The 72,089-nt window shown below is 31.2% G+C and overlaps 4 protein-coding genes and 2 pseudogenes across 8 annotated transcripts in view; 5 read left to right on the top strand and 1 right to left on the bottom strand.

Annotated features, from left to right (window-relative positions):
- The window catches only part of LOC129311898 (carbonic anhydrase 2-like), an 11,109-nt gene extending 3,609 nt beyond the window's left edge, over positions 1–7,500 (top strand). The window contains exons 3-10 of the mRNA XM_054954383.1: positions 831–892; positions 1,170–1,310; positions 1,877–1,925; positions 2,473–2,589; positions 4,731–4,784; positions 6,303–6,388; positions 6,679–6,784; positions 7,087–7,500. Of these exons, the coding sequence (XP_054810358.1) occupies positions 831–892; positions 1,170–1,310; positions 1,877–1,925; positions 2,473–2,589; positions 4,731–4,784; positions 6,303–6,388; positions 6,679–6,784; positions 7,087–7,248 (777 nt within the window). The 3' untranslated portion in view covers positions 7,249–7,500. The remainder of the gene's footprint in view (positions 1–830; positions 893–1,169; positions 1,311–1,876; positions 1,926–2,472; positions 2,590–4,730; positions 4,785–6,302; positions 6,389–6,678; positions 6,785–7,086) is intronic.
- A 7,573-nt stretch (positions 7,501–15,073) lies between these two features.
- Positions 15,074–17,811, top strand: LOC129310478 (uncharacterized; annotated as a pseudogene).
- Positions 17,812–24,668: 6,857 nt separating this feature from the next.
- LOC129311942 (transcription factor WER-like) lies at positions 24,669–27,703 on the bottom strand. The gene is made up of 3 exons (XM_054954452.1): positions 27,500–27,703; positions 27,265–27,394; positions 24,669–25,152 (listed from the first exon to the last, which is right to left on the bottom strand). Exons 1-3 carry the CDS (start codon positions 27,630–27,632, stop codon positions 24,726–24,728), a joined length of 690 nt encoding a protein of 229 aa, XP_054810427.1. The 5' UTR covers positions 27,633–27,703; the 3' UTR covers positions 24,669–24,725.
- A 14,301-nt stretch (positions 27,704–42,004) lies between these two features.
- LOC129310865 (polygalacturonase 1 beta-like protein 3) lies at positions 42,005–46,493 on the top strand (annotated as a pseudogene).
- A 13,906-nt stretch (positions 46,494–60,399) lies between these two features.
- Positions 60,400–64,200, top strand: LOC129310528 (uncharacterized). Of its 3 annotated transcripts, XR_008593132.1 has the most exons (4): positions 60,400–60,755; positions 61,078–61,199; positions 62,229–62,328; positions 63,458–64,200. XR_008593132.1 is itself a non-coding variant. In XM_054952389.1 (3 exons), exons 1-3 carry the CDS (start codon positions 60,574–60,576, stop codon positions 62,237–62,239), a joined length of 315 nt encoding a protein of 104 aa, XP_054808364.1. In that variant the 5' UTR covers positions 60,401–60,573; the 3' UTR covers positions 62,240–62,594. The 3 variants fall into 3 exon arrangements, 2 of the variants coding, with proteins under 2 accessions (XP_054808364.1, XP_054808363.1); XM_054952389.1 differs by lacking the exon at positions 63,458–64,200 and having other exon boundaries at positions 60,401–60,755; positions 62,229–62,594; XM_054952388.1 differs by lacking the exon at positions 62,229–62,328 and having other exon boundaries at positions 60,403–60,755.
- Positions 64,201–65,526: 1,326 nt separating this feature from the next.
- LOC129311544 (uncharacterized) lies at positions 65,527–71,631 on the top strand. 3 transcript variants are annotated; one of them, XM_054953879.1, is made up of 20 exons: positions 65,527–65,748; positions 66,460–66,497; positions 66,593–66,615; positions 67,106–67,212; positions 67,291–67,342; positions 67,429–67,513; positions 68,294–68,344; positions 68,467–68,557; positions 69,096–69,134; positions 69,290–69,348; positions 69,419–69,481; positions 69,702–69,757; positions 69,850–69,923; positions 70,009–70,101; positions 70,177–70,278; positions 70,429–70,509; positions 70,629–70,720; positions 70,828–70,843; positions 70,981–71,094; positions 71,195–71,631. In XM_054953879.1, exons 1-20 carry the CDS (start codon positions 65,650–65,652, stop codon positions 71,294–71,296), a joined length of 1,437 nt encoding a protein of 478 aa, XP_054809854.1. In that variant the 5' UTR covers positions 65,527–65,649; the 3' UTR covers positions 71,297–71,631. The 3 variants fall into 3 exon arrangements, with proteins under 3 accessions (XP_054809854.1, XP_054809855.1, XP_054809856.1); XM_054953880.1 differs by lacking the exon at positions 68,294–68,344 and having other exon boundaries at positions 65,529–65,748; XM_054953881.1 differs by lacking the exons at positions 65,527–65,748; positions 66,460–66,497; positions 66,593–66,615 and adding an exon at positions 66,648–66,851.
- Positions 71,632–72,089: the final 458 nt, after the last annotated feature.

Genomic DNA, 72,089 nt, shown 5'->3' with positions numbered 1-72,089 from the left:
ACCGAAGACAACAAATAGAAATAAAATTAAAATTAAATTGAGAGAAAATTATATCCCACAAGTCAACGTCCTATTCTACTCTGCTTTACCTTTCGTAATTTCAATAATGGAGGCAGTCCCACTACCCGACCCAGTCCATTTCTTGGCACGCCAAGTCGCGCCATCCTTGTCACCTTTCATTTCCGCTACTTTTTAATTCACTTTTAATTTAATTTAACCAATTAATCAATACACCTATTAGTGTTCTCCCCCATATACCAACCCTCCATAACAATCCATTTTAAGATTAGATAATTGAAAAAATATTAATTTTTTGAGTCTGAATAAAGAAATTCTCTCATGTTTGAAGCTAATGCAGTGTTGTGTGTCTAATATAAATGCACACCCGCTTTCAGTGGCACACATTGCGTGACGACCTTATTTCCTCTTCTGCTGTCTCCTAAAACGGCACCGTTTCTCCCATTCACCCTCGCTCCTCTCTCCCTCCCTCCCTCCCTCCTCCTTTTTGCAGAATAACAGAACAGGACAGGATCTTCTTGCCCGCTCTACATTCAGACCAATTATTCGCCACCACTTCCGCTTTTTGCTTTGAATATTCTGAATGATTCAATTTCTTCTTATTCATGAATCTCGCTGCTATTCAATTCTGCTGTTATTGTCTATATGAGATCATGATCGTTGTCGTCTGAGACGAGATTGACTTTAATTTGCGATCGTGGAGATTTAATCTCATAGCTCCCTCTGGCTTATCTGATATATGCGAACCAATCTAGTTTAGATTCCGTGAAGATTTTCTCTCGTATTAATTGATTTCTGTTTGGAGTAAACAGAAGGAAGACATGGCAGGACAGTCTTACGAAGAAGCCATTGCAGAGCTGAAGAAGCTTCTCAGGTACAGTATATAATAATTATTTGATCATCTTTCGTTCTTCAATTCTCATACCTGTCTTAACTCAACACAAATCAGCTCTTGTTCTTCGGGTCGTTTCACCTTCATCCACTACCACAACAAACGTGCTAATTTTGCGTTCGTGGTGGTGCTAATTTTGCGTTCAGCAAGTGGGCCCCGTTGCCCCAAACTTGCAGTGCTGGTGGGGCCGACGCTTGCCTCACGCGTTTTTCCGGTTGTGTGTAATGGCTTTTTTGAACCTTGAACTTTTCTCCTGCAGTGAGAAAGCTGACCTCGGGGGCGTCGCCGCCGCAAAGATCAAGCAGCTGACAACCGAGTTGAGCGCCGCCGGTTCAAAGCAGTTTAACCCGGACGAGAGGATGCGAGCCGGCTTCACTCAATTTAAGAAAGAGAAATTCGAGTAAGTACGTCGTTTCGCGTCGTTTAATTTGATTTTTGTCTGTAGAGTAAAATATTGAAGCCGGACTAGAACCTTCCTGTGGTCCTGTCCTGGCTGGAACCTGGAACATGCGATGCTATTTTGGTGTGAAATACCGTAACTGTCCTTGTTCGGATTTTTGACGGTGTTGGATTATCATTGGATTATGTTTATATGTCTGCGTGCTTATTTATCAGCCGAAATGGCTATCATATTTACTGAGTGGGACCCGATAGAAAGTGACACGTCATAGTGGCACCAATCAGAGGATCGAAGCAAAAGCCAAATTGGCGACAGCATGAGAAAAAATTTTGAGTGTTTAACCACGAACTTATGGGCATGATCGTGATTTTTTGATCATTTAGATAAAGTAGGGACCTCACGTTGCGTTTCGATCCACCGTACACGCGTTTTGAAGTTTTTTTTTTTTAATTTAACTGGATAACTGATGGAGAAATGTATTTTCACTTTCGAATTGATTTACTTTCCAAAGTTCGTCACATGTAATATATGTTGCACATTACAGTGTTTGTTTTGTCTTCTCTCAGGAAGAATCCAGATTTGTTTCGGGAACTTGCCAAAGGCCAGAGCCCAAAGGTTAGCGCCTCAGCGACGTTACGGTCAATCACCAGTAAATTTGTTTTTAAAATTAATGCAAATAAATGAATTAAAAGGCATTTCAAATCCGTTGGTATTGTGGTTTAAATATGCAATTTATCGAGACAATCACTGTCCAGATGTTCAAGATGATCATATATTTTAATTTTTTTTATGCTACTGGTACATGACTTATGACACTCAGCAGCAGCAGCAGATAATAATAATAATAATAATAATAATAATAATAATAATAATATTTTACTTCATGTTTAAGCAACGTAGTTGTGGACTTGTTGTGGCCAGAAGATGAGCATTATTGCTGCTGTTGCTGCTTCTTCTTGTTGAAATTTTATATTACATGACTCATTATATAGTCCACTAAACTTTGACCAAGTCAAAGTTATTCTCCATAAAGAATTAAAGCAACATCTGGGCCCATAAATTATGCCAGATTGTTAATATTAACCTTTTCTGTTTGGAATTTGTAGTTACTAATTAACAAAACTTCCTCTGAACTGATGAAAATAATATTATTTTGGTGCAGTTTTTGGTATTTGCATGCTCAGATTCCAGAGTTTGTCCGTCGCATGTACTGAATTTCCAACCGGGTGAGGCTTTTGTGGTGCGAAACATCGCCAACATGATCCCACCTTACGATAAGGTTTGATTTCTAATTAAAACGTTTGGATATGCGTGTGAGAGAGAGAGAGGGACACACACGCACACACACAACACAAGCTCTCCGCAATTATGCGTGTTTAATTAATATTTGAGTAAATATTACAAATAATAAGAAAGAAGATATAAGCTACTCTATTTTAAGATTTTAAAGATTTTTTAAAATTAAATTACATGGATCCCTCTTCTATTCTTTAAACGAACAAATTTCTCTTAAAATTATATATAAGATGCGTTTGTAAAGATTTTGGAATAAAAAAAATGTTTTTTCCCCCTTAAAACTCAACAAAATTCATGTAATTTGTTATGATATTGGGGTTGCCTATGATATCTCAGGAAAAATGAATTCCTTAAGGTTGTGTTTGAATGGATAGATTTGAGTTGAAAATTTAAACTTGAAATCTCACAGTTAAAATTCATAAATTTTAAATTATTTGTTTGAATGATATAAAAAATTTTAAATTATAATATTAAAATCTTTTGTTTGGATCTCAAATACAATTTTAAAATTTAAATCTTATATTTGAATTTAAATACAACTTAAAAGACATCTAGGTCCACTCCTAACCAAAGTCAGTGGTCCAGTCCAAATCAAGAGTAACGGCCCAGTCTTGATTAACTTTGGTTGTCCAAACCCAGATGTCTTCAGTGGTCTAGTCTCAATCGATAGCAGTTTCTCGAACTTAGTCAACATCAGGATCTTGATCCTAAATAATGTTTACAAATTAGTACAAGATGATTACAATAATACAAGGGCTACAAATTGGACATGACTGATGACAAAGATCATTTCTTGTTAATGATGGTGATCATAAATCGATCCCAAACTACGATGATGGTTAGGTCTTAGCTAGCGTTGTTGGTTTGATCCTATCCCAGTAGGTGCTGGCTATGCCATCTTGGTCGGCTCCAGCCGTGTAGTCTCGATCATCATTGATGATTTAGTTTTAGTCAAAGCTGGTCGTTTGGTCTCAATCATTACCAATGGTTTAGTCTAGGTTGGTGTCGGTGATCCAATCCCAATCACAGCTAGTGATCCGTTTAGTCTATGCTAAAGCTAGTATTTGGTCCCTGTCAAAATCAATCATCAAGTCCTGGACATCACTAGTGATCTACTCTTAGTCAATGTTAGCAATTCGATTCTGATTGGCTCCAACCCTCCAATCTCAATTAGTGCAAATTTAGCCTCAGTCACAATTGTCGGTCCAATGCTTATCACAGCCAACTGTCGGGTCCTAGTCATAGTTGTCAATCTAGTGTCAATCATAGTTGGGCCATCTAGTCCTGGTCGACTCTAACCCTTTGGTCTTGGTCATTCAGTCCTAGTTGGTGCTGATGATCAGGTCCTTGTTAATATCAGTAGTTCGATCTTGGTCAAAGACAGTAGTCCGATCCCACTTTGTGCCATCCGCATGATCCTAGTTAAAGTCAGTTGTGCAATCCTAATTGGTGCTAGCGGTTTATTCCTTGTCAGCGTCGGCAATTAGGTCCTAGTTGGTACTAGTTTTCTGGTCCCAATTGACGCTGGTAGTCTAATGCCTATGAATGTTAATAGGAGGTGGCGATGTCAAAGTCGAGAAGATACTGAAATTGATGAACGAACATAAAAGAAGAGAGAAGCTTTAATTGAAATTTGAAATAATAAAGGTTTAGAAAGAATTTAAAATTATAAAAGTATTGAGGTAGGATTTGGATTTGGATTTGAATCAAATCTAAATGTACACATTTTTAACTACCCAAAGTCTCAAACAATATATTTGGCTGAAATTTAAATTTACATGTATCTAAACATAATATAAATTTACTTCAGTTATCTATTTAACATGTTAAGCTTAATTTTTATTGACAAGGTATAATTTTAAAAAAATTTATAGGATCAAATCAATAAAAATTAAATTTAAAATATTAAATTAATAATTGAGTTAAACTTGAGGATTAAAAGTTTTACTATCTCAAAATTATACATAAGATACGTTTATATAGGTCTTGAAATAAAAATAAAGTTTTTCTTTAAAATTAACTCAACAAATTTCAAGCAAATTGTTATTACTCTAATTCTATGAGTATCTTCCCATTGGACTTTATTATGGCATTTTAAGAAACTCATGTTTGTTATTATTGCAGACTAAATATTCAGGAACAGGAGCAGCCATTGAATATGCAGTGTTGCATTTAAAGGTAAAAATTATTCGTTTTTATTAATTCTGATATATTCTCCTCCTCCTTCTCTCTTTTAATGGTGCGGTAGGTCATGTCAAATAAAGTACGAACGAGTTTCGTGAGATTGACAATTTGTGGTGCAGCCTCTATTATTTGCTGGAGTCCTCACGCGTTTCATGAAATATTCTTTATGTTTTAATAAAAAATATATATTTATAAGTTTTTATAATTTCACTCAATTTTAAATTAAATTTTTATAAATTTTATTTTAATTAAACTCTTATAATTTAATTGATTAATTTTTTTAATTATTAAAAATTAAAATTCTTAAATTTTTTCATTAAAAAATTGAGAACTTCTATATTTTTATTAAATAATTATATGACATTAAAATCAATTATATAATTTTTATAATTTAAAATTTATGTAATAAGGTTGTCTTCTAAAGATTTTTATATATTTAGAATTTTCATTAAAAAATTATAATAAAAATATAAACAGTGGATTAAATCAAATTTTCTTTTTTAATTTAGGCTAAAAGTATTAAATTAAGTTTTCTGCAAACTCTAAAAGTATTTTTTTTTGTAAATTTAATAATTTATTATTAATTTTAACCTTCAGAGATTAATACATATAATAGATAAAATTATGAGGGTTTTATTAAAATAAAATAAATTGTAAGATCTAATTTAAAATTGAGTGAAATTGGAGAGACCTGTAAATATATTTTCTCTTTAATAAATCCTTATATATTTTGTAAAATGCATGTGAATGATTTATCATAAGATCATTTGGAAAAAAAAAAAAAAAGCAGCCACGTCACATTTTTTATATGGTGAACTTTAAGTTAGGTTGAGGGAATTCACGATTCATCACCGACCAAAGCCACCCACCTCCACCTTCCCTTCAGAATCGATCTCCAACAAAAAAGAAAAAGTGAAAAGATGTGGGGTGCTAGCGCGCACACACACAGGCACACACACATTTGGATATATAAATTTTAAAAAAAATTATTTGTTTCCTTAAATAGTATACCTTCAAAAAATAATTTTTTATTTAAAATATAAGAGACTTTGTAGTCATTAAACTATTTCATTTTAATTTTTTTTCTTAATTAATATAAAAATATTTAATATAATTATATCATTATTTAAAATTAAAGATAAAAAGGAGAGTACACATCATTTTTTTATAATATCAAGATAAAAACTAATTTTTTTTAATATGAGTGAAATAGTTTAAAGTATCTTACAATAAAGACTGGAAGAAGTATGTGGTTATGAGCTTGTTGTTGGCTAACTAGTTACAACATTTTTTTAGTTCCAAAATAATTTAGTTATATTATTAAAAAATACCATATTTTGTTAAGAATCAGATAACAATTCAAATGAATCCTAAATTATAAAAGGAAAAAAAACTAAATTAATTTGCTATTATTTTTTCTCAATTGTTGGTATTATTTCCTGCAGTTCTTGGCGCTGTGTGGGTGTGTGTGTGTGTTTTGAATTGTAATAGAAGAAAAATGTGAATGTATAGGTGGAGAATATAGTGGTGATTGGACATAGCTGTTGCGGAGGTATAAAGGGGTTAATGTCGATCCCAGATGATGGGACCACTTCAAGGTAAGTGATCCCAATTATCATTGGCCTCTTTCTTCTTATCTTTTTAAGAATCTTGTAATCACAAACTATAAATTAATACCGTGCCTTTTATCACTTCCAAGTAAATGGCTGCTTCCTTTATTTTCAGAGACTTGAACATTAAGCAGGGCACATATATCTTTCCTTCACGTGTTTGAGATATAAGAACTCAATAAAGCGGATATCAAGTTATCAAACTCTGAACCTCCCCCCCCCCCTTTTTTTTCTTTTGAATTCGGTGGCGGTGATCATGCTGTGTGAAAATTTTGCAGTGAATTTATCGAGCACTGGGTTCAAATCTGCAATCCGGCAAAGTCCAAGATTAAAGCAGACACAAAAAGCTTGAGTTTCTCGGAGCAGTGTACTAACTGCGAGAAGGTAATTTAATTAATTAACTGAATTATAGACCGTAACTCGATTAGTAATTATAATTAGTAATTAGATTAATCTGTAAAGGTATGAATTTCTAATAATCCCTCAAAATTTTTTTTTTTCAAAATTTTATTCTTAACCTAACTTTTGTCACATGAAAGGGAAACACACGCACCCACACATGCATACAAGTGTATCAATATTAGGTTCAAATTCAGGACTTCTTTTAAAGGAGGGAGATGATGTTATTATTAAGATAACTGATCGTTGGCACTAATAATCCCTCAATTACTCGTATATGAATGCAGGAAGCAGTGAATGTGTCGCTTGGAAATCTGCTGAGTTATCCGTTTGTGAGAGATGGGGTCGTGAAGAAAACACTTTCACTAAAAGGTGCTCATTACGATTTTGTTAATGGCAACTTTGAGCTCTGGGATCTCGACCTCAATATTTCACCTCTTTCTCTTTAGACTTTGTAGTTTTCAAACCCAGTTAATTATTACTGATGTATATTATATAGTACTCTTTCTAATTTCAAAGCTATTTCACGAATTGCTTGCATGGCTCCCGAAGATCCCATGTGAGTTGAAAAATAATAATTATCTAGGAGCTTGTGAACTGTAAAGCCACAAGATTCCGCAAGTTTTTTTTTTGTGTCCTTGTATCCACAAGAACCATTCTGATTTCTTGTTATATATTATTGTTGCTTCTTCTGCCATAAATCTGAGCAATTTGATTGATTGATTGATTGACCTGAATGTCTGACATCCTTTTCAAACAAAACCACTATGATGAGAAATTAGCTACATCGATATTTTTTAAAAAAGAATTAATAAGTGCTACATCGATCTTGTGACTCATTGATAGTGCTATTTGCCAAAGTATCTATAGATATTTGCTTGTAAGGAGGTGTTTTATCTCCCACCTTTTGGCATAGAGAAAACAAAACGGTAAATGTATATTTATGATCCTCAAACTTTATATAGAATTTTGATTTAACTCCGTAATTTAATAAAATACTTTTTTAATTTTTTTAATCATTTAATTTTTTAACAAAAAATGTTAGCGCTGCAATTTTAAATGATAATAAATAATTCTCAAATGATGATATTTTAATCAAATTTTTTATTTTTAAAATTAAATTTAATATATCAGTATTTAAAATATATTTTACTATTTAAAATTTTAATGTCAACTTTTTTTGTCAATCTAAACCGGCATTGCTAGAGTTGAGAGATTAAAAAAATATTTTATAAAATTAATGAGTTGAACTAAAACATTGAATAAAGTTAAAAAATTAAATATATTGTTTAACCAAAACAAAGCCAATCAAGTCAATTAAGCATTTTTGTTATTGACAATCAAGTAAGTATTTTTTATTTTACCTCTTTCCAATTCAAGAAAGTTCTAGCAGGTACAATATACACAAGAAACAATAAATTAAGCTATTTTTCTAAATGCAAACGTATTTTGAGTAGGCTTTTTCTACTTTCCTTGAGGCAACTTTTGTTTTCTTTCGTTAAATCCTCAAAGACCATTTTCATCTCTTCTTGCATATGTTGTTTCTTCCTCCGCATTTTTCGACTTATGTGTCATTGAGATTCAAGCGAATTGATGGACTCTAAAATTCCTAATATCCACGAATGGCATTAAGAGAACAAAATCAATCAAAAGGCTCTATTTTCGCCTAAACAACCTAAACCAAACAAATATTCAATTAGGTAACGTTTAAATTGGTATATTTGGATTTGGATTCTAAATTTTAAATCTTGCAATTCTAAGTTTCATATTTACACTATACTATGCATACTTGTTGATTACATTATACTATATATACTTACTTATATAATCCTTTTTTTTATATTTATATATATTATTAGTATAAAACCAAAACTTCGTTATATTTAGAGTGTATATATATATATATTTTTTTTTCTATGAATTTTTTAGAGGACACCTTAAGGCCCAATAACTATTTTTAATCCCCCGAGAAACTCAACCGGAATTTCATGAGCATTAGTCCTGTAAAAAAAGGCAGGTGGATTGAGCTGCGAATTTTGCCATCTATAGTATTTTCCTCGTGTTTCATGTGTAGACCGGGCAGTTTAATCATGAGCCTGGGAATTTGAGCATTTAGCCAAACCGAAAAAAAAAAAAAATCTTAAACAAGTATAAGGGTTAGACCACCCTTAATCTTGACTACGCTAACTTCTACCTCCTGGCCTTGGGAGGAATTCATTTGGTGAAAAAGCTCTATCAGAGGCCCTACTATTATATGAACTTCCATTGCCAAAACAAGAAGAATCACTCACAAAGAGAAGGCTCCTAACAATATGCAAGACAAATTAGATTGAAAAAAAAAAGGTAGGTTGACTGAATTTTCAAAATTCTACTTCATAGTGATTTTATAGTTGCATTAAAATAATAAATATGTTTCTATTAAAAACAACTAGCTCATAATTAAATTTCTTTTAAAGTGATTGTTGCCATCAATAACTCCGCTTATATTTAAAACTGGTCCTAAGCTTCGGTAAAGGAGCAGTATTGTGTTAGACCCTCAACAATATAAAACTTTGTTGAATCTCATATAAATATGGATAATAGACACTTTTGTGTTAATGTCAAGTCATTGCCCATAAGTAATGCATTACATGACTCAAGTAGAGTGACAAGTAAGTTTGAGCCGTTACATCAACACTCATATGTATTATTAAATAAGTAAGGGCTATCATGTTATTCTGGACGAGTGTGGCTAAAGAAGTTAAACCATATGATCAAGATCAGATTTGGTACATGAAATGTTGAGATCTTGAATTATAAATATATGGAGATGGTAGGAGTTTATGATCCATAAAAAATTAATATCTTGTGCTTGTCGGAAATTAAATGGCCCCATGAACAAGTTAAGGATATTCAAGATTTCAAACTTTAATATGCAAGGAAAGTAAGCATAAGTGATAGGCTAGGTATCATTGTCGATAAAGAGTGAAAGAAAACATTATAAGAGTTAACGGAATTGGGGATAGAATTGTTTTCTTAAAAAATATTATTAGATGTGAGATTATTAATAATATTAGCGCTTACACACCTTGAATTAAGACAAAAGCCAGTCTTAAGGAATTGTATTGGGAAGACTTAGATGGGTTGATTCAATGCATGCTAGAAAGTGAAAAAAATTCTTTATTAGAAGAGACTTTAATAGTCATGTCTGGAGGGAGGCAAGTCATTGTGTGGGAGTACATGGTGGTTTTGGTTTGGGGATCTAAGCTATAAAGGACAATCTATTCTTAATTTTTCTTTGACGTATGATTTCAAAATTACCAATACTTATTTCAAGAAGAGAGATGAACATTCTATCACCGACAAAAGTGGAGCCTTGAGGTCGCAGATTGATTTCCTTTTGGTAAGAAACACATATAAAAGACTGTGTAAAAATTATAAGGTGATTTTTTAAGGATGTCATAATAACACAACATAAAGTCTTTATCCTTGATATACGTATTACAAAGTTTTTGAGAGCCTAAGGATTAAGTAGTGACAATTAAAAAGTGAGAAGCGGAATCTTTTGGCCGAAGAAATTTGAAAGTCCCAAGAAAGTGCAAATATCCTATAGGAATATATGACTAAGAAGATAAGGAAGGGGTTTAAAGAAGTTTTGACAGAATCAAAAGGTTTTGATCCAAAAAATAAAAGGCCTCTTTGGTTTTTATTCTCATTTTTTGTTTTTTTTAAAATGATTTGTAATACAATTTTTAAAATTGTTTTAAAACAAAATGAAATAAAAATTGTTTGGTTATGTCAATTAAAAAACCATTTTAGAATTTAAAAAAAAAGACTGAAAGTGATGCTTATATATAGTTAATGGTAGTGATTAATAATAGAAATTGATTAAAATAACTATAATTTTTAATTAATCAAATTTAATGTATTTTCAAAACAAAACAACTTAAAGTTGTTTTTTTAAATGAAAACAATTTGAAAAACAATTAAATAAAAAACACTAATCCTAGAAACTTTTAAAATTTTTCTGTTTTTAAAAACATAAAACAAATAGGCCCAAAGAGTTTTTGTGGTGGAATGCTAGTGTGCAAGAAAAAGTCAAATACAGGAGTGTTTTAAAACTATCTATCTGTACAATAATGATGAAAATTGAAAAAGGTGTCGTATGGCTAAAAAAAATTAAGAAAGGTGTGAGTGAAACTCATTCTAAAGCATTTAAAAAGTTTTACAATGGTCTTGAGATAAATAATAGAAAACAAAAAATTTATAAGAGTATGGGAAAAAAAAGAAATTTAGAACATGAAAGGTATATAAGGATGAAGAGTGAAGAGTTTTTGGTCACAGATGATGATATTAAAGACAAATAGGAGACATACTTTTCTAAACTTTTAATTGATGGAAGAGGTTCGTCTAATAATTTGAAGGTTTTAGTAACTCATGAAGGATAACAAAATTTGTCATTTTATTAAAGGATATGTGATAGTTAGGTAAATGAAGCTTTTAAGAAAATTGCAAATGGTAAAGTCAAAAAAACTTATTATATCCCTATTAATGTGTACAAATGCTTAGGTGAAGGAGGATTGTGGTGGTTAATTAAATTATTTAACAAGATCTTACTGTTGGTGAAGCACCTTAGTTTTATTTTGGACCAACAACACCTTAATTCTTATTGTAATATCCTCCTCCTTCTAATCCATGATTAACTCCAAATCTCAATTAATAAGAAGATTGGATTAAGATAATTAATATAAACCAAGTTGCCATTGGTGAAAAAATTGGGACCCTAAGTTTACAAAACCAAAATCATTTTTAATCTTGAAAATAGACAAATTAAAGTTTACAAATATACGAAAGTATGAGATCATTACATATATGAGTATGTTTGCTTAAGAATTAAAAAACAAGAAAATTTTAAAAAATTTTAGGGCATGGGTTGCAACTCGTCAAACTTATGCCATGGCGTGTTCACCTTTATGCTATATGCTGCGACTCGTGGCACCATGCGCCGTAGCATAATTGCACAATTTTTGACAGTAACTTCTGCTAATAATTTGATAGCTTTTGAGGCAACTTCTAACGCACCCCAATCCTTCATCTAATGTTTGATTGATATGAACTAGGTATCTACGAAAAGCTCTTTCCGAGCTCTAACTAATGGATTTGGTCTCATAATCAAATTATTACTTAATAAAAATTTGGACATTCTTTTTAAAACTTACACTTTTTCAATAATTTTTGCAAAACTAAGTGCCTAACCCATTTATCAAACACCAATAGCCATTGATACTAATTTGACCACATGTAAATATTAAAACTAACTCATACAATGCACCATATCATAGTAAACATTTATAAATCATAATTTCACTACTCAACCCCTTAATTTCAAAAATATACAAGGGAGAGTTTAAGCACAGTTTCATCAAATAATCCATAATCAACACATAATATGCTCTACTCTTACTTGTATTAGTATTTTGGCCCTATTACATAATAGCTCATATCATCAACTCACTTTTTAGGGCCCAAAATACACTTACAACTCATAAACACATAATGTAAGTAAGAAAAAAATGGATGAAACCTAGTTGACAATTTAAATTGTCAAATACACGTAAATTGTCAAATAGACATAATGATTCAAATAAGGAGGCATAAAATAAGGAGGCATACTAAATAAAATCGCAGTCTTAAGTCTTCAGGAGCTTTCATCTATCTGATCTTCTTGAGCTATTCCCTGTAATATTAAATATAATAGGGTGAGTACAACCACTCAATAACTAAGGTCCGACTAACTCATACTAATGCATGTCAATTAGTTTAAATACAAGTGACATATATATACAATTCAATAAACCATGTAAAACATTTAAGAATATACATCCACATTTCCAAGCATAATAGTACATACTTAGAAAATAAAGCTTTTTTACCAATTTTCATATCAAAGAAGGTTGTCACACGATTAAATGTCATATAATCGGAAGTGATTAAGACTCAATTCATGAGTATTTTCATTAGGTTTACCATGTGGACAACTAGGTGTCCTTACTTACTATATACTTGATCACATCTCCCTTACATCCTCCTTATTCCTCTGACATAAAACTGTGGGCTATAACATAATGAGATAATTTATAATCTATGACTTCCTTAACTTAAACACTCGTGAGGGGATTACTCAGCTAAGGCACATGTAACTCACTTATAGAACATGATTTTTCTTATTTTTCACACTATGAGGTGTCATACATCCTAAACTAGCTTGCCAGCCCCAGTCGCTCGTTGAACAAGTAGATAGCTAGCATGTTCAAGTCCTTCATTGGACTAGTAGGACAGTCTCTCGTTGAACAAGTGAGATAATATAAAATCAATCTTAGTAAGCCATCACTCAAATAGGAGTCCTACTACATGAATTTAATTCTCTACTCTTTTTTCTGGGTGAACTCTCACCTCTCAAGATTATGCAATGCATATTAATGCAAAATTCACATTTAATTTAATTCACAGCACTCTACATAACCAATTTCATTAAACTTTATCATTTTACAAATTATTTTGAACTTCTCAAACACATTTTTACTGAACTTTAAATTACACAAGTCATTAAACTCCATACATTTCAAAATCATTGTACTTCAATCACTCAAATCATTGAACTCCTATTTTCATAATTATGGTATCCCACACGTTGATAATCATGGAACTTCACAATTTTAAAATCATTGAACTATATTAAATCTCTACTTCATAGTGGACTTTTTCAAGCAAAGCAAGCCACATTTACATTTCAATTAATTTCACAGAATTCAATCATCATTTATTAATCAATAACTAATAAACATATAACAGTTTAAGTTAGAATTTTTCTGATTATCTCAAACCTTTGAGAGGTCAAAGATTTCATCCCTCAAACCTTCCAAAAAGCTTGAATGGTGCCAAAGGTAGTTACTTTACAAGCATTTACAATGCAAGTCATCAATATCCATATTTGGGCCAACTTTCACTAATATTTCAACACTTCTTAATATTTAAAATTCATTATTGACTCATGTAAAAGTACCTATAGTGTTTCTTAGCTTCTTTTAACCCTTATTAATATCATTGAGCTCTTTAATGGTTATTAATAAAATCACATTGTTCCCAACAATCATATTTATGAGAATTTTCAGACATTAAATGTCTTTCAATCACCAACCAACATATAATCATAAATACTAAGTTTACTTAGTTCAATCTACTCTTATTAACTCTATTTAGATTAATGGGTTTAAATCCACAACCTCTATGAATCGAAAATTATTATTATCAATCAAAACCTAACTTCTACCATCAAGAAATGGAAGAAGCGAAAAATATTTAAGTTAGGAAGCTTACCTTTAATATTTAGGAGCTCCAAAATACTCTAAATATTCAAATTTCTCTAAGCCCTGGCACTGCTCTTTCGCCTCTCTCTCGATTACCTTTGTTTTTCCTTTATTTTCTACTTCATTTCACGACTTATGACAATATAAATGTGACCATGCGCCACGGCACATAGTGCAGAGAGCCTTTCCCTAAGCGTGTTGCCATGTAATTTCTTCTTCTTTCATTTTCGGGTGATCCGATTCTCTTTTAAACCCACGTTTAGGACTAAAATTGAAACCAAACATGCCCAATAGGCCTCTCTGGCAACATATCTCACTAATATACTTAATTAATCTAATTGAACTTATTTAATTTGATTTAAAATCGAGGATGTTATACTTATTTATAAAAATAAAGGGAATATATAGAATTGTACTAATTACAGAGGGATTAAATTTATGAGTCATACAATAAAATTGTGAGAAAGAGTTATTAAGTATAGGTTTAAATTGGATATTAATATTTCTAAAAATTAGTTTGGCTTCATGTGAGGTAGAACAACTACAAAAGTGATTTACTTAGAAAATTATTGAAAAAGTATTGATGTAAATATAAAGATTTATATGTGATTTTTATTGATTTAAAAAAAATTTATAACCATATATAAAAGAAGTACTTCAAAAAATTAAAAAAAAAATGTTTTGATCGCTTATATTAATGGCATATAAGATATGTATAAGAGAATAATTAGTGTAAAAACTTTTGGTAGTGAAACAAACAACTTTTCTATAAAAATTAAACTACATCATCTTTGAATCTTTGTGTGTTTAAATGAATCTTATATATTTTAACGGAGCATGTTCGGTAGAAAATTCTCAAATGCAACTGTTAAACCCGATCCCTCGACCTGATTCAGCAATTCGTGTCGTTTGCCCAGTAAACGACGGTGGTAACAGAATATTGTAGAAGAAAACAAGGGCTCCCAGGAGGCAAAGGACAGAAGACCAAAGTGATAAAATCATCGGTGATGGAAGATTTCGATGAGAAGGTTTCGACCAAAGATTCGATGGAAGTCGAAGAAATGGTGTCCGAATCAACTAGCATCATTCCTTTACTTCGCAAGTTTCTCGAAATTCAGCAACGCAGAGCGGAAGCATATTCCGAACTGAAAAGGTATATTAAATAGTCGGACAGCTCCAGGAATGCGAAGAACAATTTGTTAGCACTGTTAGGGGAAATGTTGTTTTATTCAATTGAAAATGTAGAATCTATGTACAAAAATGTGCAGTCTTAGCCGTGATGTTGATGCTAAATTCCCAGAATTTAACCGTCGGGTGGCACTATCTGAGAAGAATGTTTTCAAGTTTAGATTTAGATAAAGATAGGCATGCAATTCATGTAACATTATGCGTCAGCGTTGTTATTAAGAATTTAGTGCTCAAGTATTTTCTTCTCCAAGTGAAATTGGAATATCATTGACACCTTATCCAATATCTAATATTGCAGGGGTTTTTCTGAGTACGTCACTTCTGGACGAGAACAAACTTACCGACAACTTTGCAGTGAAATCATAGTAGAGTTCAACGATTGTTCAAAAAAAAGTGACAAATGATCCCAATTTTGCTTTATTTTTCAAACCATTTGTCTTTTTTTGTAAGCATTTTTTCCTGCTTTAGTATAGGTCCTTGAGTTGGAGTCAGAATTCCGGAGTTCTGACTATTGTCGACTTGATCTAGCACAGCTGCTTAGAGCTGTTCAAGATCAAGAAAAGCAAAAACTACATCTGGTATGTCTCTATTATTCTCAGATGATTGCTTGCAACCTAGAAGTGCCAGATTTCCAACATCGGTGCATGGAATTAAGGCTCTGATGCTAGACATGCTCTCTGTGTCATGTTGATGATCAAACTAACGTGTGCTCCCTGCGTTAGATAAGCGAGATATAAAGATAATTGTAGGTGACAGATACTAGATTGTACCTAAGTTTTGATGACCATACCTCACTGTCAGTTCTGTGTACTATATCTGAACAATTTTCTGTCTATGTGACACCCATATGTTTATTCTAGTATCATGACGTTATACTGTTTCAACATGTTTTTCACAGAGACGAAAAGGCTCTATACTCCTCTTTAAATGATTGGTTACTTCTTCTGCTGACCCTCTTAGTATCCAACAGGTTATTCGTGTTTCATGGTCTTATGTGTCTGGCCGCATTGAATATAGTGATTCAATATTAGGGTCATTATCTTAAAGGTTCTTCTTAACCTGTTATCCACACAAATTCAGGCTTCAAAACGGGCCTGTTGAGAATAGTTATGTTATGCCCCTGGTAACAGTCTTGGGTTTTGCCTTTTTCTTTGGCTTCAATTTGTCCTAGTTCAATTCAAAAAACAAAACATTCATTTTACGTCGGTGTGGCAACCAGTAACATGCTTTGACACCTATGCTTGCCCAGAAAAAAAAAAAAAAGCCATGACTAGACTAGACATCTTTTGTTTTTCTGATATAAAGGAATAACATTTCTCAAAATGCTCATACTCCATCCAGTTCTATCTAGTAAGCATATCTATGCAGGATAGAACATGCATCAACCTTTTATTGTCATGCCTTTTTGCATTTGGTAAAAATTGATCCCTTCATCATTGTATTTCTTTGTTTTGAATTCTGGATAATTTTTGGCTTTTCTTGAGTGATTTTGAGATATGCATTCTAATTGAACTGTGTTGTCCCAAAGGTCTATTTGCGTTTTTTTTTCCTTCTCTTGTTTAAATTATTTCTTTTTGTTATGCTCGGAGTATTTTGGTTACACCTGGAATTTTTCTCTTCTTTTTTTTTCTCAGGTTATACTCACAACTCAAATGTACATGTGGTGCCTATCTGACTCGCCCTTAGAGTTGGAAATATGGGCAGGCCCAACTTTTAAAAGCCTGAGTCCTAAAGCCCGATTTTTCATTTTTAACCTCGTTTTTCAAGTCCGGTCTTTATGTAAAGGGTTCAGGGTCAGACCTGTAAGTCCTTTTTAAATTAAATTAAATATTATAAACTAATTAAAATATTTTAAAATTAAAAAAAATAAAATGCTCATAATTTTTTAGAAATTAAACAACACATATTTAAAAATCTAGTAATAAAATTCAAATCTTGGTTAAAAAATAATTTATTTTTTGTAAATAAACAAACATAATAATTATAAAAAAAATAAAAAATATCAAAAATTTTATACCATTTACTGATATTTATTAAATTATATTAAATTAATTTTAAAATAAATTAAAATTAATAATAATATAATACAGCTCAATTACTTAAAAAAAATCATTTTAAAAGTCCGAACCCTTATTTAAATAGGGTCATAAAGCTCAACTCTTATTCCCAACTTTACTCGCCTTTGCTGACTAGTGCTTTCCTTTAAAGACAGCTACTATTCAGTTGCTGAAGAAAGCTGGTCGCTCATCTGAACTTTTGGCTAGTCACGAGAATTGCAAATTCACAAAGCCCCAAGAGCATGAATGTGTTCGTGTTCATGAGATCACAGAAACTGCCGGGACCGAGGAGGCTGAGGCAGATGCTGAGTATGATAATGCTCTCAAGAAAGCAATCAGAGGCGTCCAGGATGCTATCACCGCCACTAATGAACATCTAGAAGAAGTCAGATATGAAATTGCCGCCCTTGAAGCTAAGTGATCCCTCGTTTTGAATTTTGTTTACGGAGGTTGGTTTCTTGCCAATACACACTTTGAAGCATATAATTATTTGCAGAGCGTGAGATAGTCTGAATTAGAGTCGAGGGTAAGAGTCAGGTCTGGAAGGATAAGTTTGAAGGCTCTGTTTAAATAAGAGTTTGGGCTTTAAAAATAATTTTTTAAAATAATCAGACTTAACGGCCTGGCTCTGATAAACCCTGTAAAAAAAAAGCTCGAGTTCGAGTGGCCTTTCAAGTCCTATTATATTATTATTAATTTTTTCTTTAGTAGAACACATGTTTAAAGCTAAAGACCTGCTCGCCTGAAACCTGATCCTACACATATTATATTATTATTAATTTTAATTTATTCTAAAATTAATTTAATAAATATTAATGTACAGTATAAATTTTTTTATTTTTCTATAATTATTATGTTTGTATATTTATAAACAATGAATTATTTTTAACTAAAATTTGAATTTTATTACTAGACTCCTAAATGTATATTTGTTAATTTTTAAAAGATTATGAGGATTTTAATTTTTTTTAATTTTAAAATATTTTAATTAGCTTGTAGTGCTTAATTTTATTTTAATTTTTTAAAACAGGGCTTGCGGCTCTAACTCTAAACCTTTTAAATAAAAACCGAACCTTAAAAAAAAGTTGAAAAATGAAAAACTTGACTTAAAAACTCGAGTCCCTATAGGCTAGGTCAAAAGGGCGAAGGGCCAAATTTATCAGTTTCCCAGCTATAGTCTGAACGGGTTGATATAGAGAATTGGGCAGTTTTGCGCCCAATAGCTTTACGTTTGTGCAGCAGTGTAGCCATGAAAATGTAAATAGAGTGACAGGCACTATAATTGGATTAATAGCTCATAGATGTTGTTTAAACACCATTAGTTTATCTGTTGGTTAAAAAAAACAAAACACCATTAGTTTATATTAAAATAGCAATATATCCATGCAATGCTTGGAATCTATGCTTCTTGCTCCATTAACTGAAGGCTTGTGAATAGTTTCTATACAAAGCAGTGTAGATACATGACACAGAATGAAGCTCTTGTGCTTAGCAAGGACACGTTTGGTAACGTAACATTTGGCACCCGAAAGCTCAAAATGAATACTTTCTAATGTTTGGACATAGCTTTTTGCCCAAAAGGACTTTTTTAGAATCACACTGAAATGGGCCTGAATCGGATTTTGTCAACAAATATTTTTAACTTTTGGGATGTACATTTGGGCGATGCAAGGCAAAGACTTTTGACTACCCTATTATTTTTATCACATATATTTTTTAAACATTATTAATATATTATATTTATATAATAAAAATTATAAATAATAAAAATTGATGTTCTTTTTGATAACTTTAAATTCAAAAATACTTTTCATTATATATAATCAAAATAATTTTTAATTTATCAAATTAATTTTTGAAAAATATTTAAACAGAAATTTTATTATAGTAACTAATTTTTATCTAATGAACTTTTAACAAATTAATTTTCCTCCAAATGTGTAATACATCCCCTACAGCCTCCACATGTAACTGTGCAAAATGATGATAGTTTTAATATATATTTTTCTTGGGTGGAAAATTGATTAGGTTTTGTGTATTTTTCACGTTTTGAGGTTTTTATATTCCATATTATATTATATTCATTTGTTCATACTGAATTCATCAGAAAAATAATTCTTATAAAATTGTTTAAAAAATAATTTTACTTCCGATTATACTTTTCCTTGTTCTTTGGTTAAAAGTTTGCTTTTCTTTGCCCCCACTCTCCCGTCCTCCAATAAAAGTTTGCTTTTCTCTGGGGTGGGTTTTTTGGCCCAAAAATTTGGCTTTTCAATTCTTTCGGATTGTCATAATTTGGGCTGTGAAATTTTCACCGCTTCGACAATCTCCCTGGGCCACTCAACCACCATTTTCATAAGACTTCTTTCAAATAACTTAATATTTTGTTTGTTTTATCTCACATTTATTCAAATGAAAAATATTTCACATTTAAAACTATGGTTCTTTTTTATTAGAATAAGACCAACTAAACTAATGAGATTAAGTCTAGCAAATGAAATTAGTTTTTTATAATGTGATGAATTAAGATTTGAAGTCTCATAAAAAGAGGAGCACATATTTAGTATTTGACTATATCTCAAATAGAATTACTTTTAATTCAAAAAAAAACAGTGAGATTACAAAAAGGTACTTTAACTATCATTGTCACATTAATTTCTGTGAAGTGTGTTACTTTTAGACCAACATTAGCTAAAAAATTATATTTTAGTGATGAGGGATTAACTCTTTACTACTCTTTATGCCCCATTTGGTAAAGGATTTTTTTTGTGTGAAAGTACAAGTAAAAATGGAAATAGAAGTGAGTTTGAAAGTGTGTTTGGTATATCCGTGGAAGTGTTGAATTTTTTTTATTCAATAATTATATTTGTGATGTGAAATTATAAATATGTCCTCACCTCCTAAAACCACAACCCTAACTTGTTGCTTACCACCAATGATTGTTGTTGCTGGAGGTCACACCCACTTTTGCTGGAAAATGCAAACATTGCTTGAAAATACAGTGAAAGTTAGAGCTTGGAGCCATTATTATCACACACAGTAAAACAAATATGAACACCAAAATTGAAGGACCAAAAATTGGACACTTGAAATTGAATCCAAAATTGAATCTTGCTTGAATGCTGTCACTCAAATGAAGAAGCAAAGGTCCCAAACTCTCACAATACATCAGAGCTTGAATCGTGCCTAAATTGTTAGGGATTTTGTTGAAGCCTAAATCAAGAATTTGTTGCAAAATCAAATTTGACCCCCACGTTAGGGATATTGTCGAATACTGCTTTCTTGATATGGGCAACTTAAACCTACTCGCTATTTGCCCCAAGAAGATTAATTATAAAGGTCTATTTAGTTCGAAGGAAGGAAAAAAAAAGAAAAGGGAGGTGAGGGGAAAGGAAGAAAGGGAGGGGGAGGGGAGGGAAGCTCCCCCCCCAATTTGGAGGGGAGGCTTAGGAGGGGAGGGCTCTGCCCTCCCCCCAATCAAACAAAGCCTAAATCGAACTTTGTGTAAGAAAAAGAAATTAAAGATTATAATCGAAGATAGAAGTTGGAGTGGGAATCGAATCAAAAATCAAACAAAATGGCCCATTTGCCATCCTTGTCTGTCAATCAAGAGTCTCTGCCATTTGTTGTTGTCCTCGCCAAAGTCACTGCCATCGCTACCAATCGTCCTTTGTGAGGGGCAAAATTATCAAGCTCGAGGGTATGATGAAAGTGGAACTGGGTTCTATGGAATTGGGTAAAGAAATGTGTTCCATTGTTTTTTATGGAAGTAACTTCAACATGAAAACTACATGCTAGATTTGGATTTCACTTTACTCTCACTTTTGTTGCTTCATTTCACTGATACCAAACAGCGCATTAAATCTTTATAAGTTTATAAATCAATATTTTCTTAATAAATCCAGAAATCATGAAAAGGCAGACCGAAATTAGGTCAACAAAACGTCAAACGTGGGTATGGTATTTAAGAAGGTTGTCGGGCGAGGCAGTGCGAAGATGGAAATCACGTGAAAGCGGCAAACACACACACACACCCCAAAGCTATGCACGGACTCGTCAAACAAGCGGCTCCAAGCCATGCCTTTCCCTGCTGTATGTGCCTTTCTCACTTCAATTATGCAGCATTTCAAACTTGTAACTTAACCACAACCCACCACATGTTTTTATCTTTTGTCTCTCTCTTTACTTTGTTTCTATACCAAGATCAATATTTATTTATATTTATTTAAAATGCCACGATAGTATATTAATTAAAACATGCATATTAGTATAATCAATAATAATTTATTTGGTAAGGATTAGTCTTGTAACCTGCGAAAATATAAATTTAAATTGCATCAGAACTCTTCCCTTCATCTTTTTATAAGATATTTTTAATAGTGGTTTGATATTTTGTACTATAAGTTTTGAAAAAAAGTTGATTCATTAATGAAATCTCTTTAAAAGTTTCCTTTCATTATTTCATTCATCAAAATGATAAAGGATTTTTTTGAAAAATTCATATTTCTTTTTTTTAAAAAAAACTTAAATTGCAATCTACATTAAATTTATTTTAGTTATATTTTCAATTTTTCTTAAAAAGGTGTCTTGTAAAATGGAGCAAAAGGAACATACTAATGTTTTTGCTCTGAATTATAAAACATTTTAAAAAAATTTAGCATCTTAAAATATAATATGCTTTAAAAAAAATTAAAGATTTCATTAAATAAGTTTGTTTTAATATTATTCTTTATCTCTCTATTTAATTTTCATCTTTATCTCTTTTTGATATATTAAATGAAAGATATCTTTAAAAGCTTATATTTTTATTTTGTAAAAAAAAAAGACTGTTAAGTGTAGTTAATAAAATTTATTGATATATAAAATTTTATCTAAAAATATCTTATAATTTAATAATAAGGGGTGAGTTTCTCTTTTTTTTTCCCCATTAAATACCAAATAAATAAATGGAAGCAAACAAAATAAAAAATTCTGCCACCTCCTATCCTAAAACTCCAACTAAACACTATCTAAAATTTTTTAAGCATTTTTCAATCATGAAATTTAGTCTAACTCTGATGAAGCTATTGAATACGTCCAACTTATGTACGTTCGCATAAACATACAAAGAAATAATGTACTTGTGTTTATCATGATCAAATTTATGTGTTCGTTGGCCAAAAATATATATATATATATATATCAAATTCATGTGTTGACTGTTGAGTACTGAGTATTCACGTGATTTCATGTTCGTGAATTTGTTTCTTTGTCTGCCTTTAATTAGCGGTAAAACTGATTTCACGTGATAGAATTTTTTAGAAAAAGTGATAGAATTTTTTGTTTTTGAAATATACAAATGAGGATGAGTTTTCGTATGATGTCATAGTTATCCTTGAGTTCCTAACAATCTTTTTAACGTTAATTATTTTTGGGCAAAATGACTAAAATATCACAAGTTTAAAATAAAAAACTAACAGCTTTGGTCCTAAAAAGAGTAATTATTAATGGCTATTTTAGTTTGAATAATAGTTACTTTTTTTATAATAACTATAATGAAACAAGTAATTACAATTTTTTTTAAAGTTAAATGATTAATAAGTTTTTTTATTAGCTGTCTTTTGTTTTTCTTTTGTAAAAAGATATTTCAATCTTTTCAACAAACAACTTTATTTCAATTTAGTCCAAAAAATCTATAACAAATTTTTATATTTTTTAGGACCACTAATAAATATTTTTATTTTGTGATCTTCAATCGAAATTCTCCCTAACAAAAAGCTGGAAAAACAAGGGAGAATTATATTATAGGATTTCAACCAAAATATAATTGATAGACCATTTTGAAATGATTACATTAAGTTCGTCTGCATTTTGTCTTCGTTTTTCTTTTCTCCCTTTTCAAACCTGCGGTGAATTTTGAATTCTGGTAGTTGGTCCTTTTTAATAATTAAAATTTTTAAAGTCCTCTAGAATAAATATTATTCATACCTGGTTCTTCTTGTAATTTTCCCAAGTACCAATTGGCTACAATATTTGGACAAAGACCGGAGTATGGATTAAACATTTTAGGAGACCATGTTCCTTTGGAGGATCTCTGTTTAAATATGAAAAGGGAAAATTACCCTTTTCATAAAACATAAAAAGATCGTGAAATCAAGATTGTGCTAAACTTTAGAAATAATTTTTTAATTATGAGATATTGATTCGAATATTTGTCTCAAGTGACGTGATGTTTTAGAGTAGGACATCAAATTTTCAGAGACATTTTATTGCAATATTTGATATTTGCTAAATTATTCTTTTAAGAGCTAAAATATTCGAATATTTAAAGAAAGCAAGTGAAGAAATTTGAAGATCTGTTTCAGTCTTGTAGACTGGGAGAAATAGTTCTACGATATATTTTCAATGGTCTTCAATTATTTTTCAGAAATCTGCAGCGTATTTTTAATTTATTCACTTATTTTTCTCAACTCTTCAAATATTTTACCTATTATTTAAATAATTTATTAAATATTCAAACATTTTCTAAATTATTATCTTTTGGATGAAAAATTTCTAAATTATTTGAATGCGAGGTAAAATATTCCTTTAAAACGTAATGCCTATTCTGAAAAATTATATAATCTGAGAAAAATATCTTAACAAATATCTCGCATTTATTTATAATTTTCCCCCAGAACCTAGACACAACTTCGAGCTCACTTTCTTTTCATATCTGGATGATTCAATATTCTCACATTTAAATATAATTCTAAGAACTATGGTCCCCCAAAATGTTTAATTCATGCACGGTTCCTTTTAATACCCAGATAATAGTCATGTGGCCCTTATCAGTTATCGACAATTTTCTTAAATTATATTCCAGTGAATGCGCTGTCTTGGTCCCAACTTGCTAGCTATTTGCCTATATCTGTGGCCTCTCCACAGTCCATCTGCGTCGTTTCTTTTGGAACTACACATATAATTATCCCATGTCTCCTTGATCAATCTAATCATTACAATGTGTGTGTGCGCGTGCGTGCGTGCGTGTGTGTGTGAGAGTGTGAGAGAGGGAGAGAGAGGGATTTGAGAAATATAACAACAACAAATCCTTTTTTTTTTCCAACGGAACAGCACCAAATCTTAAATTGATCTCTTTGAACTTTCCTCCAAAATTATATATTTTTATGTGAAATTTATTGAATTAAAGTCATTGAAAGTTTGATCTAACGATGGTAAAGAAAAAAAAAAGAGAAAAATGAAGGGTAAGGAAAAAGGATATGCCCCCAGTCCATGTGTATAATACCTAGAATTTTTGGGGAAAGAAAACAAAATTGATATGTTTTATTAATTATTTATCAAATCCAGCCATCCAACTTAAATCATATCAAATCCATCAAAGAATTCCATTAACCTGGGAGGACTGTGTAGAACAAAGGTATGATCATCATTAAACATAAAAGCTTGGTCAAAGTGATCTTTTTCCGTAGATGGCCAACAATGTTGTGCTTCTTCAACATTTGTCATAGAATTATTGTTGCTCATGCGGCTTCCTTGACCTTGTATCTCAGCTTCTTTGCCTTTATGGTTGAGAGCAAGAGGAATCACAGGCATAGAATCTAGAGATGTGTGAACATTTCGAGCCTCTTCTAATTGTGAAGCACTAGATTTTAAAGATTCTTTATGTTTCATGGGTCTTTTGGTTTGCTTAGTAATTCCAAGTTTCTTGCACAAATGAGTGTTCCAATGATTCTTTACTTGATTGTCTGTTCTTCCAGGCACCCTTCCAGCTATTAGAGACCACCTGTATGGTTAACAAAAATGATAATGATTATATATAACATTTGCATTCTCCCTTTCTAATAATCATATTTTTAAATCACCTGCATTCCTTCTTCTTTTTTTCGCCTTGAAACTGCATATGATATATTGTCATCCTTTATCTTGCTATTTTTGTTTTTACAGCTAAATTATATAATTGCAATTACAACATATCTACATTCACCTGCCTATCTAATCTTGGTTGCTTTCCTTTAGGAAAATCAATGCGTAGTACTCATTTGAATGGATTGAAACTTAAGCATGATGTTTTTAAAAAAAGAAATCAATGATTTGATACATGAAATTTACTTGAAGTCTCAAACCTTCCAAGTATACTTTAACTTTTGAAGTGTATACTTAGTTGAAGTTGTGGCAGAGAAGTCCAATTATTGGTAGCTTTTTGTCTGCTTAGATACATCAGAATAGTAAAACTACTACGACAAGCGCTTTTTGACATACGTTTAAATAATTTTCCTGTTGGAGAAATATTGTATAAACACACACACACACACACACACACACACACACAAAGCAAGAAAGTCAAGTTTGAGAGCTTCATTCAGTCAGAACATAATCTAACTTTTTATATTTCTGAGGCTCTTGGTAGTACGGAGAATACAAGATCCAAGATGCTTCAAACGTATCCTTGCTGCAGATTTATTTTTTGTTCGCCTTAGTAGTTAGGGGAAAAAACAGAGAGAAAGGAAAAAAAATGTAGAGGATGGAATTGAACCTCTTTTTTCTCTTAAAAAAAGAATGATTAAAAAGGCATAGACGCGAGGTGTTTGTGGTTCATCATTCAAGTGAGTCTCATCCACTTAAATATACCGTCATCTAAGTAAATATCATATATTTTATGTTTATATTTTTCTTTTTTAAAAAATTGATGGGTTAAAGGGAAATTTGACCTATAAACAAGCCACTAATATTAAAAAATAAATTGTTAAAGGGCTTTGGCTTATAAATTATCAATCCTAGAATATCTAAGATGTTAAACTCATTTTTCGTGTGATGCTAATATTTAACTTTTGAAAATGATACAATATAATTTATGTTAATAAAAATTACATTTGATCATTACTTGACCAAAAAATAATATGAAAAATAAAAAAATTATAGAAAAAAACACAAATTATGGAGAATAACTCAAAAATTATGAACAATAATTTAAAAAAATCACAGAAAAATATAAAGAAAATAATTTTTGAGATCTTTTTCTGTCATTTGGTCAACTATTGGTCATGGACTTATAGCTTAGTTGTCAAATGGCTATTTAATCCAAAAATAAAAGAAATTACTAGTAATTCCTAGAAAGATAAGGACGGAAAGTTCAGTATTTATAAAATTGACATCAAATTAAACACTTTAATTTGAAATTTAATATCTGCATCCCAAAGCATTATAAGTATAACTGTTTATATAAAAAAACGGTAGTTAAAACCTTAAAAATATTAATGATAATTAATTAAAAATATTGATGATAATTAATTCATAAACAAAACAACGCTGCTCTTTACTAAAATTAAAGTACATTCAATATCAGTTTTACGCTAAATTTTAAGTGAGGAGTCGTTTTACGTTCATTTCCCCAGCTGCGGTCCATTTACACTAATTTGCCCATTTGCTTCTTGTTTTGATCTGAACAGAAAACCTTTTCAGAACATCTTGGACCATTTTAGGCTGTCTTTTATTGACGCACCGTTAATTTCACTGCCTCTGAAAAAATATGCTTTTAAATCCAAAACATGTGTTCAAGCTTCGAACGTATCTGTTCTTTATCAGATTAATGAATATATTAAAGAGAGCTAGCGCTAAAGCCTAAAAGTCAACTTGCTTTCTCACAAGCAACTTAATATGTGAAAAGGAAATATATATATATATATATATATTCCATGCGTTAATTTAATTTGATGTAATTAAACAACCATTAATCTTCTATCATACTGACATGATGCAAAAAAATCAAGTATTCAAGTGTCATGTTACCTTGAAAACACACACAACGGAGATTTTGTTATATATTATATAAAAGTAACTGAAAAATATATAACGTAATGAAGTCTAAAAGAAGAAGTAGTGGCGAAGTGACGTGAACCTGTTTCCAAGAAGATTATGGAGTCGAATGATGAGGTCGTCTTCTTCCTCTGTAAAACTGCCATGTTTGACGTTTGGACTGAGATAGTTGAGCCATCTTAACCTGCAGCTCTTCCCACTCCTCATCAAGCCTATCATCATCATCATCATTATTTAACTCACGTCCTCAATTCACACACATTTATAATTGTGATGCTCAAATATGTATTTCCAGAATCAAATAATATATATAATACCAGTGACTTTGGAAATGCGGTTCCAGTGCTTTCTTCCATGAACTCCGATGTATTCCATCAAAACCCTGTCTTCTTCCTCCGTCCACAGTCCTTTCTTGTACTCGTTCCCTTCTCCTCCTTTCATCGTTTTCATTTCTGAAACTCAGAGATATAGAGAGAGTTAGAGAGTTCCGAATCTGAAACTGAGCTTCTTCCACTGTTTGAGAGAGGGTTTCAGTGTTTGGGTAATTTTGGGATGCTATTGGGTTATATATATCCTGAAGCGGGGTTAATTTGTGTAGTAAAATATCTTTTTTTTTCCGTCGTAAATTTTTGAAAAAATTTAACGCGCTGATTACTATAATTACTGCTCTATCTCCCTTTTTCACTGCTGGAACATGACATGCAAGAGCCCCGCTGGCTTTTCAGCCTAATAAATATAAAAACGTGTACTTTTCAGCCTTATATATTCATTGATGTTTACACATCATGCGCACCAAAATATTTTTATTTGCATTTATTATTAATAACCTAATTTCTCAAAGGAAGATCTCTTTAGTCACAAGGAAGAAACTTATCAATATATTTCATCTGTCTTTATTATAAGGCATGTTGATAGAAGAAATGAGTCATTCTTATTTATAAGCTTGATGATGTATTAGTTAAATTTTTTTAATATCACTTCTATTTAAAAATATTAATTATAGGGAAGAATAGAATGCAAATTTAAAATTTTTTTATTTAACTACAAGTAAAATCTTAAATTTATTTCATTTTTAAATAAAATTAATGATTTAATTATATTTTCTCAGTTTTAATGAGGTGGTCAGAAGTGACTTGCAATAAGAATGGGAGGGGATAAAATAAAATTATATTATGTATTAATGTCATATAAATTTATTTATATATTATTCTTTCTAGAATAATTTGAATACTCACTAAATTCTTGAATAAGGGGCGGATAGCCTTAAAACTTAACAAAGAGAAAATTACATATAGATTTCATATATATAAGAAAGCTAATTATTTAAAATTTTTGTTTACTTATAAATACTAAAGTTTAACATGTAAATATAGAAACTTGCCTTATAAACAGACTAAATAAGTAATTAATTTTTTTATTTAGGATCTGACCGCAAGTCTCCCTTCAATAAATACAAAAGGCCAAATCTAGCCAATATCTCTCATATATAGAATAAAACGCAAGACAAATGAACATGGCTTAAAAGTACCACATCATTCATATTCTATTCAATAAAATTATACCAATTCAATTAAATAAAATTTCATGTGTTAATATTTTTAATGAATCTTTTTAAATAAAGTGTTTCCTAAAGGTTTTGCCTTCTCTCTTTTTACATTAATAATCAGTGATATGATCAATTTATATTTATAATCTTCCAGCATGTCATGTTTTACTTGAATAGTACAAAAATGATGTAGTATATTGAGTCTATGTAAAAATTTCTTATAACTTATGTTTCAAATTTAGATAAAGTATGGTAAGAAATGTGTATAGTAAATATTTGTGAGTCGAGAATGGGGAAAGTTGGCCCGAAATTGGAGAATCTGAAAGCGGGGTGGGGAAAAAGTAAAAGAGGGAGGGGTATAAAAGGAAAGAAGCCAGAATTGAGGGGGGCATAAATGCGGGAGATGTGCCCTTCCTAACATCCAGGACAGCCTCACACCACCGTTGCTTTCTAATTAAATTTTTGCAGCCTGTCATGCCGGCCCCACGTTTTTATTGGCTTCTTGGTCCCATTATTATTTCAATTTTCAAATTAATTTTTTATACACTGGATTTTTTTTTTTTTTTTTGTTATGACTTTTCCACACTATTTGAAATAAACCGTTCTCACTCCTTTCTAGTTGAGGAAGATGGGACAACCAACAAAAGAGCTGCTGCCTAGTTGTCGACAATGATTAGTTGTTTTCGTTTATTTACGAAGTTATATTATGGATTGTACAATTTAAGGAGTGATTGATATTTTTACGTCCCAAATAAATGTGTGAAATGACCCTCATGAATGTATGGAATGGAATGAATGGAATGACTTGCCCTCATCGTAGTATAAAACATTTATGTGCTGTTTGATTATTAAAAAAATAAAATAAAATAGATTAAAAATATAAAGATAAAGATGAGATGATCGGAAAGAATAATAAACTATATTCATAAATAAGAGAAATAATTTAATTTATGAGATTATGAATTATAATTTATAAAATTTTTAAAAGGTGTGATGATTTTTACATTTATAATATATATTAATAAGTTTTATCATATTTATTATGAGAAGAAATGATAATTTAATTTATTTTTGTGTTTTTTTAATATATTTAATTTCATTTCTTTTAGTAACCAAATGGAACCTAGGTTTGAAAAATACTCTGTTGGTTTCACAATATAAGATGAAATTTAGATGCTTTTCCTGGTCTTAAATATAAAACAATGTGTGATATTTTATAACTTTTCCCCTAAGTATAACCTTTCTTCATCTATTATTACTTTGTGTGATCAGGGAATGATGTTTTAAAGGAATCAGCTAGGTACTTCGAAAGCATTAAAGAAGACCACAAAGGCACAAATTCATTTTAGAACATGATTTATATAAAGAATAATAACTAAATAATTTTATGTGACACTTTCATATAATGAGTCATTAATATATTTTTTATAAAATGTCTCTAATTAATAAATAAAAAGACTTAACCCACATTGAAAAATGATGAATATTAATTTGTAATTTATGCGTGTACATAAATTAATAATTTTATTACACATAGAAGAATGCAAATAGCAGTTAAACTTTAACGTAGACATTAGATAAAAAAATTAAATTCAAATTATGAGAAAGAGATGAATGAAACGTCTTCGCAGGAATCACGTCCGATAAAACCGATAATGATAATATTAAAATCTAACATAATCAGACATAAAAAAGGGCGGCAAACTCTGTTTCGATCCTGAGCCAGATCTTATTTTTGTGGCAAGAGAAAACGTGGTTAAGAAATAAGTTCTTCATAACCAATACCCAACATGGTTATAACAATTTTTTTTTTTGAAAGAGGTTTTGACGAAATATTTAAATGTATGCATTGTACAGAGAGTGAAAAATGAGTCATGGTCACTGGCACAACCTGATGACCGGAATATATTTTATAATTTTTAAATAGAAACTGTATGCTTCAAAGTTCAAACTTCATTAATCAAAAACAAAAACCAGAAGACAAAAACAAAAACAAAAACAGAAACAGAAACAGAAACAGAAACAAAGGAAGAGCAAAGATACATGAGATCATTCCTAGGGGCATAATAGCCTTCATCATCCACCAATTTCTGATAAGAATGTGATATGGACCAAAGAAACAAAAATCAACATTAAGACCGAGTAAACCGATATTAATTAATATCAACAATATTGATTATAACTTCATCAACTTGTGCCTTCTAGTTGGGGAAATGAGTGGTTTCGAAAGCTAACAGTGATACATGAACCTTGAGTGCACACGTGGAGTAATATATCACGCAAAAAAATCGTTTAATATTGGCTCAATTAATTAGAAACACAATGCTTTGATTCTTAATATGTCATGAAAATAATACTTCATAACTTGAAGATTGAGAATTTTATGAGTGAAGTGCTCCATCTGATCCTTAGTATAAAATACTTTTAATTACTCTATAATGATTAAGAAAAATAATAAAAAATAATTTGTATCATTGAAAATAAATGATACTCTCTCTGTTTATCTTTTTAGAGAAAATTTGTTCATATTTCAAGTATTTTCAATATTTTAAAGCAATATTTAACACCTTTCGTTACCGATGGAGTAATTTATTATTCCCCCTTTTAATATTGTAAAAAAGTTTAAATTTTAATTGAATTAGAGTCTTTATTTAATTAATTAATTATCTTTAAAATTATATTTTTATATTTATTTTTATTTAATAGATTGTGTCAAATAAAAAGTCTCACCGAGATATCTCTTAGTCAAGAGTGTTTTTGAAACAATTATTAATTATTAATTACACATTATTAATAAAATAAAAATAATTTCAAATAAGCCCGTATTTACTATTCTAGTTCTTTATATAAAACAAAGTTTGAAAGCGTTTTTAGTCCTAAACACTTGTTTTTAAATTTCACTCCTTATATATTTCTTGTTATTTAAATTCCTAAATAATAATTTATTACAATTATTAATTACAAAAAAGGATAAAATTAACAAGTTACATTTTTTTACAATTTAATATTATAACTAGAATTTTTTAATAAACCTGGAGTTTATTAACCATGTGTCATATCGGGGACAAGGGAGTATTTTTCTTTCAGTCGGATATTTAATCATTTACTTCTCCAATGTATATTAGTCATTTTTTAAAAATATAATCTGATCTATTTTATGGGTCACTGGTTGATAGAATTGTTTTATTTTAAATTGAAATTCTCAAATTATCTTTAAAAAGTAAGAGAAAAAAGATTAAAAAATTATATTATTTTTTTTCTTTTTACTTGCAAATTATATAAAATTTCACTTACTTTTATTTTTTATATTTTATTATATTAATATGGATGAGATTAATAAAAATAACTTATACTTCATAAGACTGGACGGAGTATGTTTTAGTGGTGCACTTAATGATTACAAAATAATTATTATGGCCACATGTTCTATTAATTGTAGAAAACAGGACATGAACGTGGGAGCACCATCTGAATAAACCCAGACTTGTCCTGCAACGTGGAGGAAGTATTCAAAAATTTGTTGAGGAAGGCACATGCTTTGATTTCAGTTTGAATTTTTAATTGCCGATTCTGAGTTTATCATCATTAATTGTTACTACTTTAAATTTAAAGATTCATAAATCTTTCCCTTTGATTGTTCAAGTACTAACTAACTTATATCAACAAAAGTTAATTTAATTAATAAGAAATTAGTTTATAACCTTTAAGATTGTGCGATTAAATTTTATTATTGATGTGAAATAATATTTGTGAACAATATCTAAGTACTTCTGCAAGTACTCTTTGAGCATTGAGATATGCTATAACTTTAATGTTTATATTTAATATTCAATCATATTTTAAATAGAATTATCTTTAATAAAACAATAACTGCAACAAAAAAAATTATTAAACATATGGGCCTTGGTCGCATAGGGGTAACATAAACGTTAATCTAATATTTACCAAATGTTCAATTAAAATAAGATGCAATGCTTACTTACGGCCAAACAAGGGGGAAAAAGGAAAAATGCACACATTCTAGCATTCCTTTTTTTTTTTTTTATTGAACTCCTGATGATATTTGTATGTGTTTCCTTATTCAATATTATTTAATTTAATATTTATGATACAGTATTTTTGTATCGGACTCCATCAGCCCCAAATTATAAAGTATTTTTGAAAAAATTTGAGCATTCCTAAATGATACTTTCACAAAAGTGAAATTTAAAGAATGATTTTTTTTAATGTTATTCTTGTCATGTATTCTGTCTCTTTGACATTCTTTTATAAATAAAATATTGACTATTTTTTTTTAAATTTATATTTTCATCTTTCAAAAAAAATATTTTATTTAATAAATTTTATTAATATGTACTTCTTTCATTTAAAAATATAAAGTATTTTTTGAGAAGTTTAAAGTTAAAAAATGTAATACATTTTTAGTCTTTCAAAATATAATTATTGTCTTTTTTTAAATACCTCTATTAATAAATAATTTTATATTTATTGTATGATATTTAATAAAGATAAATATAAAAAGATAATGTTAATTTAAAAATAAATAAGTATTTTATTAAAAATAAAATTTAATTAAAAATATTTTATATTTTTAAATAAATAGAGTATAATTTTATTTTAAAGTTTTCTATAAGTTATAAGTTAAAATATGGGAAGTACTATTTATTGCAAGGAATATCCTTTTGAGAAAGGAAGACGGTGATTATTAGGTGGGAAACAATTAAATGCCCAACAACCAAACCTACCTCCTTCCATTCCCTTGCTTTCCGGTTTCACGTCCGTTACGGTTCTCTGGTCTCTTAGGCAGTTATATTGATGTATTTAATTATTTAATTTCCAAGTTTGACAGAATAATAACAATGATTGGATATCAATTTTCAATGCAATGCAGATAGAAGTTGAAATGATCCTAAAATTTCTCAAAAGTTTGTTAAAATATGTGCAAAAATATCTAAGAAGAAACGGAATCCAATGAATATGCCAAAAAAAAAAAGAATTATTAATTATTAATTCCGTGCCGTGGCCATCAAATTCTCAGTTTCGGCCTGAATTGTCAAGTGTCACGCGCACGCACTGGCACAAATAAACAAAAGAGCCCACTCGAATGGTTGCATTCAAGTGCTAACTTCTTGACATGTTTGGTTCGATTTATTGGAAAAGGTTCATGGGATATTTAGCAGGAGGGCAGTTCACAACGTGCAATGCATAACTCTTGTTTCAGAATTCACGGGGTTAAAAGAAAAAGGAACGAAAATGGCTGTTCTTGAATACATGATTTGAATGAGCGTACCTACATTTACCAGCATCACTGAGATGAATAATCCATCACAATTACTGTAACCACAGTGAATTCTTGACCCAGTTGCCAGCTCATTCGTCTCCATTCCTTCAAAGTTAGTGTACGCGCATTTATTTCTCATTCACATGCACTCTAATTTTAGCTCCTCAGTTATCATCGGACGGCGGATACCTTACAAATTCACTTATTAATTTAATTAGTCAGTGTGAGTGACAGATATTTTTACCTTTGAATAAAGATGTATTTTTACTACTGAAATATTTTTTAAAAACCCTCAACACTTTGAACTATCATTTAGAGCAATTTTTTTAAAGTAATTAAAATAAAATATTTTTGTTCTTGCTATCAAATTTTAAACATAGATCGTTAGAAATATTAACTGAAATTTTAGTATTGGCCATTAAAAAATTTAATATAAAAGGACAGAAATATTTCATTTTAATTATTTTAAAAATAAAACTATTTCAATTAACAATTTAAGGTACTGGGTGTTTCAAGAGCTTTTATCTTTTGAACAAGTAGTTCAGAATTTGGTTCCAATTTTTTGTGCATTAGAATAAGCCTAATTAGAATGAGTATGCCTTTAAAAAACAAAAACAAAAGAAAAGAGCATTTAGTATTTTGGGTTTGCCTTTGTTTCGTATTGAGTTGAGAGGATTTTGACAGAAATTAGACTAATCCAAATCAGACTTTGAAGTGATGGGACCCTTTTGGAAGAAAGCTTGGTCTGCTGTCAACGCTTTTGCATTGTAAAACTCAGAACCTAATACCTCTAGCTAAGCTATTACAATTCCTGCCAATTGAACAAAGCTTGAATGAAGTTGTCTTTTATCTTCTATCATACCATAATCTAGGTGATAAAGTCATTATGCTTGTCTAAAAAAAATTAATTTCATTTATATTTAAATAATTTTTTTAAAATTTACTTTATATTCTCTCTCATAGTTCATAAGTTTAAATAGTTGTGATATTAAAAAAATATAATTAATATCCTATCTAATGTTTTATATTAAAAATCATCAATTTTTTTTTAATAAAGTTTCTTAAAATGTGCCTTGTGACAAGAATCGGAGGGCGCATCTTAAAATAAATCAGTCCCTACTATTAAGTCAACGTTTAGTACGTAAAACACCATTTTCTAAAATGACCTAAAAATGAAATGAGACAAGTGCATGTCTCTTTTTTTTTTTTTTTTTTAATATATACTATAGAACACGTTTGGTCGGAAGTTAAAACAATCAGCGAAGGCTTGATGAATTAGAGGACAGTGAATAAAGCCAAACAGGGTTCAATAATTGTACGAATATGTCTGCACTCTGAACAGAAAAGCAGGCATTTATCTTTAGTGTACGGCTGCGATTGGTTCCTTTCTTACCCTGTCACAGCATTCACTGCTCTTCATTTTTTATCAGATCATTTTTGATTTTTTAAAAAACATTCCTTTAGATCTTACTCCCCCATTTACAAATATAAAATATTTTTTTAAAAATTAAATATTTAAAAATATAAGATATCTTTAATATTTTAAAATATAATTATTACTTTTTTTAAGTACCCCTATTGATAATAATTTTATATTTATGATAAGGTATTTAATAGAGGTAAGTATGGAAAGATAAAGTTAGTTAAAAAGTAGATAAATATTTTATTGAGAGTAAAATTTAATTAAAAATACTATATATTTCTAAACGGAAGGAATACATTTTATTCATATTTTTAAATTTTTTATATTTTAAATTTATATTTTTAAATATTTTAAATTCTTAAATAAATAAAATATAAATTTTTTAAAAGAATCTAAAATATTAAAAAATAAAAATTTAAAAATTTAAAACATTAAAAAATATAAAATTTATAACACAATACAAGGAAAGTGTAGTATAATGAAGAGGTTAAAAGTTTTTTTTTTTATAATTTTTTTTAATTTACACTTCTTTTTTTCAGCCGATTGACTCTCGCATTGGCGTGATTAAAATGGCGGCACATGGCAAGGACGATCAGCCTCTGGGATTCCTCTCTTTTTCGATGGCGACAATTTTTAGATCAAGATATCTTATAATACGTGGCAGGAAAATTTTCATTCCAATTTTTTCTTTTTGGTGACAGAAAAAGGAATTTTGATACAAATTGAGAGAACCAACTAATTTTATATTAACAGATTTGGATCTCTCTACATTTACTCTCAATATATCTCTCTTTATCCAATATCATTCATCCGTTTAATTATTTATCTGGTTTAACAATGTAAGATTACTAATAATGTCATTAAATCAAATATATTAATCATTTAATTACTACCATAAAATAGTATCAGGATATTATTTTTAAAAATATTTTAGTGATGATAATAAATATATGACTATTAAATCAAAAGGAAAAATAAATGGACTGGTAGGATTAAATATAGAGTTATGTATTGAGAGTGAATATAGAGATGATCCAAATCAATAACATACACACACTACTAATTTCAAAAGTGGGCAGCATAAATTTTGTAGGCAAAGAGGAAGCACGTTAATTTAAACAAGTTTTTAGAAAAAAATCTAATTGTCAATATCGATGCAACAGATTCAATTTATCCAAAGTTTTTGGTGTCATCACTTGAAAACATGTTTGACGATTAAAAATGGAAGAGAACAAAATATTTTCCCTTAAGTTCAAAACTACAAGTTGTGTTGGGCCCATTCAACTTGAATGGCCCATTGACCAAAGTCCATTGTATTGGACTATATGTAATGGTGCTACCCAGCCTTTTGACCCATCATAGTCAAAGATTGTGAATTTGATAGGAACTTTAGATTTTGAAATAATCAATAAATATGACTTCACATACAAGATATCACCATTGTTGTAGTAACCATATAGTGTCGCCTATGCGTTTTCCATAGACTTTAATTTTTCTGGCCCGGCAACTCGGATCCCTTGTTCAGGCCACAATAAAAGTACATTCAGTTTCTAATATTCTGAATTATTATATCAAGTTTCAATATTATCGAGTCTAAGTGTAGGTGTAGTTCTCTGTTAATATAATTTAACCACGGTTGGTCTACTCGTGAAAAGTTTTATAATCTTGCTTTAGTTTGTCACAGCTTTTCAACATTTGAATGGCCATGGCCAGATTAACTCGTATTACTACTTACATTTTTATCATTCACAATTTTCAGGGGCATTTAATTTTAAACTTCCTAGTTTTACTTGCAGTAATTTATCCTCTTATGATGTTTAATTTTTACCCTCTTTTCTGTTTATCTTAAATATTGTCCTTCTAGTAGTTCACATTACATTGATCTCAATCTCATGATCTGACTTCATGCTATCCTTCTCTTTAGTTTGAATCAGGATGGGGGTTCCTGAATCAATAGGAAAATTGGCTGAAAGTTTCTCGTCTGTTGGGAATATACAAATCAGATTGCTAACGTAAAAAAATGTTGAGAAGAGTGTGTGTGTAAATTATTAGTTAATATAATGACTTTAGAATTATTCAACAGTTCATGTATCATATGATATTACATTGGCGTTAGTGTCCATTTGATCGATTGCCTGAAGATGTGCGTAAAACTGAAAAGTTCTCTGGAACCTCCAGGTGATTCAAAAATAATATATAAAATATTCACATACACGAGCGAAATTAATCACCCACAGCCTGACATGTAAATATACTCCTCCGATTAAAAATATAAAAAATTTTAATTAAATTTTAGTATTAATAAAGTATTTATCTATTTCAAATTATTTTTATCCTTTTATATTTATTCACATTAAATACGTTACAATAAATACAAAGTCATTTATTAATATTGGCACTTTTAAAAAAAAATAATAATTATACTTTAAAAAACTAAAAATACGTAACATTTTTTAACATTCAACTCTTCAAAAATATTTTATATTTTTAAACGGAAAGAGTATAAATTAATTCTTTTTTGTGCCTTGGCCCCTTGTGTTACAAGTTTTATATTTTGAATTCTAGAGGTAGAAATAGATTGGTGGCCTATCAGGTACTTACAATATAATCTACTTCAAGTATCAAAACAATTCAAACTTTTGATTGAACCTATTTAAGTAAATAGGTCTGGTCTGCAAGCCTTATAGATTGACTAGAGATAGGGAACGGAGGGGTTCGACCTTTATGGACCTAAACCTTTAAGGCCAATTTTTCATTTTTTATCCATTTTCTAAAACTCAACCCTTATTTAAAAGGCTTAGGAATGAAAAAAATTAAAATAAAATTAAATATTATAAATTAATTAAAATATTTTAAAATTTTAAAAAATTAAAATTCTCATAATTTTTTTAAAATTAAACAACATGCATTTAAAAGTTTAGTGATAAAATTTAAATCTTGGTTAAAAATAATTCATTTTTTATAAATACACAAACATAATAATTATAAAAAATATTAAAAATTTTATACTATACACTGATATGTATTAAATTATATTAAATTAATTTTAGAATAAATTAAAATTAATAATAATATAATGTGTGTAGAATCAAGACTTTAAGCCAACAAGTCCTTGACTTCAAATGCGTGTTGTGCCAAATAAAAAAATTAATAATAATATAATAAGGCTTGAAAAATCACTCAAGCTTGAGCTATTTTTTATAAAGCTTATCAAGGCTAAGCTCTCAAACTCGATTACTTTAAAAAAATTATTTTTAAAATTTAAATTTTTATTTAAATAGGGCCTCTAAGCTCGATCCTTCAAACCCGACCTTTATTTTTGGCTTTAAGACTAGCATGTATGTATTTAATATTTCAAGCCTTTATGTCCATCCCTTTCTTCAACCCCCTCTTTTCTCACTCTTCTTCTAAATCAAAACTCAAAAGCATTATATATGTTATTTCTAGCCCATATATTCGTTTTATTTGCCTTTGCATGATGAATTAATGATATACTGGTTTCATCATTTGATCTTTTTTTTTAGATTTTCTTTTGTTTATGGTTTCTTGGTTATGTTTTTAATCAAATTAAACCTTATATGTATTGATTTTAATATTGGTATTGTACTATATTGTTTTATAATGGATAAGTCATCTAGCTTATGATGTATTATGGTTGGTAAATCACAATGTACATATGTGGATTTTAACAGTTCTAAAGCCTATGTGAGATCTTCAAAACCTATTATATAAGCTTATTTAAAAGCATACTGTTCATCACAAATGATTCACGGTGTTTGAACAATATAATTACTAGGTATGCTATATGCTTGAAGTTTCAAATGTAAACAAAGGGTTCCTCAGCTTCTTACCTCAATTCACTCAAATTCAAAGATGCGATGATAATTGAAAAAAATTAATTTGATTACTGTCCTAAGTTGCAAGTATTGCAACAATTACAATGGAATTGAAAAATAAACTAAATTATAAGTACAAAGTGGTATGAAAAATAACTTGAGTAACAAAATGTTTGAGTGAGTTATTGATTGTTTATTTTGCCTTTTTTTTTCTTTGAAGCTCTGTTTATAATGTTGATATGAGTTTGTTGGTCTTGTAATGTCTAGAGTCCATGTGTTGAAACATTTGCTATATGTGGCATGGTCTTGCAAGGTTTGAGGCATGTCCAAGCAATGGTCTTTTTGGCTCAATTGCTTTGAGTCTCAAGGGTCACATTTCCTTCACGACTCAATGCTTACCTAATCCAAATAGTGGCCTCAACATTTGGGACACACACCGAGATAATGGCCTCGTAGCTAAATAATGGTCTTTCATGCTTAGTTGTTCTGAGTCTTAAATGTTACTTTAGCTAACTCAGCACATGCTTAGCTTAAAAGTTTGCCTGAAAATGTATCGAGTCTTGTTTTAATGAATGGTTTATCAGGCTTGATGTTTCCTCTTTTGTTTCTTTGGACTTCTTTTAATTGACATTTTATGTTAGGCTTAAATACCCACTTTTCAAAGCAACCAACAAAAAAAAAAGGCCAACTTTCTTGCCATGCTATATTTTAGGTAGGCTTAGACCTTACCCTTAGAGGAAAAAAAGCTTTACATAAATTTTAGGTCAAGTTCAAGTCTTTGGCCTATCATACAGGTTTATACTTATTTGACTAAATCCTAAGTTAGCCTTATTCATTTCAACTCAATTGAACTATGGTTGAATGAATTTATAGATACTATCATTATTTTTTCCTGCATTCATTTAAAATTATGAATGAATTATTAGGTGACTTGATATACTCCTATTTGTTATGACCCAAAAATCTCTTGCAACCCATTTGTTAGTAATTAATTAGTAATTTTCCCTGTTTTAAATAATGGCTTGCTTTCTTTTGGGTTATCAATCTTTATTCTACTATTTCCTTACAATTTTTAATATAAGGCAAACTTTAAATATTTTTATCCTTCACACAAGATAAAGTCAAAGTAATTAATATTTTTTAATTTATCTATTATTTATTCATTATTGTTTGAATTTCTATACATTAATTTATTATAATTATTAATTATAAAAAATGTAAAATTGAATAGTTACATAATTTATTATAATCATCATTTTTTAATGGACTTGAAAGAGATTAAGTTTATCCCACATTAGGAAGATGCAAGAATATGTATGGAAGGAAGGACTTTTCGTTTGTTCAGTTCAAAGTCATATGCATCCAATATAATAACTACGTTGTGTGGTGTGTACTGTATGTTAACCACAATTCGCGATCGCTCAATCAGATCTTCCTCCTCTCTGTTGTTACACAAAAAGACTGCAATAAATTATTGAAAGGAGAGAATCCAAATACCTATTCATTAATATACATGTGTGTAACTGTGCATAGAATATTTTATCATAACTGAATTTGTCTAGAAAAATTTATTATTACTATTATTGCAAGACAATAATTATTAATTTTATAAATTTACAAAGTTGTTAATTATTATGAGTTGGATGAATATTATACTATATTGGATATCATTAATTTTTTGTGTCAATAAACAAAAATATCCAGAAACTTTTTTAAGTCAATAATAATATAGATACGTGGAGAAATGTAATTTCACTCTTATCAGCCAAAAATTTGATTTGATTTTTTAAATTTTACCCATAATCTAACTTTTTTCCATAGGGAAGAGGACACACGTGCTCACCCATATACGTACACTAATTAGATTCCAACCCAATGCCATTTCTATGAAAAGAAGGTAACATTGCCATGAAGACAACTAATTTGACATAAACCAAAATTTGATCACAGATTGAGATTTTTGGCTAAATAGTCTGTGAAAGTCAATTTTTTTTTTTAATGATAGACTAAAGTTTTTAAAAAATTTGACTGCAGGTTTCTAGCTAAATAATAAACTATCATTCAGCCTCGGTTGATTAGGATGACTCACTAATTAATGATTAAGAATGATTAAAACGTGTTTAATTATTGTATTAAAAAAAGTTTTGGCGAATCACCCAGTGACACGTTGTGCCAACGCATATTCTGGATCTGCCGTGTGTGTGGAGTTTTATATTATACATCTTGAATGCCTCCGTCTCATTCTTCTTTCCTACTTCTTTTCGGTTCATAGCAATCAGGTTTGAATAAAGATTTAGGAAAAAGCTTATACAATTAACATACTTAAATCCAATTAAATAAAAATATGTGGATTTTTTATGAATTATTTTTTTATAATAAATTTTTATTATTAATTGAATTAATACATTAAAATTCACATATGATGATTGGATTTTGATATAAGTATATTAAGCATATAAAGATTAAGTACATAAGTCCTATCCATAGATTTGTGAGAAAATAGAGTTAGAGGATTTCCTGTTAATTTTTAAAGCTATCATATAATTCTTTATAGTTAAAATATATATGCTTTGAAAATTTATTATATAGAATTAACTCGGATGAAAATACGCAAACAAGACTGCAAGTTAATTATAACACGCAAAAAGGTATTATAATTAGCATCAGAATAGAAGTCCTTTAACCTATTTTTAAGGTTTTATGATGTAATTTTTGCTCAATTATGATCTTGGATGCATGCAATTTACTCTTGGTTTTACAGCACCAGAAATTTCGCAGGAAAAAAAATCAAAAGCATCAGAAATTCAATTTTACTTAGATTTCATAACAAGGAATATCTTCTCTTACTTTTTTTTTTTTAGTAGTATGAATCATATCTCACGTAGGATATATATATATATATATATATAAAAGACGTTATTTATAAAAGCTGCACTATTTATAAGTTATAAATATTACAATTCAGAACTTACCCAACCAAAATTCATGCAAAGCACTTCCCCACAATCTAGTGATTATTCATAATGAATAGCCTTTCCTTTCCTTTTCGTTTTTGTTTTTTGACCAAAGAGGGAAGAAAATCCCATTAATCACCCTTTCTTTTACTGCATCAAATTTTAGGACTTCTCTTTCTTTTACTGTACAGACTTTGTCAATTAAACTATTAATTAATATTTAAAACCAAAAGGAACAAGTAAAATAATATATTAATAAATATATATAATAAAAATTAAAGTAAATCATATTTTTTAAACCATAAATGATGTGTAATTAAATTGAAAAACAATGGTCATTTGAATGTCAACCACCAGATTTTTGAAGTATTTCTTTGAAACTCAACTTCAGAATATGCTTCCAGAAATAATTCCATTATTTACATTTGGGAATGGAAGACGATTGTTTTGACACACACACACACACACACACACACTTCTTTACACGGGGATGGGATCACGTATATCTGCACAAGGGTCGAATGCACTAAGTAAAAGCTTCAAAAGTTTTTTGAGGCGCTTAATTGACATATTTATTTTCTTTATTTCTTAAACTTTTGTGCATAATATTTATTTGTATGACTAAACTATACAAAGTGTGCAGAATTAATAAAGCCATTGGCCAAAAAAAAAAGTGAAGCCATTAATTATGCACACACTCTACAATATTACAAAAAGATAAAGAGATAAACAAACGTACAATTCTACCAAAATGAACTTGTAATTCACCGCAGATAATTTAATTAATGAACCTACTTTTATCAAATTCTCTGCTGAAAAGAATCTGAGAAAACTTTCGCGGGCAAATTAAATTCTTTACTAACTAGAAAAAAAGAAGATTATTTAGTGTTCGCATTCGGTGCCCCTCACTGGCCTTCATTTCAGCTCAAATTAATCTCTATCATCCATTTAAATTAATTTTTTAAATATTTTTAGCATTATATTTATTAAAATAAAGAATATAAAAATTTGTACTGAAATGGAGGCCTGACACTTGCAAATCGAGATTATTTAGATCATAGTTGCCGTGGCAGTGACGCATCCTCTTAGGGGTGAGCAAAACCGAACCGAAATCGAAAATCGAACCGAATCGAATCGAATTTTGTCTTTTGTCTATTTGATTTTTCGGTTCGATTCGATTTTTTTATTTTAAATATTTGGTTGATCGGTTCGATTCGGTTAGTAAAATTTAAAATCGAATAGACCGAACCGACCGAATTATATATAATTTATTAATTTATAAATTATATTTAATTTATAAATTATTTTATTTTTATTTTTTTTTTTATTTTAATAAAGAAAAAAAAATAATAACATCACTTGAAACCCCATTTCAATCAGTCACTCTCGTCAGTAGGTATTGTGACTGGATTATGAAGCTATTATTTGATCATCGGTATTTATTTATGGTTGTTTATTTGATTATCCATACCTTTATAATATTTGGGCTTTATGTCATATGGGTATAATTAGAATGGGCTCATATTAAAAAAATGAATAGAAAAAAGGCCCAATTTTATAGTGTTGTTTGTTTTAATATTTAAAAAATAGGCCCAAACCGAAAAACCGAATTAACCGACCGAATCGAATTATCAAATTTTGGTTCGGTCCTTGTTCGGTTCGATTGGCTTGTTCGGTTGGATTCGGTTTTCATTTTCAGTGTTATTCGATCGATCAGTTCTGTATATTTTGAGACCGAACCGAAACAAACCGACCGATGCTCACCCCAACATCCTCCCACTATCCAGCGTGTCAATTGTTATATTTCTGGGGACACTTTTTAGAATAAAATACTAAGTTGGAGCACAGCAAAACGAATCCCAATATAACCTTTTTCTTATTTGTATATATTGCTATTGCATATAGTGCATTATTTGCTGCACTTGATTACTCCATAGTCAACAATGGGAGGCTTTCATGGCCTATAAATTCGATTTCTCTCCGCATCTTCTTCTTTATGCAATCAGCTCAGCGCCTCCAAAAAGGTGTTTCTGGCTTCACAGTTCACTCTTTCTCTTCTTTTCATTCTTATGTTTTCCTTTCATCACCTCTATGTTCCAATATAATTCATGCATTAAGTCTAAAACTATTTAAGTGTTTTTTTAACGTAATATGCCAATTCATGCAGGATTGAATTTGAAGACCCATCTTTCTAAGTCAAGACTCAAGTCGGAGACAGTGATTAGATTACATGCAATCTGGTTCTACACCGATATCAATTTACACTTAGAATTCAAAACGAGAACTACCTTCCTCCTCTTACTCCTCTATTCATCTTTCACTGTAAGCTCTGTTTCTCAATTCCCTCTCATTGTCTTGTTCGTGTGGCCTGAGCTTGACATTCTGAGCAATGTCTGACATTTATAAATGCAGGTTGGTTTCGCCGCCGTTGGGGGCTCGGGTGATGCGGTGGCAGAAGAGAAAAATCCGTTCACTCCAAAGGCTTTTCTGATTCGTTATTGGGATAAAAAGATCACCAATAATACACCAAAACCATCGCTTTTGCTATCAAAGGCTTCTCCGTTGAGTGCTGTTGAAACGGCAACTTTTGCAACGCTTGCAGCCACCAATGCGCTCTCCACGCGCCTCCATGAGTTCTGCTCCTCCGCCCACCTCCTCTGTTCGCTAGAGCTGGCACGCAGCTCGGGAAAGCACGATAAAGCCGGCAACTTCGCTGTGTATCACGATACCAGGAACTTCACAAATTATGGATCGGGTAAGCTCGGCGGAGTTGACTCATTCAAGAACTACTCCATCGATCAGTTCCTCCCGCCAAGTCAGAACGATTTCCGGCGTTACAGCCGTGGCTCCACTAGACGGAAAGACAACTTCAGCAGCTACGCGTCGAAAAGCGGCCAGGTAGAACAGGACTTCCACACCTACGGAACCGGAAGCATCGCCGGTGCCGGCGAGTTTAATCAGTACACTGATTCAGTCAATGATCCACATCTCCGATTTACCTCCTACTCCGACGACGCCAATGGGAGGACGCAATCATTCTCAAGTTACACCGACGGGTCGAACACAGGGGACCAGTCCTTCACTAGCTATGGCAAGAATGGGAACGGCGCTCTCAATGACTTCATAAGCTACGGCACGGATTCCAACGGCATTGAGAGTAACTTCACAAATTACGGCGAGACTGGGAATGGTGCGACTGATTGGTTCAAGAGTTACGGAAACAATATGAACATCCCTGTAAATAATTTCAAAAACTATGGCGATGGCGGCAACGGAGCCACTGATAGCTTCAATGATTACAGAAACGGTTCCAATGTCGGCGCAGATGGCTTCGTATCCTATGCGAAGAACTCTAACGCGGGAAAAGTTGATTTCACAGGTTATGGGAAAGACAACAACTTTGGAGCAGACACGTTCATTCGGTACGGTAAAGGAGCAAAAGATCCTAAGGTTGGATTCAAAGACTATAATAGTAATAGAGATACAAACAACTTCAAGGAATACACGAAAAAGGGTATTTCATTCGCAGAATATAACAATGAGAGCTCCACGAACAGTGCTTTCATGACGTCCAAAGCTGCTAATAGCAGGATGGTAAATAAGTGGGTCGAGCCGGGCAAATTCTTTCGGTAGTCGATGCTTAGGGAAGGGAATATAATGCCGATGCCGGATATAAGAGATAAAATGCCGAAAGGTCATTTTTGCCCCGATCGATTCTGTCGAAATTACCGTTTTCATCTTCGAAGGTCTCTGAACTGAAGCAAATATTCTGGGTAGCTGATGGCTCTTCCATGGAGAAGACTCTAGTGAGTTCACTGAGAGAGTATGAGAGGGCACCAAGCCAGGGTGAGACCAAGCGGTGCGTGGGCGCGATCGAGGACGTGATCGACTTCGCCACTTCAGTCCTGGGCCGCGATATAACGGTTCAGTCCACTGCGAATGCGAACGGTTCAAAAATGAACGTAATGGTGGGTTCAATCAAACGGATCGACGGTGGGAGAGTCACCCAATCGGTGTCGTGTCACCGGAGCTTGTTTCCTGATTTGCTCTATTACTGCCACTCTGTACCGAATGTTCGGGTGTACGAAGCGGATCTCCTAGATGCGACTACTAAGGCCAAGATAAACCACGGTGTTGCCATTTGCCACTTGGACACGTCAGCATGGAGCCCCACTCATGGCGCCTTCTTGGCTCTGGGACCGGGTCCGGGTCGGATTGAAGTTTGCCACTGGATTTTCCAGAATGACATGACCTGGACTATTGCTGATTAAAAGGATTCGGCGTCTGAGTTCGTGTAACGGCCTAAGAAAGCTTCCAATAAAAGATTTCTTAAAATTAAGAATAAAAACTTAAGGCCAATGAATAACTCGAGTAATTGAGCTTGGCTTCTGTAATTGCAGTGAAGCAACGTTTTTTTTTTTTTAATTTTCAAGAAATACCATCCACATTCGTGTGTGCGTGTGTGTTGTGCAATGTAATATGATGAATTTTGGAAGTGTGGTGGAGAGGGTGGTTAAACACTCACTGAATTCCGGTACTGTTGGAACCAAGTGAAAGTTTTACTATGAGTTTTCTTCATGGGACATTGTTTTAGAGGTATTTCTAAATCGTCCCCCGTAATTCTGGAGAATATGGATCTTGTGAGGTTGTCATATATAAATAATATAATGTTTATATTTAGGTTTTCCTAACAATTCCTTATGACTATGTTAAGTTTAACAACATAAACTTTGTGTGTTACCAATTAATATCGTTTTAGAAAAAATATTTATCTTCAACAACAAACTTTATCATTGATATCTATTTATTGCAAGAAATAGAAGTTTACATATAAGTTTTTATTCTCAATCTACTTCACTACTACAAAATAATATTTTTAAGTTGTATTTTTAAGCTTTTTCACATCATAATTGAAAAGGACATCATATTAATAACTTAATATAAACTTGTTCATGTCACTTAAATTTATGATGTGAAAAATATAAACCACATCTCACCTCAATAAAAGGTGATGTGGTTTCTAGACATACCACATCCCTTTTTTATAAAGAAGGGACATAGTTTGTAGATAGACTACATCACCCAACCGTAAATAGTGACATGGTTTTCCATTCATAATTTATATGATTGAGAAATCATGTTGCCTCAACCAAAAGGAGACGTGGTTTTTCATTCATATAACTTATATAAATAGGAACCATGTCCCTTTTTGGATAGTGAGATGTACTGTTAAATGAACCATCTCTATCTTATGATATTAGTGATGTGATTTCTTAAAAAACAAATCTTTTTTTAATGAAATGTGATGTGGTTTTTATTATTTTTTAAACATATAATTTGTATTTATTTTACAATTAAAATAGAACTTGCCAAAATATTTTACATTAATTGCCATTCATATAGTCAAAGTCCAATAAATAGTAATATAAATCATCACAATAAAATATACCAAATATACCATATCAATAGAATAACAAAATCATTATCACATATTCAAGTATCAATATTTACAATCAAATTCCAATAAACTACCTCAACATACTAGATATCCATTAAATATACAAATTCTAAAGCCTCATAAAACTAGTATTATTAAAATAAATAACAACATAATTTATCATGTGTAAATTTTTATTAGTTCCGGATTGAATAATATCGTACATATAACGGATAATATAATATCCACATTCTGTATTCTCTATTTGGCGATGGCACTGGAAATTAAAAATTAAATGATAAATATAAACAAAAACATATATGAAGTGATTGTGGATAAAGAACATTGAATTCAAATTACTTATGTTTGAAAAGATCCAAGTCGATGGAAGATTTTTTTTAGATACATTTTTTGGTAGGCGACACCTTCCCCCTGTCATATAATATATCTTCAGTGCTCTATCATAAAATTTAAATAAAACATAGAGTATTAAAACAATATAAATATATAAATATCTAATATTTATAAAAATAATCTTAACTTATGTGCTAAATGCATCTTTAGTTTCAGCATTGGGTTGCTTGCCCATGAAACAAAACCAATAGATCTTGTGTAAATAAGGACATACAACAGAAAGGGACCAATGATAACTACAACATATAATAATTGTAATCAGTGCATGAAAACATAAAAAATATTACCAAACTGAATATATATATATATATATATATATAAATGAATATAAACAACTTAATCTTCAAGAATTAGGGCTCGATAACATGGCAATTTTATTTTTGAAATAGTATTACCTGAGTATCTCGTCCTATCTCTAATATCATTGTGAGCTGACATTAAAGAAGTCAGACACAAAAATTCAAATTGACCTTTTTAGAATCTAGTGCAGAGATTACGGAGAAATCTATGAGTAGAAGGATATAAAAATTATTGTATATAAATTAAAATAAATAAAAATGAGACATAATAAAAAAATAAAATTACAAGATAGATATCACCTATAAAATGTCCAGCTCCTTTACCAATAAGAATTTCAAAATGTCTTTTTTGTCCATTGCAAAAGGATATGACCTGTTTGTACCTATAATTCCTTTAGGCATTATCAAATTAATAGGCTTTGTCATTGCCTTGAAAAATTCATATAATTGTGGCAGACAAGGGTAGTTCTCAGCGTCATTAGAATCTAAATGAAACACCAAATGAATAAAAGTTATATAAGTAATTAAAATAACAAATCAAAGAATAATAAGGATTTTTCCACTATCGAAATTGTCATCTCCATGCCAACAAGTCTTTTAGGCCATAAAATAAATTGTCATAGTGCTTCATCTAATTTTTCAACCTCATCAGTGGGGAATGGCATTGTCATGTTCGGCTCAAAAATAATTTCAACTGTCATCTTGATTTGATCGTCCTAAATATTCATGTCATGTATTGTTTCTATGAGCATGTATACCCCTGTTGAACCAACAATCTTCTTCTTAGGTTTATCTAAATAATGAAAACAAACTTGTAACAAACTTGTTCCTCCTTTATTGAGGGACTAGTGGCATGCGCTGCCATCTCTGATTGATTACAACTATTTTTTATGCTTACAAGAGAAGTCTAGAGGAATAAGTAAAAAATGAAACAAAATAAAAAAATAGACAAAGTTGAATATTAAATTAATTAAAAGTAACTGAAAACGTAGGGTTCTTGCTGCATAATTTCTTGTGTAGTTCCTATATTGATGACTATGGATCTGACCTCTCGAAGAAGTTGCTTATGGAGTGACAGATGATCCTGCTCGTACTTTTGAGCAACTTCTTCCCTAACTTTTGGCAGAAGCTCATCAAGCTCGACTCTAGATACAACTTTTAACGGCCCACGTGGAATCGGTTCGAAGTACTCCTTGAAACCAACTCCTTTTCCTACCTCCTAACATGACTAGGATAATCTGGTTTTCCAATTGCTATTACCAAGATGTCTATTCTTCTATTAGATTGAAATAAACCTTAGGAAGCTCGTTCCTCAAGTAAATCCTACAATATAAAGTTATTGAATTTATCTTAAAAGACACAAAATCTAAAACTCAATATAATTCATGATATCATCTCAACATCATGAATCATATCCTCTATTCTATCATCTTAGTCATTCACAATTTGCTCATTTTAAAACAGACAAGTTGTTCTTGCTTCCCTATGCCGCATCCATTTTGTATGCCTCAAATTTATCCTATCACAAATTAAATACTCTTTTATTTTATCAATACCTAGTTCAACCTTATTCATGCAGTTGATACAAGGATAACAATACTTCCCATGTTTATTAAGAACATTTTGTCTTGCAAATTCAAGAAACTGATCTACACCATTCTTATATTCCTTAGTCATTCTACTTTTATTCATCCAACTATAGTCTATTATATTTTTACCTACTAAATCATCATAAAGTCCATCAAATTAGCAATTCACTAGCCTACTTTAGTTAAATTAGACTCGTTTCTTAAAAAAATTGGCAAAGTCTTCCTTTAAAAATTAAAAATTCTAAAATAAATAATCAAAAACCAATAGAACCAAGAAGCAATTAAACAAATATTTACCCACTAAAGTTAGAAAATATAAAACTTAAGCATATCTAAATTCAATTTGTAAAAAAAAATTTGCAAATTCTCCTCTTAAAAATTGAATATCCTAAAATTATATACACCAATCAAAAACTAATAGAACTAGCAAGCAATTAAACAAATATTTACCTATTAAAGTTAGAAAATATCAAACTCAAGTATATCAAATTTTGATTTCTTAAAAAAAATTGATAGAAAATATATTTATGGTCCAATAGTTGGGTAACATGTAAACTTAATGGTCCGACATGTAAACTTAATGGTTAACTAAGTAACAGTTGGGTAAATAGAATCTTAAAAATAAAAGTATATTTATGTTTTGCAATAGAAGCCAATACACTAGTAATTAAAATAGAATTTTCCTTCTTGCCTTTCATGTTCAATTCCTTGAAATAATCTCCAACCTGAGAATATCCAGCTATCAAAGCAAACCATATAACTAAATCAGGTCAGAATATGCCTCCAAAGATTTTATAAGCTGATGTATTGCACTTACATCTTAAGTACTTGTTCACTAGCAAACTAACTGCACGAGAATAATTATAATCAGACCTACTTTTTAGACTCAAACCATGTATTCCATGACCAATTCTCAACAAGAATACCCATGACTAGAAATCAATGAATTCCATATAACCAAATCAAGTTTAAGGTTGCCATCAAACACTCTACTGGCTTTATTAACAAGACCCAATTTAGAATAAGATGTAACAAGTGCACCATAACAAATAGGGTCTGATCCTAACCCAAAGACTATATAACCCTCTTGCATAAGCAAGGGTTATGCTAGTAGAATCAAAATTCTCAGAGCATGCACGTACAATATAAATATAAGTGAAATTGTCAAGTCTTGTGTTAGCTATAAGCATTTTGTTATAGAGCAAATGCATTTCCAAAGTCATAAGAAATATAAGAAATTAAGAAAATGAAAATAAAAGAAAATGAAAAAAACAAACTTGGAGAGCTACAAGAAAGAGACAAAGCTAGAGAGAGAGGAGAGACCATTGAGCTATAGGTTTCAACAAAGGAGAGGAGAGGAAAGGGTAACAGAGGAGAGAAGAGAGATCGAAAGGGAAGAGTACTTGTGGGTCTTACCATAGTTATGCTACTCTCATTGTCATTGAAGTTGCTTCATTATAAAGGGTAGGTTTCATCAACAGAGCTAAGAGATAAAGAGGGAACTAGGAGCTTCAGATAGAAATTAGCTGAGAGACAGACATGGTAAGATTTAGACAACTTCACAAAGTTTTAAAAATCAAAATTTTATCCAAAAATCACATCGTTTGATGTGGCTTTCAAGAAATCCACATCATGTGTGTGAAACACAACGTGGATAACATAAAGCCATATCCCTTTCCATGTGGGGGATATGGCTTTGTGACACAATCAATGTCGCCCATGACAACATGGATTCTTAAAATCCATATCCTCTTGATCATGTGGGACATAGATTATTGATGAGCCACGTGGCTTATTCACAGGCCACATCAACCTCTGATAAGGAGATGTGCCTTGTGGCAAAATTTGTAGAATCCATATTGCCTATATTCTTTGCGATGTGGCTTCTCATAAAATCCACGTCTCTCCCTTAACAGGGTGATGTGGATTCTAAAAAATTTACAATCCACGTCCTCTTTTTTGTGGGTGACGTGGCTTGTTCTCTTTTCAAGTTACATTTTTAAAATGTAACGTCAATTAGTGTAGTAAAAATGATTTTTTGTACTAGTGCTTCTTACGTGAATCAATTTTCAAAAATGTAGTTGGACAGAACCAAATATCATTTTAGAACTCTAATTCTTGCATGAATCAATCTAATTTTCACATGAATAAGTAGATAGAATTTGATGTCATTTTGGAAGTTCAACAAATACCTAACACATTCTAAAGCATTTATCATCTGGATCAAGTGTGAATTGGCTAGTTCTTATGAGAATAAACATAAAAATTAGTAAAAAGTTTTCCAAGTTAAAAACAACTTTAACAAGAAAATTTTGGATCAAAAAATCAATTTGAAAATTTTCAATGCATATAACAATAGTTAAAGTTTCTTTTTTTCTTCGTATTTTTGTTTTTTTTTTGTTAAAATTTCTTTTTGATAGTTGAATAATTCCACTTTACATTCAATTGCTCTATATTTCTTCCATTTGAATAATATTATTTGCGCTTAGCTTGGTTTTCTACCAATCACTAAATGAATTCTTAGTGTCCCCACTATGCCAAATGACGTAAAGATAAGAGTAAGGTGATTACCATGTGATGTTGCATGGATGGCGAATGCAGGCTAGTGTGCGCTTGAGGGATTTTTTATTTTTTTGGGCTAGAAGCACTGTGGGAGTTGATGTCCTCGCTTGCATACACTGAAATCATTACGATTTCAAATCATGATAGTTGTAATTATTAAATACTAGATTACTAGTATAAAGTTGTATTTATTAAATAGTTATTTAAAATATTAAAATGCTTAGTGAAATTATAATAAACAAAAATTATATAAAATAGATGGAATCGTCATTCCCATGGTTGAACTTCCAGAAAAGAATCTCTACATGTTGTTTTCAACTATATCCCTAAAAAATGATCAACCTGGTAATAAAAGAGTGTTTGAAATAAGGTAAATCATTACATTCAGTTAAGGATAAAGTTGAAAAGAAGCCAAAACAAATAGATGATTTCACTACTTTCTTGCTATTTATGAATTTTTAAATTGAGTCTTGTAATTAAAGATGAAGTGGGGCACTAAGATTAGGAGGCTTTATTCCATGATATATTAGTAGGGAAAAACTTATATAATTAGCCTTATGTATTTAATGTACTTATTTTCAATTAAATCATAACATGTAGAGCTTTTAAAAATTATTTATTCTATAATAAATTTTATTATTAATTTTATTAATGCATTAAAATTTACTTTTGATGATTTGATTGGATATAAGCATATTAAGTATATATGACTAAGTACATAAGTTTTGCCTTCATTTTTAATAGATAAATTGTAATTTTGTGGTCCTATTTAAAAGGAGAAATTCTTAAATGGACTTAGTGTACCATGTCATTCATGATTCATTCAATAAAAGTATGACATTTAGATGACATTAAATATTGATTGGTTTTAGCATTATTGATAATAAAGGGAGAAAATATAAAAAATTAAATATGCATTCTATTATAAAAGTAAATTCATTAAAAATAGTGACAAATGAGCTTTTATTTGATTAAATTGGTGCAATTTTATAAGATGGACCATGAAAGACGTGATGCATTAGGTCAATTTGATAATTTTTTATTGATAAGTTACTTTTAATATATTTTATTATAATAAAGTAAAATGTTAAAACTTATTAACTTTGTTAAAACATTTAATAAGTTTTCTGTAATATCTCAAATTTTAATTCTTAGTTAATTAGCAAGATAATCAATTTTAATTTTGTTAAATGGAATTAGAAGATAGCCAAATAGTGTTGTTGGCGTGTAGTTGCAACTTGAGGATTAAGTCTGAAATGAAACTGAGGTGACTAGACTTCAAAGGGAGCAGAAATTCAAGGGGTTCTCTTGTTGTAGCATGTGTTGTGTGAGCTACGGAACATCACATAGTGAGAAGAAAAAGTCCCTCTGTATACCATCCGCTGAGTTACATGACTCTAATTTTGTACAAATAAGATGCGAATTAAAAGGGACATAAAATGAGTTGAATGAGAAAACAAAGAGGAAAGCTTGGAGCTTTGTTAGGGTACAATATTGGGGAGTATTTATGAGGATTTGAAGCTTCTAGTCATTAAGATAAGTCTTTCCTATCCTTTCCCTTCCTTTCTACACTAGCTTTAAGTTAGGGTTTGTAAGTAGGAGATGATTTTCAATCCATATAAGTTATCGGTCTGAACCCATTGACTCAAATGAAGTTAATGAGAATTGTTTAAGGTATTTAAACTAATGATTATGGATTGTACACACTTTTGGTTGGCGAGGCACATTTATTCTCAAAATTAGGACATTAATTGTGAATGTTTAAGGTTGTTAGTTGACATTAATGACCTGAAGAGAGTTTAATAAAGTTAATTGGGATTGATAAAAACTAATAAGCCACATGGTTACGTTTGGATACTAAGAAATGAGAATTATGGATAGGAGTAGTCAAGCATTGAAATAAGAATATAAATGGTGTAAATTATGGTAGTGATGAGTTTGGACTTGATTAATTAAAGAATTAATTGTCTGGGCAGCATCTTGGACTTGAAAAGTAAGTTTGGAAGCAAGTTATTGAAGGGAAGTCTGAGGTAATTAGGGAAAACTTATTTTGAATAGTTGTTTGTTAATTGAGTTATAATGCGAAAACAGATTTTTTTGCATGTATAATTGAAACTATGGGTATGAAAGCATAGTATAAATCATATAGTAGTATATTAACCTTGATTTGACCTAAAATGTAAAGTTGAATTTGAAATAATTTTCAAACCATGAATATGTAGTGGAATGAGAAATTGACGACTAATGTGAAAATTGTAATTGATTGAAACTTAATGATTAAGTATAGTGGAGATCATATGTGATAAATGAAAATGATTGTCTTGCTCACAAGCTTAGATTAATCATATGCATGTGTAAATATGTGTGTGTGTGTGTGTGTGTGTGTAAGTATGAGACATTGTATGATGTTTAGTGAGAGTTTGCACAAAGAGAGGAATAGATAAAATTCACATGGTATTTGTGGTTGCCTTTCAATACATGAAGGTTAGCCTTATTTCACTATTTGTCAATAGATTATAACCTTGCTATCTCTATATATTTGTTAAGGAGGTTAGCTTAGGATATACAACATCATAGAAATTCAAGAATAGGGGAACTGTGGTTCAAGAGTGAGTACAGTAATTTTTGGCTGGGTCATTCCTCGCTATTAGTGAGCTTAGGTAGCTCAGTTACATGGATAGAACACTGATTGATATTATAGCCCACGGTTTCAGTTGGAGGAAATAAGAAAGGTTTAAGGAGGAATTGATCATGAATATGTGAATCCGACGTATCATGTGATTGATAAGTTTGTAGCAAGTCATGATAATGAATATGCCATTGTCACATGGTTGTTTGTATCATGACAATGTATATTGAGACTGTGGATTAAGTTATTGTCACATGTTTGTTTGATTGTAACAATGTATCTTATTATTTGACTAGTGAAAAATGAGAGAGTTACATTATGAAATTACAATTATGTTATATGTAATTTCATTTTTTGAGTATTCAACTTCCATTTATGTGTTTTTTGTCAATTGATATGCAACTGTATAGTATAGATATATATTGATTATTGAACGATTGTACTCACCCCTTCCTTTCAAAGGTTTAGGAATTTGTGTATTCCTACTACAAAGCCTGGTAACTTGATTTATTTTTTTGTAATAAATAACATATTACTAATTAGGATGTATTTTGTTTGCACTTGTACTACATTAATGTTTATAATCTTGCGATGTATTTTAGGCCTTGGAATATTGTATGTAAATTGGTTAAGTGTTAATAGGGCCAAAATACTAATGCAAGTGTAGAGAATATTATTATATTGATGAATTTGAAATCTAATGATTTATGCAATACTAATACCTTCCCCTTTCATTTTTTTATGTTAAAGGGGTTGAGGACTAAAAATTGAGAAATGTTAAGCATTAGATGTGTGTGGTGTATTATTCAAATAGTCCTAAGCCTATTTAGTTGTTTTCAGTGTTTGTGGTAATTTTTGGCACATGTGTGGGATTTTGGACACCTATAAGTCATGAAAAGTGTAAAAATTTATGAAAATATGTTTGGATTTCCATCTTTCTTTTTGTGAAATAATTTGGAAGTAAAACATGTGTCATTAGCTAATTTATAAAAAGAGTTTTTTTGTGGATACTTAGATCACCTTATTCAGGCATTGGATGGAGAAATAGGGCGCGTCAGAAGTCATCCTTAGTTGCCATCATTTGACAAGAAAATACTATCCGATAATATGCAACACGTTGTGATGCATGTTACAGAGGAGGAAAGTTACGGCACATATACATATGCCACAGTGCGTCATCGTGTTTTTCATTCCTCAATGTTTTTCAACTGATTTTTCAATCCTTTGAATCTCATAGGATATCCCATACTTTCACATCAATAATTATTCTAACTAGAGGCTTGTAGATTAAGTAATTTTAAAACATGAAAACTTAATACCCTATTTCTACTAATTACAAACTTAGTAATATAATTATATTAATTCAATAATTACCTTGAGTTTTAAAGTTAAACGTGAATTAATAAAGGAAACCTCACTACTTAATATGTGAACAATACATTTTCAATTTTCCCATTATTAAATATAATTATTTAATAATATAGTTTCTCTTCTTTTTTGACGTGGTATAAAAAATGTATTTTATCTCAACAACATTTATCCTTTATTTGGATAGGGACAAAATAGAGAAAAATAAAATTTAGGAGAAAAACTTCTAAAAATAGTAAACAAATTATTTTTTTTGGAAAATTTCTTCCCTTTATCTTCTCTCCTCATTTTCTTCTTATTTTTTTCTTTATCCAAACCAAGCCTTAATGAAGGGTGTCGTACTCGAAAATGTGACACCGATGATGTGAGAGCGGAGGTTACAGCCTTCGGAAGGAAGACCGAAGAAATGAGAGTCGTCACCAAGATTTTGAGAAAAATCTCAGGAAATCATTTAAAGGAGGATAAGGGTGGTCTACGAAAACAGAAAATAGTTCGGGAGTCAATTGAGTGTGGGGAAGATATTAGGGCATCCTATAATACCCGTTTTTCAGAACAGTTACCTAAAGTTTGTTGTGCTATATAAATATGGTTTTAAAATTATTATCCCTTTTATATTCATGTGTTTGAAAAAATGATAAGAATTAAGTGAGAAATATTTATTTATTTATGAGGGAGGACTTGACTCAGAATCCGACTCTGGGGCCTATGTACCCTGTGATGGGGATCAAAGTCCACTTAGTTCGGGCTTGAAAATTATTGGTAAAAATATTTTTTGAAGAGAAATTAATTAAAAAATAATTCACCATTTTGTAAATAAAATAATTTTTAAAATTTTGATATGTGTGTTTTAAATTGAAAAAAGTGATTTAATTTTACCTATTTCCTTAATTTTTTAAATTTTTTGGAATAAAGAAAAGAAAAGGGTTTAAAAAATTATTTTCATTTCTATTTTTTATATTTTATGATGAGAATTCAATCGCAATACCTACAAAACTTTATTGGCTCATACGGTAATACAATTATTTATATATCTGTGGAGATTTTAAAATCTCACACGATAAAAGATTTAGCAACTTAATTTATTTATTTATATTCTTATATATATTTTTAAGTAATAATAATAATTTTTTAAGCATGTATGTACCTATACACTTTTTAAAAACTCTTAATCATCATACCTGCAAAGCCTTATTACTTTTATGATAATATGATTATCCTAAATATCTGTGGAGATTCAAAATTCTCACACAATAAAGGATTAAATAATGTATATATTTTAAATATATTTTAAATGTGTAATTATACAATTTATATTTTTAAACATAGAAATCTTAATCGTTATACCTGCGAAGTCTTATTGACTTTCACGGTAAGATGATTATTTTAGAGGTCTATAGATATTCAAAAATCTCATATGATCAAAAGATTTAATACATTAATTTAATTAATTAATTTTATTAAAAAAATTTATAATTTTATTTACAAAAATTATTTATTTATTTACTGTATACAAAGTGATAATCACATCATTTACGAGGATTTATTATCCCAGACAATGATGTATTTAATTTAAATCTCAATGAAGATTCTTAAAATCTCTCATTAGACTTAAATAAATTATTAATATGGGTTATAAAAAGAGAGTTAAATTTAATGATAACCCATATAGATATGTACGAGATTGATCCTCGTGCCTGTAAAATCTTATTGATTTACACGATATGAAATCATTTTAATCAGTTATGGAGACTCACATGATTTTCACACAACCAATTTTATTTGAGACAATTGAAGCTATGTCTATTAAATACATATGGTCACATTTAGGCAGATTTAAATTTTAATTGTTAAAATGGCCTAACAATCTTTATAATTATGGCTAAAGAAACAACCAAGTGTAATTTAAAAAAAAATGCATTTCCCCATAAGTTACCGACAACATAAGCAACATTAATTGAAGTTAACATTGTTAAACATCACGGAGAATTTTTGAGCCAGAAAACACATTTAACTTGGGTGATCAGTTCGTGTGAATATACAAAGCTACACACGTATGAAACTAATTAGAGACGACAATTGATCTAATGAGGCAGATGACCCAAAGAAATGAAATATAAAAAAAAAATAAAAAATAAATCAGAACTTGGTGACCTAATGTTCAAGTACTTGTCAGCAAAGTGGGCGAGGTTCCTGAACTCGTTATCATCAATGAAGCCGTTGTGATCAAAATCTGCAGATTTGATGCCTCTCTTGTTCTTCCAGGAAGTAGAAAGGCAAATCTCAGGAGCCCCCGTTTGAACTCCTCCAAATTCATCACTCTCTTCTCTCCCCTTTTCTGTTTTTTCGTCCTCTATTTTTCTGCCTTTTTTCTAGCCAGAACCATTCTCTCTCTCGTCCTCTCGGTCCTTTTTTTCCTCTTCTTCTCTCTTCTCCATCTCTATTATGCTTTCTCCCTCGTGCGTGCTCTGTTTTTCAACTCCTTCGGTCTCTCTCCTCTCTGTCCTAGTCTCTTCCTCTTCGGACTTCTCCTTCTTTGTTTTCGTCTCAACTCTCTCTCCTTCTCGTCTCAGCTCTCTGTCCTAGTCTCAGCTCTCTCTCCTTCTCATCTCTGCTCTCTATCCCAGTCTCAGCTCTCTCGCTCATCACTGTCCAGACTTTGTTTTTCTTCTCTTTTCCTCTCGGGTCAGTACTCTTTTCCTCTCAGTTCTTACTTTGTTTCTATATTTTTTTTTTGTGCTTCATCGCTGAAGCTTCCTTAATTTTCTGCTCTCATTCTTGTGCTCTCTTTTCTGGTTTTTCTGCATTTTCATTTCTCTCCCTCTGTGCTCTATTTTTGTTTCATTTTCTCGTCCACCTCGGTCTTCCTTTAATTTTCCTCCTCTCTTCTCTTCCTCGGTTTTCCTCTCAGCTGTCCCCTTCCTTTAGTTCTTCATCCCTTTTAAAGCAGAAACAGGGAAGCTTGCATGTGAAGAGCTTACGTGCTGTGCGTGTGTTTCGTGTGTTCACTGTACACGCTTGCTTCTTCTTTTTTTTGGTGTTCTCTGCTCTTCCCTTTTCTTCTGTTCTATGTTTGCTTATTTTCTACTGTTGGTGCCTTGTCTCTGTTTTCGTGTTTTTCTACATGTGTACTGCTGGTCTTCTTTATCTCTATTTCTGTCATTTTCCATGTGCATGGCATCTAACCGATGGGTTAAGATTTAACCCATCGGTTTATATATATTTTTTTAAAAATTATAATTCTTTTTTTTTTAACTTTTTAATCTTGTTTATTAATTTAAAAGTTAGAAAGAGACAAAAGAAATTTAATTTTGAATTAAGCAAGCATATATTTTTTTAAAAGATAATAAAATTTAAAGAAAGAAATTTAAAAGAAGTTGACTCTCAAAAATTAGTTCCTAATATCTTGAATGGTTGGGATAATTTTGGAGATTTTTTTTTTTAAGATTTAAGATTTAAGTAAGATTTTTAATTTTGTTAGATTATTTGAAAATATAATCCTAAAAAAATTAAATTTTATTTATATATTTTTTATATTTTTTAATTATTTATTATTAAATTTAAAAAATGTCTAAATAAAATATAATGTTCACAAAAGGTAAAAAATATAATGATGATAAAAATTAATGACACATGTTATAAATAGGAAAGAAAAAAAAAATTCTCCTCTCACCGTTTAAATTGGACTTCGGTATCATTCATTTTTTTTTTAATTTTTATAGCTTTTTTCTTTTAACAGAATTCTTTTTTATACAATTTTTTAACAGAATTAACATAGCTGTTACTTATAACGCCATTCCTATGAGGCCCAATTTCAAAGGGATCTGAACGGCCTTAGAGATCTGAAGAATTGGAGCAAGGTCAAATTCAAGCATTTTCATGTTATTGCCGGTGAGCAAAAAAGCCCGTTTTGGACGGAAAGATCCGTTCATAATTCATATAGATCCAGCCCAGAAACAATCCTTCGGCAATTCCCTCCTCGGTCCTCGCACTGGATTGTGAATTGTCTGCGAGAAGGGACAGTCTTTCACGCACAATCTTCGCACAGCACAAGGCATGGCGGCTACCTGTGCTAGAAAATCCCTCCAAATCGCTTCGGCTTCTGCGAGAACCCATCTTTCCCGTCGTTCTTTATCTGCTCTTACTTCGGATGCCTCTAAACTTAGCGGGTTTGGTTCATGCAGACCCGCTTGTGCTTCTCGAGTTGCAGTGCAGAAGCGCTCGCTCTCGTTTTCATGGTGAATTCCTCTGCTCTGTTCGTACGATTGTCATGTCTTGCTCAATTGGTATCCCTCTTTTGGTGTTTCTGGAACATAGCGATTATAGTGTACAGTCTATTAACATCACTGTGTACTATTCCTGAAGAAATCCAATTGACGTTTTCTCGTTGCATCACTCTCAGCATTTCTTATCATTTACGAGGAGAATGATCTGTTTGGTTGTGCAATATGCTGACAGTCTTTGCTTTCCCATATTGTTATTTGAAAGTCCTCCTTAGCATATTGGAATTGTTTTCTCCTTCTAATTCCTAAATTTGTTGTTGTTGTTGTTGTGCTTTAGGCTTCCAAAGCAGTTGGCTGGCGCACAGGTGTCTTTGATACCATTGCATAGTGCTACTTCCTCTGCCTTGTTCACTTCTCTGCTATCTCTGCACAGTAACAAGTGGGGTTGTCTATCTGAAGGTACCCTTCTTGAATTACTTTTTAAATTTGTTGTATCATTTTAATTATCAATCCTGTGGTTCACAATTCTCATTTCTAGTCGGTTTTTTGGGAAAAATGGGCACTGGTACATAATTGATATTTGATTCACCTCAATATAATTGTAATAATGAGGGCGAAATGCTTGGTTAATTTAGGCGTTTTGGGTATGACATGTTATCCTTGCCCTCCAAAGATACGCATTTGTAATTTTCCTTCAAGTCCCATATTTTTTTTTTTTTGGGTACATTTCATTGCCCAACGTTCGCAACACTTCTTGCCTTAGAAAAGTAGCAATAATCTACTATGCAACAAGTGTCAAGTCTGGACAAGGGAAGGATCTACAAGATTCGCTTCAGGGCTTCACATAAGAACAACTTTCAAGTGTCAATTTGATTAAAATGGAAGGCATAGTTAGTTTTAAATTCTAGTTCCTTCACAGCAAGCTTGAAGTTTAAAAATTCAAATTTTAGAGAAGGTATTTGATTTTATTAATAGGTTAGATTTTAAAATGAGGAATGATAGATATGAAATGAAGGCCTCTCATACTAACATGATTTACAGCTAATAAGCAATTGACACCAGAGACTGCCAGGGTCTCAGAACTGCTCCTTCTGCCAAGTGCCAATAGAGTCGACAATGCTCTTAGGCTCCTCCTAGTCTTACCATATGAGTAATTGTCAGCAAATACCCCCCAACTTGATGCATTGTTGCTTATTTGAAAATAAGTTTGGCAGCAGCTAATAAATTTGGACCTTACGTACTGTTTTTTTTTTTTTTTTGGTGCACTGGACCCTCCGTTCCCAACCCTTGAAATTAAAGGGCTGTAACCAGAAGGATTGAATATGGACTATGGCATAGTCTAGCTGGGCTATGGGCTCTCTGGCATTGACTTAGATCAGTCACTAATAGGAAATAAAATGTAGGCTGACTCAAAGAATGCTCATTTATTTTTTAATACATGCGCTACCCTGCATTCTCACCATTATGGTACCATAAAACTTCTTGCAGACATCTCATGAAGACTATCTTCATGGTGGCATCAGTCACATCTATGGAGGAGACTTCTATGAATAGATTGGCTGAATATACTCTTGGGTTGCTGGAAGAAGTGATTCTCTTCTCTTTTGTGCCTCTGTTTTTTCGGGTTCCCTATTCTATGCAACCGAAGCAGAATTTGTCTTTAAGTAGATTGTTAAGGCCTGCGAGCCCAACTAGGTCTTTCAGTTTTTTTCAATGCCAAAGATCTTTCTGTTTTACTGGTGCTATTTTTTCAAAACTTTTGATGCTTTCTACCGTACTTTCTTTTATTATGTGATGCTTTCTTATTTTGACTTTCAGAACTTAAATGATCTTTTTCTTTCATTTTTTATACAACTATGGTGTCCAATACTACTACTTAATCCATATCAGAGCATCATTGGGCCTAAATAAAAGTTAACTCTCCTTGTGTGGTTTTTTTTCAATCCACAAGATATGAAATATCGACCTTGCTTAAAGGGTATCAAGTTCCTTCTACTTGATCCAATTACCTTTGGTAGACTTTTTACCTCTTTTTATAATAACTAAGTCATTACAACTTTCTTGGATAAAACCTTTCAACCTAAAGCTAAACACCCTCAAGCTTCTTGAATCCTTCTTTAGTAGTTGGCTTTGGTTCCATCTCCCTTTAAGCTAAGCTGATGGCTCACTGCTGTGACTCTATCTGAATTCTGATTCATTACCTACTCCTTGGGCTGAATGGATTTCCTTAAGAACTGAAGTTAATTTACATGTGAATGTGTGGTTAGTAAGGGGAGACAGAGTGAGAATGTCGAGATCTTCATGGCTTGACTTTCCAGACATTTCAGCAAACTTGAAATTAGGGGAGTATGACTGACTTGACTGTCTGATACTTTTGGGAGCGGCTAATGTGGGAGAATACTAAAGCAGTGAAAACATGAGTGGTTGATTGAGTGTAAAGGAAATCACATGTCTATTTGTTTCTGCCTGGAGGAAAGATTTCCCTTTAAAAGGTAGCGGTAACATAAGTTGGGGCTTTGTGAACTGTGGTTTCTGTTGATTCATCCCATCGAAGATATTGCCACGTTGAATAATGGATGTCTTCATTCTCATGTTAATTTTCATATCAATTTTGAGTCCCTTCATTATCTTGCTCATCATTGTGCTTTGTTTTATTCAAATTGGACCTCTGTTTAATTGTTTACCGGCAATCCTAATTTTTACTGTTGTTGTGACAGGTTTTGCAACACCTCTATAACACGACATTTATCAATGATATCTTGCTTGTATGCCACCCGGATACCATTAAGTGCAACTTTTGCTTTCAACCCTTGTTTCTACTTCGTACCGCACTCAATAATGTAACTTGATTAGTTCTTCCTTGGAGACTCAGGTTTTCAAATTGTGCTCCGGTCACATTTTGAAGATATTTTTGCTGCTTGAGATTTTTGAAAGATCGGCCTTTTCATTTCAGTTAACACTTAAATGTGGGAGAGAATTTTTTTCCTGTACAACTGTGACGTTTTTCAAGAGTGACATCTTCCACTGGCACAATTAGGGACTCAGATGCACATGCACTGCTTGAATTCAGGATTAGAAAGATTCTAATTAAAATGAAATTAAAGCTCCGCCTTTGCATTCCTGTATTTTTATTGTTTTGGTTCAGTCAGATCACTGTTCCAATTATCTAGGGAGGCCTGTTATGCATCGGTCTCACTCTTAACTTTTCCGGGAATAACGGACAAAAGAATCACTGTTTCAAACTCTTACAAATTTGTCACGACGCTGAAGAAGTCTGGAGGAAAGCATAAAAGCTACAGATGAAAGGGAATTATAGAAAACGATACTGCCGCTATATCAGTGATGTGATGTGGTATGGATCATGATTATCGGCATGTTATCGAGTATTGTATGAACCTTAAGCTAAAAGTCATTGTAAGGACTTGATCAAATGAAGTGGAGACAAACATTAGCTTCTGTATGTCTGTAAGTAATTATGACTATGATCAAAATACTATCTTTGCTACAAAATGTAAAATATTCTTTGAGAGGCTGTATTGTACGTTTAAAAATGTTATTATTTTTAAAGTGTAATTAATATGTTTTTTTCTAAAATTATTCTCAATAAATAAATCATTCTATATTTATTTTCAAGTGAAGCGTCATATTAAATAAGGTATGAGACAATGATGTTGGTTTAAAGATAATTAATTAATTTATTGAGAATGAGATTTAATTTTTTTAATAGAAGGAGTAATAAACACGATAAAGGATAACAAATGTTAATGTAAAAGATAACGGCTCTTGTCCAATCAAGTGGATTAAACATTCAATTACCACTCTTTGTATATATTAAGTTTAGTTTAAAGGAGTATGCATTTTACGTTCCGTGCTTGAGAAAAATTAGTCTCCATTGTCGTGCAAGATAATCTTCATTTATCAATAAAGAAGAAAAACACGAATAGCTTTATGAATTATTCTCCTGGAAAAAAAAAACAAAGAAAGGGAAAAAGAAAAAAGAAACATGCGGGTTTTGTGATGAATAAAGTTGGGCTCTCAAATTCCAAGTGACTAAATTATCACTAACATGGTTGGATGCATGGCTGGAATTATTAAATAGTCAAATTTATAGTCAAATTTAAAAATCATATAAATTATTAAATAGTGGTTTGCGGGGGGTAAAACATGACAAGTGACTAAATTATCACTAACATGGTTGGATGCATGGCTGGAATAAATAAACCAAAAAATAATTCAATGTCCATGCCCAAAAATAAAATAAACCAAAACCTCTCAGGCTCGTCTCTCGGTTACGACTTTTGGACGTTTCTCATGCATAGTTTACAGTTTATAGTTGTTACGAAGATAGATATTAATGATGACAATGATTGTCATATTCCATTATAGGCTTATTTACACAAATTAAATTATGGTTGTGTGAGGTTTCGTGATTGTGGAATGTGGAGGACAATACTTTAAGGTGACGCCTCATCCTCATATGTTTGGCCTAGATAACAAAAGGTGGCGCTCCATATTCTTTGATCTAATATGGTACCATTAATATTGATTAACAAAATAATAACATTGTGTGCTTTACCAAAAAAAAAATATAATAATAATAATAACATTGCGTATCAACCAGTCCAAATTAAAAAAAAAAAAAATCAGACTCTGACTAGTTATTGGATCGTGACTACACGCGCCGACTTCTTGAGTGATGACTGAAAGTTTTGGCGGCACACTTCCATGTTTATTACCACCACCATCACTGCCCAGGTGCTTCTCGCTTATAAATTGCCCTCCCATCTCATTTTTCTTTTTGTAGTGTGATAGTCTCTTAGAGAGTAAATTTCATTAGGTTATTTCAGCTTCCGAGCTACATTGCTATGTCTCTGTCTCCTCCTGCTCCTCGAGGATCACTGGGCAAAAAATGACTACTTCAGCTCGTACGATGGACGAAATTTATCAGGAAAGGAAATTGCTAAAGCATGTTCGTGATAATGTTCATGGCAACATCTTCCTCGAGCCGGTAGTCACTATTCGATGTTTCGCTTTCACTAAGTTTTCTCCCCGTTGTTCTCGAATATAACGCGTTTCTTCCGTCTTTTCTTTTTTTCTTTTTCTTTTTCTTTTTTCCAATTATATTAACTCGTTGATTTTGTAATATCGAATCGTTATGTGAGATTTTTCTCTCTCTCCTGATTAGCTTAGCTGAGACTAAGAATTATGTTGTCCTTGTGTAGATAGAATCGGCGGAACAGATTCAAATCCGTTCTGTTTTGAGTTCGCTGCTTCGTTTTGTTAATATATTCTGGTTAATCGCTGAAAGAAAATCTGGAATTCCTACCCGAGATTTTTATGAATTACACTAATGTCGGTTTATAAGAAAAGAATAAAGGATTTGAGCCGTTCACGTCATTGTATTGATATCGTGTGCCTGAAGGCAGCCAAAGAAAACAGAAAAGTAACGACAAACTTTCGACTCTGATACGAACTACGTGAATCAACTAGATATATAATAATTTGGATGTGTAATCACCATTTTTCCTGTTACGTAATTAAGATTTTAACTGTATATTTTACAGGCATGCTGCAGATGATTTGTTTTCCAAAAGTTAAAAGTTTACTCTTTCTTTTAATGCAAAAAGTGGATTAACTTTTTTACCGCTACTATTTTCATTGCATTTGGAGGATATATTAGTAAGTAGTTGTCAACTTTTACTAACCTCGTCTGCTGCAGATCTTCTTGAAGTTTGTTGACACACAACAATTTCAGAGGCAAGTGTGCCTTACCGAAATTAGTCAAATCGTTGTATTTACATTTCGTATACTCCTCTAACTTTATTATTTTATTCAAATCTTTTGTATTGCAGACTCCGTGATTTGAAGCAACTTGGTGAGTCAGCTTATCGTTAAGTTATTGGCTGCATATGCAAGAAATATAATTTTATAGGAGTACTTCTATCGTGTAAATATTCAATTAGCTCCCGTGGAGTCCTGCCGGTAGAGTCTAAAATGTTAATTATTCAGAAGTAACACTCTTAGCTTTCTTTAAATGTATCTTCCCGAAGCCCTTCATTCTTATCAAATCTAGTGAAATCTATTTCTTTTAGTTGCTTGAATGGCGATAAAGTAAGTGTCGCCAGCATTTTGTATTACTTCCTCGGTGACTATTTGTCAACCAAAAAGGAAATCTATTAAATTGCTGCAACTATTTGCTAAGAATGTGAACTCCGTTGTTAATTACAAGAAAACAATTAGGTTTGTTAAAGTTGTGCTGATTGCAAAAATTTTCAAATATTAAACAAAAAAAGAAAAACCATTTCAAATTTTCAATGGATGCAACTTTATCAGTCATTACTAACTTTAGATTTTACATGCTCCAGGTTTAACTCACATGGTTTACCCCGGGGCTGTACACTCTCGTTTTGAGCATTCACTGGGTGTTTATTGGCTGGCCGGCAAAGCTGTAGATATTATTAAAAGATACCAAGTAATAATGTATCTTAACTGTATCATGTAGATGCTTCTTATGACACTATCCTGCTTATAAACATAACCGTACTTTTAGGGCCCAGAGCTTGGTATTGAGCACTCTGATGTACTGACGGTAAAACTTGCTGGTAATGACATCTCTGCTCGAATCATTTGTTTTGACTTTTGACTGATCGTAGTCAGCTATTTTATTGCTAGTCGTCTTTGTTTCTAGGTCTACTTCATGATATTGGCCATGGGCCATTCAGTCACACGTTTGAGCGCCAGTTTCTTCCCCAGCTCCTTAGTGGCTACCCATGGTAATTCTAACAGCTTTTGGAAAATTGAAATTTTATGACTTCCCCCGTAGGGAATGGTTTCCACAGGTTTATCCTTTCGTTCATTTAATAATTGTATCGTTTTTTTCTCATTCTTTTTCCTTGGAAAGTACCAAGTGCTAGAAAAACAAGATCTGGATCTCCTTAGCTTGGGGGGGGGGGGTGTCAAAGATAGACTTAAACATACCTGTGATGTCAGAAAGTTATATAGTTACAAACGCTCACAGAACTGTAAGCCAGTAATAATTAGTTCAAAAAATAAATTAACAGTAATAATTTTTTTGCCCCATTAGATCAAATGTTTTCCCTTTAAAATGTTCTTTAGAGCTATTCATTGAGTCATTATGATGTTTGTCTGAGTGATGATGTATTTTTTAGTGTACCTCTGTTATGAGTTGCGTGAATATGGAATAGATATACCTCATGAGCATTAAGAAAACCATTGATATATTAATATCAATATGAATTATGAAGAGTAAGTTTTAGTACACTACTCGTTTGAATTCAAAGTTCTTGTTAAACTTAGCAGGATGACAGAATATTAATAATGAGATGTTTTATTTAGTTTGATTCGCAAATTTAGAGCAAAATATTTCATTTAAGCAATATACTATTGAAATCTGTGTTAATAAAATAATATTTGAAAAAAATTAGAAAATAATTGTACCCCTCATACTTTGTGGCTCTGCCACTGCTGACATGTAATCTGCAAGCATAAATCTTTCTGTCTCCTTAATTTATAGCTCTTATATTGGAATATAGGTTCACATTATTTCAACAAGGATACATACATCATGGCTCTTCCAGAGTAATGTATTAGTTCTCTGGTCTTCATTGAGCAAGCAAAAATGTTATGTTTTATGCTTCTGCCACAGTTTATTACAGTTTATTCTGCCACAGAGGATTCATCATATATAGTGTTAAAACTTTTTCAGGTCTCATGAAGATATGTCTGTAAAGATGATTGATTACGTTGTTGACGAGCACAATATTGATATAGATCACGAAATTCTCAAGAAAGCCAAGGTTAGATTATAGGATTTTTTCTGGACACAATGTATTCCATGTGCTCTATAGACTACTCTAACGAATTAGTAGAAGTTAACAATAAATTATTCAACTTAAATTTCATGGAACGTTCTTGAATATTACGAGGAAAACTTGTTTGAGTGTTGTTCCCCAATGACGGGTAGGCTGCCTACCCAAGAATGCTTATGTTCAATGTTTTTCTTCTTATTTTTGTTTTTGTGTATGTTTTTCAAGATAGAAATTCCACAATGTGCGAGAAGTGGACTTCTGTCCATTTGCAGTGCAACGTGAATAGATTGCAAGGCATTGATGTAATAAGTATAAAACACAGAATCCGAAATGTGTGTGGAACGTGTACACAATGCACCTTGATGGAGCGACCGTAGCCCTAATGCTTGTCCTACTGCAGAAATTTTTTATTTTCACACTACGTTTTTTGCCCATCGACATTATTTAACTCCTGAAAGTCTTCACTTTTCCTCATTGTTTTTTACATAGACATATAAAATTTAATATCCCTCTGCTCTTTTGACAGGAAATGATTATAGCTAGTCCTGATCGTCCTTCACAAAGAGTATGCCTACCTTGGATTCTTCCTTTTTTTTTCTTGGTTGGGGGTGGGGGTGGGACGTATTTGTTTTTTCTTTTTTTTTTTTCATGCCAAATTCCTCAACTATCTTTATGCTCAGTTTCACTTTTACAAATTTGTTTTATGTATATTCGGCCCAGGAAAAACAATTCTTGTATGATATTGTTGCAAATGGTCGCAGTGGAATTGATGTCGACAAGTAAGTCATGCTGTTCTCCCTTACTTGATCGTTAATACTCGCGCTCTTGAAATAATTTATGCACGAACAGGTTTGACTACATTGTTCGTGACACCCGTGCTTGTGGCCTAGGATGCAGCTTTCAGCCTGACAGGTGTTCATTCTTGTTCTGTAGTGGGCCTTTTTGTTGGTGTGAATGTTATTTTATTTTTGGGTAGCCAATATTGTGTGAATTTTCTGTTTCACAGCATCTGCACTCCTTTCCGGCTTACACGTGTCGGTTTATTCTCAAAATATGCAGATGTCGCTTTCCATTTCATGACTTATCAATGTCGGGTTGAGAACTGAAGCTTAATTAAATGTTCAACTTGCAGGTTGATGGAGACGATGCAAGTTGTTGGTGACGAAATATGTTATCGTTCTAAAAATTGTTAGTACATAGTGAAAATATTTTGATATCATTGTAACAGCGAAAGCTGTGAAGAGTTGCAAAAATTAACACTTTATTGACGTTTTGGTCAGATCTGACAATTCACAAGCTATTTGCGACCCGTGCTGACTTGCATCGGACAGTCTATGCACATGCGAAAGTGAAGGTGATTTATTTCTCCAAATTGAATTTTTTAAACTTTTATTATATCCAGAGAAAACCACCTGATTTGTGACTGTTTCCCTTGTCAGGCAATAGAATTAATGGTGGTAGATGCATTGGTAAAAGCTAATCCGTATCTCAGTTTGACGTCCTCAATTCATGAACCATCTGAGTTTTGGAAGGTAATTCTCCTCAAATTTTCGTACTCAGGGCTTCCAAGTTCATTTTATGGAGCCAAATTCGCTCTTTAATTTCAGCTAGATGACTCAATCCTTAAAACAATTGAAACTTCTACCGGAAAAGAGCTCAAGGAATCTAGAGACCTCATTCTTCGCATTCGCAGAAGGGATATATACCAGGTTTTATTATTATCGCTTTTCTAAGGGAGGGAAGAGGTCCTCCACTTTTTCCTCTTTAACTAAATTCTTTTTAATTGGTGGATAGATATTGATGTTTGCATAAATTACGCATGCAAGTTTAAACCATATGATCTTTTTCCAATTTTACAGTTCTGCAATGAATTTTCTGTTCCAAAGGAGAGGCTTGAGCACTTCAGAGGCATCACACCTCAAGATATTGTTTGCTCGCAGGTCCAAGACCAAAACCCTATATTAACAATACATGTTCATTTAAACTCAATTTAAACATGTGTTTTTCCTTTTTGGCGAGCTTATACACATGGAATCTCATTCCAATATTTTTCAAACAGGTAACAAATGGCATCACTTTGAAAGAAGATGATGTCGCTGTATGCAATGTTAAAATTGATTTGACATGTGGAAAGGAAAACCCTCTTGAAAGGTACTTGGGAAAAACAATAATTCGCTAATTGATCTTTCTTTCATGGAGTTACTTTGGCATAGCATAACAAATGTTGTTTCTTTTTGTTCATGAATTTGCGGATCCAGAATAAAGTTTTTCAAGGTACTAAGAGCATTCAGCGTGCATACCTTTTTCCTCAATTTCTTGTGCTTTAATTTTTATTGAGTTGAATAATGAACAGTTATTATCAATTACACTTCTTTCCTCGCGGAGAGCTTTAGCAGTTGCTATTGTATCAGGACTACGGCGGGGATCAAGAAAAATTTCCCATCGCGGAAGACCGTATCAGTCACTTGTTGCCAGCATTTTACGAAGACATGATAGTGAGGGTTTATAGCAAGAGGCCTGAACTGGTTAGTGGCAATAAACAAAATTACGTCCCCTTTTGAAATGGGATTTCTTTTTCCAATGTATAGTTTAAGTCGTTTGATTGATTTTCCAACCCTTTTATAGGTGGGAGATGTTTCTGCTGCCTTTGAAAATTATCAGCTCAAGACCTTCGGAAGGAAGGCGCAAGTTCATGAAACCCCCAACAAGAAAAAGCGACGAAAATGATTGTTTGCATATTCATCCATCTTGAAGCTTGTAAATATTGGTTCCCTATTCTCTAACGATTTGTCTCCAACGGCTTCCTTACACAAGTTTGCTAATTGCCACTTGATATAAATAATGCCCTCACCCTCCATTTGTCTATAGACTTTATGGCACATGTGAAATTAAGAATGTGTATTATGCCTGAATGCTTGATCAGCCTGACCCTACCCAAGGCATTTAGATACATTAGGCAGAGCTTCAAGCCAAACACTGAGCAGGAGTCAAACCTTGCCCTACTTGGTTTGAACATGTGCCAAGTTTTTTTTTAATAATATTTTTATTATGGTTTTTTTTAAGTTATCATAAATTATATTATTTTCATGATTTTTTAGACATTTTTTAAATCTCTTTTAAAATTTAAAATTTGTTTTTGACTTATTATCATGTAAAAATAATTGATAGTTGTTTATTTGAACTTTTTAAAAAAAATTACTTTTGATTCTAATATTAATTATAGGAAGAACATATTTTAAATGATAATTATAATTTTTTTTAAAGAATTTTTTTATATTTTTAAAAAAATACTTGTAAAAATATTTTTGGATTAATTGGGCCAAACCCAACATGAAAAATTGAAAATCAGGTAGGGGTGATGCTTGGCCTGACTTTACCCATATGTAGCCTTGTGTAAGTGTAAAAATTCCACAACCATCTTTTATTTATTTTTTCCATTTTGAGGAATATATATACACATACTTTTATTTTAACTGTAGAACTTACAATTATTATTATAAATAAATCAATAATGATAGAT

Source organism: Prosopis cineraria, unplaced genomic scaffold, assembly GCF_029017545.1.
Source record: "Prosopis cineraria cultivar Desert tree isolate PC_DT_omini unplaced genomic scaffold, ASM2901754v1 PC5, whole genome shotgun sequence".
NCBI lineage: Eukaryota > Viridiplantae > Streptophyta > Magnoliopsida > Fabales > Fabaceae > Prosopis > Prosopis cineraria.
This window is presented reverse-complemented; position numbering and strand designations above follow the sequence as displayed.

Coding starts and splice junctions, on each gene's coding strand:
- LOC129311942 (XM_054954452.1), bottom strand. CDS start 27,632: ATGAAAACGATGAAAGGAGGAGAAGGGAACGAGTACAAGAAAGGACTG. Junction 27,395..27,499: donor CCGCATTTCCAAAGTCACTG/GTATTATATATA, acceptor TGATGATGATAG/GCTTGATGAGGAGTGGGAAG. Junction 25,153..27,264: donor CATAATCTTCTTGGAAACAG/GTTCACGTCACT, acceptor TTAACCATACAG/GTGGTCTCTAATAGCTGGAA.
- LOC129310528 (XM_054952388.1), top strand. CDS start 60,574: ATGGCGGCTACCTGTGCTAGAAAATCCCTCCAAATCGCTTCGGCTTCT. Junction 60,756..61,077: donor CGCTCGCTCTCGTTTTCATG/GTGAATTCCTCT, acceptor GTTGTGCTTTAG/GCTTCCAAAGCAGTTGGCTG. Junction 61,200..63,457: donor GTGGGGTTGTCTATCTGAAG/GTACCCTTCTTG, acceptor TTGTTGTGACAG/GTTTTGCAACACCTCTATAA.
- LOC129311544 (XM_054953879.1), top strand. CDS start 65,650: ATGACTACTTCAGCTCGTACGATGGACGAAATTTATCAGGAAAGGAAA. Junction 67,343..67,428: donor ACTGACGGTAAAACTTGCTG/GTAATGACATCT, acceptor CTTTGTTTCTAG/GTCTACTTCATGATATTGGC. Junction 67,514..68,293: donor CTCCTTAGTGGCTACCCATG/GTAATTCTAACA, acceptor ATTGGAATATAG/GTTCACATTATTTCAACAAG.